Source organism: Polyodon spathula, chromosome 8 (assembly GCF_017654505.1).
Source record: "Polyodon spathula isolate WHYD16114869_AA chromosome 8, ASM1765450v1, whole genome shotgun sequence".
Taxonomy (NCBI): Eukaryota; Metazoa; Chordata; class Actinopteri; order Acipenseriformes; family Polyodontidae; genus Polyodon; species Polyodon spathula.
Window position 1 is genome coordinate 50,330,758 of NC_054541.1, and position 71,474 is coordinate 50,402,231.

At 49.5% G+C, this 71,474-nt stretch overlaps 2 protein-coding genes across 2 annotated transcripts; both read right to left on the reverse strand.

Moving 5' to 3' along the window:
• Positions 1-8,534: 8,534 nt before the first annotated feature.
• Positions 8,535-30,512, reverse strand: LOC121320124 (protein NEDD1-like). The gene is made up of 15 exons (XM_041258383.1): positions 30,297-30,512; positions 19,417-19,560; positions 18,651-18,745; positions 18,353-18,469; positions 17,118-17,258; positions 16,656-16,885; positions 16,104-16,305; positions 14,718-14,898; positions 14,351-14,494; positions 14,038-14,082; positions 13,674-13,852; positions 11,733-11,868; positions 11,374-11,533; positions 10,570-10,636; positions 8,535-10,080 (listed from the first exon to the last, which is right to left on the reverse strand). The coding sequence occupies exons 2-15, from the start codon at positions 19,550-19,552 to the stop codon at positions 9,976-9,978; spliced, it is 1,938 nt and encodes a 645-aa protein (XP_041114317.1). The 5' UTR covers positions 19,553-19,560; positions 30,297-30,512; the 3' UTR covers positions 8,535-9,975.
• A 9,026-nt stretch (positions 30,513-39,538) lies between these two features.
• On the reverse strand, positions 39,539-71,413 carry tubgcp6 (tubulin, gamma complex associated protein 6). Its single transcript, XM_041258384.1, has 26 exons — positions 71,132-71,413; positions 68,743-69,602; positions 68,348-68,511; positions 67,500-67,710; positions 66,201-66,374; positions 65,581-65,702; positions 64,607-64,688; positions 61,301-61,410; positions 61,004-61,095; positions 60,305-60,444; positions 59,609-59,758; positions 59,095-59,176; positions 58,565-58,653; positions 56,393-56,508; positions 50,253-50,391; positions 49,838-49,960; positions 47,454-49,335; positions 47,085-47,143; positions 46,494-46,692; positions 45,612-45,780; positions 44,864-45,005; positions 44,323-44,517; positions 42,268-42,400; positions 41,758-41,971; positions 41,211-41,404; positions 39,539-40,390 (listed from the first exon to the last, which is right to left on the reverse strand). The coding sequence occupies exons 2-26, from the start codon at positions 69,511-69,513 to the stop codon at positions 40,299-40,301; spliced, it is 5,844 nt and encodes a 1,947-aa protein (XP_041114318.1). The 5' UTR covers positions 69,514-69,602; positions 71,132-71,413; the 3' UTR covers positions 39,539-40,298.
• Between the last annotated feature and the right edge of the window lie 61 nt (positions 71,414-71,474).

The following is a 71,474-nucleotide window of genomic DNA, read 5'->3' on the forward strand; positions in this document are numbered from 1 at the left end:
AAAATGAAGACCAAGAGCATTCTACAGAAGTTAGAGATAAATTAATACAAATGCATAGATTAGGGAAAGGGTACAAAATAATATCCAAGTGTTTGGATATCCCAGTGAGCACAGTTGGATCAATAATCAGGAAGTGGAAGCTGCATCACACCACCCAGGCACTGCCAAGAAAAGGCCGTCCCTCAAAACTCAGCGCTCAAACAAGAAGGAGACTTGTGAGAGAAGCCACAGAGAGGCCAACAATCACTTTGAAGGAGCTACAGAGTTCAGTGGCTGGGAGTGGAGTAATGGTGCACCAGTCAACCATATCAAGAGCTCTGCATAACACTGGCCTGTATGGGAGGGTGGCAAGAAAGAAGCCGTTACTCAAAAAGTACCATCTGAAAGCACGTCTGGAGTTTGCCAGAAAGCATGAGAGTGACCCAGCTGCGATGTGGGAAAAGGTTTTGTGGTCAGATGAGACCAAGATAGAGCTTTTTGGCCAAAACTCAAAGCGCTATGTGTGGCGCAAACCTAACACTGCCCATGCCTCAAGACACACCACCCCTACAGTGAAGTATGGTGGTGGCAGCATCATGCTGTGGGGATGCTTCTCATCAGCAGGGACTGGGCATCTTGTTACAATTGAAGGAAGAATGGATGGAGCAAAATACAGGAAAATACTGCAAGAGAATCTGCTTCAGTCCACTAAAAAACTGAAGCTTGGGAGGAAATTCACCTTTCAGCAGGACAATGATCCCAAGCACAAGGCCAAAGCAACATTGGAATGGCTCAAGAACAAAAAGGTGAATGTCCTACAGTGACCCAGTCAAAGTCCTGATCTCAATCGCATCGAGAATCTGTGGCACTATTTGAAAATTGCGGTCCACAAACGTTGTCCAACCAACCTGAACAACCTGGAGCAAATCTGCCAAGAAGAATGGGCCAAAATCACTCCAACACTGTGTGCAAAGCTGGTACATACTTACCCCAAAAGACTTAAAGCTGTTATTGCAGCGAAAGGTGGCTCTACCAAATATTAATGTGTGGGGGTTGAATACTTATGCAAGCAAGATATTTCAGCTTTTTATTTTTCTTAAAAATATTTCCCAATATAAAACCAATGTCACCTTACAATAATTGATTTTGAGTTTAAGTGTTTTAAAATAAAATATCGAACAGAACGAAATTTCAATGTACCATTTGTAATTGAGTAATATGAGGGAATTGGACAGGGGTCTGAATACTTTTGTAAGCCACTGTATATCTGTTCACTGTGACATTCGTGAAACATTGTGATAAACATTCATATGCATTGACTGCATGCAGGCAGATTCACTCATATGTGTATTGTTTTTAGATTGTATATTAAAAAGCAACAAAATATGAATTATAAAAGGAAATGTGGTCAATCATATAACCCTCACGGTTGAGGGACGATACAAGACTGACCTCTGCTGGAAAAAAAAAGTCAGTGCACTTACTCCTCTTTAAAATGAATGAATTTGGACAAGTAATTGCAGAAACGTATCTTGAAATAATATGTGATTCACTTCATGAACTGTAGATATGAAATTGTGATAGTATGAATACTGTCTGTTACTCAGTCTGGCTGGATCTGAAACATCAAAGTCGATGCATTGTGTCAGAGTACAGGATATATAACTTGGAATTAAATATATCAGTTAAGAAAAAACTTTATTTATATTTCTTTAAACTGAATATTACAATACAGTATCTAGACAATCACTTTTAAAAAGCAGGGATAGACAAACATACCTTTCTTTTAGTTGCACTTTTAAGTATATCAAACATACTGTACATATCTTTCTGCAGTTGACACAATTGATTGACTGTAAACATACAATTCTAATATTTATTTACATCAAAAAAAATGCTAATAGGGTCTCCGAGTGGCGCATCCAGTTACAGCGCTGCCCAGTTACCTGCACCTCCACTGCATTTCCATCTAGCCTGAGAAACGAAGTTCACATACTGTGTCCATTTTAGGACATCCCCAGTCGTCACCCCTCCTCGACTCAATCCTCACCACTCCTCGAGTCAGTCGTCACCCCTCCTCGACTCAATCCTCACCCCTCCTCGAGTCAGTCCTCACCCCTCCTCGAGTCAATCCTCACCCCTCCTTGAATCAGTCGTCACCCCTGCTCGAGTCAGTCGTCACCCCTCCTCGACTCAATCCTCACCCCTCCTCGAGTCAGTCGTCACCCCTCCTCGACTCAATCCTCACCCCTCCTCGAGTCAGTCCTCACCCCTCCTCGAGTCAATCCTCACCCCTCCTTGAATCAGTCCTAACCCCTCCTTGAATCAATCCTCACCCCTCCTTGAATCAGTCGTCACCCCTCCTCGAGTCAATCCTCACGCTCCTTGAATCAGTCCTCACCCCTCCTCGAGTCAGTCGTCACCCCTCCTCGACTCAATCCTCACCCCTCCTCGAGTCAGTCGTCACCCCTCCTCGAGTCAATCCTCACCCCTCCTCGAGTCAGTCCTCACCCCTCCTCGAGTCAATCCTCACCCCTCCTTGAATCAGTCCTCACCCCTCCTCGAGTCAATCCTCACCCCTCCTCGAGTCAGTCCTCACCCCTCCTCGAGTCAATCCTCACCCCTCCTCGAGTCAATCCTCACCCCTCCTCGAGTCAATCCTCACCCCTCCTCGAGTCAGTCCTCACCCCTCCTCGAGTCAATCCTCACCCCTCCTCGAGTCAATCCTCACCCCTCCTCGAGTCAATCCTCACCCCTCCTCGACTCAATCCTCACCCCTCCTCGAGTCAATCCTCACCCCTCCTTGAGTCAGTCCTCACCCCTCCTCGAGTCAATCCTCACCCCTCCTCGAGTCAGTCCTCACCCCTCCTCGAGTCAATCCTCACCCCTCCTCGACTCAATCCTCACCCCTCCTCGAGTCAGTCCTCACCCCTCCTCGATTCAATCCTCACCCCTCCTCGACTCAATCCTCACCCCTCCTTGAATCAGTCCTCACCCCTCCTTGAGTCAGTCCTAACCCCTCCTCAAGTCAATCCTCACCCCTCCTCGAGTCAGTCTTCATCACTTATTTTTTTTTCGGGGAGAGTGAAGGGTTGGACGGAGTTGTCTGAATCACCCAATTAAATAAGAGCAAAAAAACTTTTGGTGCTTCCATTGGTTAGATCAATAAGAATTGCAGGAGACACACAACGCTTACCCACTGCCTGCACCAAGTCAAGTTTAAGACAGTCAGTTATTGAATGTGCATGGGCAACATTTTAGCAATATTATTTATTCAGTGTATTTCATATATTGTGTTTATATATTGTAACACGGCCGACTGTCCCGGTCACATGGTTCTATGCTTTTCAATGTGAATATCCAGTAGGATTCCCCTTTTAATAGTAGGGTTATCATGTTACCTCCTCTTTCAGGAACTGCAATTGTTTCTAATCCAATACATTTTAAACTAGAGGCTGAACGTGGTTCATAGTTTTATAATGTCTGGCTATTGCACAATCTGTATTTTGGTTTCTTATCGCAGCTTTGTGTTTGGAGAGACATATTTTAAGATGCCGTTTTGTTTTACCCACATAAATTAGACCATAGGTACATTTAAGCATGTAAATTGCATGTGTGTTGTTACAATTAATGAATCCCTTTATGGGGTATTTCTGTCCTGTATATGGGTGATTAAAACATTTTGTAGTATTAGTAGCGTTAGAGCAATGTGTGCATCTACCACACCGACAATTACCATATACTGGTTCAGTCAGCCTGTTATCGATTGGCAGTGGTGCTTTATACATTGACGAGACTAAGGAGTCTTTAATGTTCCTACCCATCTCACACAAAACATCGGTAAAGAAGGTGAGATAGAATGAAGTTGAGGATCACACGTCAGCACTTGCTAATGTTTTCAATGATATTTTTATGGTATTCGATGTATTACTGTGTTCTGTGGTAAACGTTATTCTATCTCCTGTTGGTTTTGTCTATCAAATCCTTACATTCAATTGTTGTAGTTTTATTATGCGCAGCGTGTGTCACATTTTTATTGGACCCTCTAGTTAGAAAGCAAGCTTGCATGTCTTTCACCTTCATTTCGTCGTCAGCTGTATTACTACAATTTCTCTTTTATTGCAGGGATTGACCATAAGGAACACTGTTAATCATATGTCAGGATGGTCACTTTCTGCAAGATTGTATTTCTATCAGTGGGTTTACGTTACATTGATGTGCTCAGTGACCCATCACTGTTTTTAGACGAGACAAATCCAAAAAATGTAATTCAGTTAGGCTATATTCCATTGTAATCTTTAAATAATATCAAATTTGTTTCAGACCCACTCCATACAGCAGTATATCATCTATATAGCTTTTCTAAAATAGAATAGCCTGTGAATGTTGATTGGAGGAAGTGTCAGTTATAAGTTGTTCTTCCCAGTGGCCCATATGTAAGTCTGCATAGTTTGGGGCAAATGCTGAACCCATAGTTGTACCTTGAGTTTGCAAAAAATACTTATTTTTAAACAAACAATAATTAGATTTCAACACAAATTCTGTAAATTAAAACAGAAAAACAGAAAATGCATTGGAAGTATTTTATCTTTGAAAAAAAAATGTCAGTGCCTCCAGCCTCCTTCATGTGGTATGTTTGTATACACACTTTCTACATCAAATGAAACCAGATAAGATTGTTGAGGGAGATTGTGTTGGGACAGCAGTTTGATCACATCACGACTATCTGATAAATAAGATGGTAAATCATTTGTTAAAATAATCAGTGAATTGGCTTAATGGTTCTGAAACAGAGTCATCCCCACTCACAACTGGTCTTCCAGGAGGGCGAGAAGGATTTTTATGAATTTTAGGTAGAATGTAAAATACAGGAGCTACTGTATGGTCTATTTAAAAAAAAAAAAAAAAAAAAAATTGACTATCAGCTTTACCAAGGATCTCATCTCTTTCTTCTCTAAATTGTGATATAGGGTTTCCATTGAGCTGCACATAGAAATGAATGTTACCTAATTGTATTAAAACTTCTGTGACATAATCATTTACGTTTTGAAACATAATTGAACCCTCTTTAAGGGCACATGTACAGTGGCTTGCGAAAGTATTGACCCCCCTTGGCATTTTTCCTATTTTGTTGCCTTACAACCTGGAATTAAAATTGATTTTTTGGGGGTTTGTATCATTTGATTTACACAACATGCCTACCACTTTGAAGATGCAAAATATTTTTTATTGTGAAACAAACAATAAATAAGACAAGAAAAACAGAAAACTTGAGCGTGCATAAGTATTCACCCCCCCAAAGTCAATACTTTGTAGAGCCACCTTTTGCAGCAATTACAGCTGCAAGTCTCTTGGGGTATGTATCTATAAGCTTGGCACATCTAGTCACTGGGATTTTTGCCCATTCTTCAAGGCAAAACTGCTCCAGCTCCTTCAAGTTGGATGGGTTCCGCTGGTGTACAGCAATCTTTAAGTCATACCACAGATTCTCAATTGGATTGAGGTCTGGGCTTTGACTAGGCCATTCCAAGACATTTAAATGTTTCCCCTTAAACCACTCGAGTGTTGCTTTAGCAGTATGCTTAGGGTCATTGTCCTGCTGGAAGGTGAACCTCCATCCCAGTCTCAAATCTCTGGAAGACTGAAACAGGTTTCCCTCAAGAATTTCCCTGTATTTAGCGCCATCCATCATTCCTTCAATTCTGACCAGTTTCCCAGTCCCTGCCGATGAAAAACATCCCCACAGCATGATGCTGCCACCACCATGCTTCACTGTGGGGATGGTGTTCTCGGGGTGATGAGAGGTGTTGGGTTTGCGCCAGACATAACGTTTTCCTTGATGGCCAAAAAGCTCAATTTTAGTCTCATCTGACCAGAGTACCTTCTTCCATATGTTTGGGGAGTCTCCCACATGCCTTTTGGCGAACACCAAATGTGTTTGCTTATTTTTTTCTTTAAGCAATGGCTTTTTTCTGGCCACTCTTCCGTAAAGCCCAGCTCTGAGATCATGCGACAGATCACGTGACACTTAGATTGCACACAGGTGGACTTTATTTAACTAATTATGTGACTTCTGAAGGCAATTGGTTGCACCAGATCTTATTTAGAGGCTTAATAGCAAAGGGGGTGAATACATATGCACGCACCACTTTTCCGTTATTTATTTTTTAGAATTTTTTTAAACAAGTTATTTTTTTCATTTCACTTCACCAGTTTGGACTATTTTGTGTATGTCCATTACATGAAATCCAAATAAAAATCAATTTTAATTCCAGGTTGTAAGGCAACAAAATAGGAAAAATGCCCAGGGGGGTCAATACTTTCGCAAGCCACTGTAATTACAATGTCCTAGTTGTCCTGTAGTTGTTTAATGGGTTTTCTCTCTTGTTGGCTCATGTTGGAATGCTTTGGCGTTGGATGTTTTCGTAGCATATTATTAATATCATTTTCTACTAGTTTACTAAAAGTAGTTAGTGTGGGATTTAGTACTCCAACTGGAAAGAACGTAGATTTCTTCTTGAATTTACCCATGGGATTGTGTACCATAGTTGCAAGTTTTTTGGGGTTTTTTGTTGAAAAATAATGTCTTAAATTTATTTTTCTAAAAAATGTATAGCAATACACTGTTAGTTTAAATGCATTTACGTTGTTGGTATGGATAAAGGATAAACCCTTGTTTAGTACTGTCAATCCTGTTTTAGAAGGTCGTAATTGAAATGTTAATTTGCGGAATGTCCCGTTCCTGGTGGTCATCTCGTGGGGGTGCCGGTTTCCTGTTTCTTGCCCCTCCTTGTTTTCTGGATCCTGGTCTGCCCCTTCATTGCTGGGATGGTTGACCCCGTCCTTGTTCCGAAGATGTTCCAGCAAGTATGGAACCACATGGTCTAAATAAAACCTTGGACCTCTGCCCATATTTGAAAGAAAGTTTAATATCTGGACAAAGTTTAATATCTTTAATATCTGGTTTTCTGAACTGTTGTAATATAATTATTAGGTTTTCCTGCTTATTTTAATGCCAGCAATGAGCCAAGTGATGTCTATAAACATTATGACAGCTTTGAAGTGTCTTCAGGTGCTTTACTTACTATTAGAGCAACAAGAGTCTGATTTAAAAAAAAAATAAATAAAAAAAAAAAAAGGTAATATTTATTCAATTTATTTATTTTAACTACCAACATAATATATGTATGTTCAATGCCATACTTAATAATTAATAAGTTGATAAAAAGTGGGAACAAATGGAATTGGACGTTTTTGAAAAACGGAATTTGCTATTCCCAAGAATAGAACAATTAGTAGCCCTAAAGATGGTTACAACTCAAGGCAGTGCAGATGCCAGTGTTTTCTGCAGTAGTATAAAGCAATTTTATGCAGGCCACCAGTTAAGCATGCAGGCTATCTGATAACAACCGACAGGGCTGCATAGGATTAGAGGAGGTTTCAAAATTCAGACGCAGAGCCACAATAAATATCTTCTTTAGATTTAAAGTAAATTGTAAAATGGTTGAGATACTTGTGTTGGAATATCGTCTCAAAATTGTATAATGCAACAAAAATATATTAAAAGGGTTAACGAGTGGCCGAAGGTTTCTCACTGATAATTTACCCTTTCTCAGTCAAAATGGCAAGTTTCTCAGTATCTAAAAAGCATTGAGGGAACACTGTGTGTGTAAAAATAAATAAATAATATCTATATCTATATCTATCTATATATATATATATAAAACAGGGATTGATTTGTTTAATACAGAGACGGTAAAACGTGACTGAAAGACCTTTTCTTGCTCTTGTTCCCAATGCCAGGGTAACTGTTTGCACAGCAGATAATGCAATTGGGCTCACACAGTGGACAAATTTGGAAGGAACTTGTACTTTTCCCAGGTAAGATTTTAATTCCTTGGTCCTGGACCACTAAAAAAAAATGTTAATAAAACCGGCAGATTTGACGCGTTGAAGTTGTAGGTTTTTGTGAACTTCCAGGGGAGACAGTTAGTGCATTAACCTCCTGCAAACTGGGAACTCTACCCAAACACAGGTAATAGCACCGAGAGTCTTCTGAAGCTTCAGGAACATGACAAAGCTCACTCTGTTAAAGGACAGATTCCTAAACTGAATGATACGTTACAATATATCAAGGCACCATTTGTTTACCTCAGAAAAACATAACTTTGCTTTATCACTCATATCAATTTTCTAAAGTCTTAGATTTTTATTATCTAAGGCTGTTGTAATATCTTTTAATCCACTGTTGGAACGAAAGCTAGATTGCACAACACTAAAGTTACTCTTTGAGTCATAGTACTGTTTCATCTGATTGTTAGCAGATTGTACAACACTAAAGATTAAGGCTTCAATCTGCGACTTGCTGGTGATATTTCAATTATAGTCCGTGAAGTTCCACATTAGCCAGATTGCATCTTCCAGCATGCAAAACATATAGTGACCACATAACCCATTTCCACGATGTATAGCCCACTACTCACACTATCCTTGAGAATGCTTTTCAAGCCCTAACAGTAACCACAACAACACACAACAGATCAACATTTCAAATACAGAGCTCACTTTTTATTCTTTACAAATCTATACAGAAGGTACAAATGTAGTAAACATTTACGAGTTGTGCTGATTCTACAAGCCAAGGCATTTCTGGTTTGAAATACAAAAGAAAGCTGCAGCAAAGCTGATGAAATGACAGAGACTCCACTCCATTGCGTGTTCTCTACACACCCAGGTTTAAAACTGTAGCATGCAAGTGCAATGAACTTTCAGAGCGCTTAATACTTTCAGTGCTCAACACAGCTTCTAATGTTAAGAAATATGTTGTTTTAATCTGTATCTCTCCGGTTAGCCTGGTAGTGAATCAGAAAGTTTCCACTGATGAATACATTTAAAAACTTCCCCAGACAGCTTTACTGGCCCATGAAGAAACATGCTCCAGGCCAGGGTATGGAGGGGTATCTACTGAATGCATGGGAACCTCAAGACAGCTTCTGAGCACAGCAGCAGCAGCAGCACTTAATAACCCTCCCCCTGAATATCAAGCAGTCAGGATCTGGTATTTATTGCTTTCATTTTAGTGTTAGTTGTATGGCAAGCTTTTCAGTTGAGTCAAAACAAATAAAGCAATTTTGATTTTCATAAGCAATGATCAGATGTATTTGTTTAAATAGACAAATTATACTTATTCTACCCCCTGACCAATGAAGTGGATATTGGTCTGCAAACAGCCCGTGTTTTTTACAGGCCTATCCACTGCCGACCCAAAGACTAATATTTACTGGGGAGGTTCATATTTATAAAAAATTGGGGGGGGGCAAATCGCTCCATTGAGTTCTTTGACCAAAAGGAAGCCACATGTGTCTTAATTACCAAATGGGTTACCAAATAATGAAGACTAGTAGCCATGTGACATCTGCAGATGAGTCAGGACACCAGTAAACACATCTGTAGAATCACAACTTTATAAAGGACACGCTGAACAGGTTAACAGGACTGTTGAGTCCGTGGAAATTGGTATAAACATCTGTTTACAAATCAGAAGGTATGTTTGACTAATGCATTAGAGTGAGGTATAGGAGGGAAGTGTTACTGCTGGAACTCTCGTTACAAAGAGGTAGAGAGGAGTACTGATTAATATCATCTGCATAGCTTCCTGCAGACTGGGGACTCTACCCAAACACAGGTAATAGCACCGAGAGTCTTCTGAAGCTTCAGGAACATGACAAAGCTCACTCTGTTAAAGGACAGATTCCTAAACTGAATGATACGTTACAATATATCAAGGCACCATTTGTTTTACCACAGAGGAGAGCTCTCTCGTGGGAGCAGTCAGCTCCCTTCACAGAGGAAGCGCTCCTTTATAAAGAAGCTCATCAATCTCTTCACTCACCCCACCCCAGCACTAGGCAGGGCCTCTGAAAACATGCATGTCTGTTCACATAGAAATATCCTCCATGGGACAAGCACAGTCCTGTCGGCACAGAGGGGCAGCTTTCAGAAACTGGTCCTGAGTTTTTTGTTTTCCTCTTTCAGCTTTTCAATTTCTGCCACAAGCACATCGGTAACGGAGTACCTTTCAATCAGAGAGTGGATTTCATTCTGCAAAAACAAAACACGAAAGGCTTCGTAATGCAGTTCAATGTCATGTGAAGATTTAGAAACCACACAATCTCTCAAGACAATCAAAACAACACCCTTAAGACATTCAAGTACATCTTATATTGCCATAAGCGCCAAATGCTAAAGACATGGAGAACTGCATTAACTAGGTATTGTGTTTTTTTAATTATAAAAAAAAAAAGAAAAAATGATTTTAAAAAAGCGAATGTGTTTAGTTGGCCCCGTCGAGTGTCTTCTCGTTTTGCACTTTAAAAACCTCTTGCCCACCCAAAGCGCCCCCAGAAACAACACATATGCAATACGTAAGTGACCACACCCCTAATACAAGCATGCCCACTTTTACAAATGTTTACATAAAAGCAAAAAATCCTCAAGATGGGTTTGTAATTTCGCACTTGGTATGAAAGTACTAAACTAATCCCTGTATGTAGACACAAACATTCATACACACAGGAGATTCACACGCACCAGCTGTATGTAGAACTGCCTGATCATCTCCACCTGCAGGTTCACAATATCCCTGTGACAGGATTCTCTAAAGAGAACAAAAAAAAACACCATTATGTTCCAAAGCATAAAACAAAAGGGCAGTTTAAGAAAAGTTAGGAAAAATGAACAAATGTCAGCCAACCTTTATCTTATGTTATGGAAAAGATTGATACATTTGAATACTGGCAAACTGGAAGCATACAGAACATTTCATAAAAATTGCTTCTTACAAAATAATAGTATATTGCAATGCATCACCTCGTAATCACACTTTCAATTACAAACAAAAAATGGAACGGAACTGTATATAGTATATGAGAATACTTCACTACAAAAATCACACTTTTAATTGTAGTCTGTGGCTCCTTAGCTTTATATCATCCGCTGGGCAACGGTGGGGTTCAGTTTGTTACTGTCTGCCTGTTTGGCACTTTGATTTTACAATTTAATTACATTTCCAAAGCCCCTATAATAAATAGAACACGTCAAGGCACTGAAAAAGACAAGAAACAGACTTAGTCAAAAAGCAAGGGTAAGAATACTGTTGTCGAGAAATAGACTTTGCAGATTATACAGAACTTAGTAGTGGCAAAACGTCCATGAATTAAAATAAATAAATACATTTAAAGTAATTGGACAAGTGTAAATAAAGCATAGCAAAAGCATGGTAAAGCACAGGCAAGCACTGTAAAGAATAGCACATTAAAAACATGGCAAGCATGTACTGCATACTTCTTTGAATATATTTAGCCCATGTGAAAAGGCATGTGCCAGGTCCTGTACCTGAAGTCTTCCAGCGTCTCCTGGATCATGTTCCTGATGAAGTGGATCTGAATGGAGGTCAGCGGCGCACTGCTGCTGTCACTGCCGATGGTATCGGCAATCCTCTCCGACAACGAGGAAGCCACTCCAGCAGCAGAAACTCCCGGGCTTGGGCTCAAATCTTGAGAGACAAACAAAGAAACCGGGTTAATTCGGAACACCGTCGTCACACATCCTCCAGCACGGTTTATTTCATGCTTTGTTTTAAAATCTAAAGTATTATTTCACTGCAGGTTAATGGAGTGGGTAATGCAGCATTGTGTGCAGGTTAAGGTGGTAATCCAGTGGCCCTCGTGGGTTAGTTACTGGTTCTTACTCACTTGGTACAGAAGGCAGCGCTCCGTTCACTGGAGATTCGTACTGGACATCCTTCTCCCTCATGTCTGGAGATTTAAAGCTGGCCAGCATCCCTGGAGTGTTCATGCTCACTGGCTCAGTGGTGGAGCTGCTTGAAATCTTAGATTGAACACACATCAGAAAGTCAGTTTGCAGCATTGCCATAATCCTACTTACTGTATTAATCAAATACATTATGCTGCAGCTATGAGCACCCTGTTTCACACCTGCAGGAATTTATTTTCTAATATTTAAAATTAGAGAACCCAGAGACTAAATGTCCTGATTTGTGAGAGGGGTGAATCAACCAGTAGCAGCCACACGCAGAACGAACTCAGATAGGGCTGCTGACTCAGGTTAAATTTGTTTTCACTTTGTGCAGAAACGTGATCAGAAATGCACTAGTTAAATATGCAACAAGCATCCCCCATCATGCTGTAAATATAAAATTAGAGCTATTGGTAATATGAAAAAGTATATTACCACCTACATTCACTGTTAAACTGTAACCTTCTACATACAAGCAGACAGACAGACAACTGCCTCCATGCACCCCCAGATTCTGATACTCTCAATAACTTGTGCTAAAGAAAGTAATTTGCACCCAGTCCTGGTTTCAGAACTACCTTCAAATTTTAACCCTTTAGACCTTATATGGGACCAGGTCCAACGTTACAATTTTCACTTTCCGGTCCGATGTCGGACCCTGTCTGACATCATAAAAAAGACGTAAAGCACCAGTCTCTAGTCGTTTTTTCTCTGGAAAAAGCAGAGAAAACCTTTCAATGGCTGATTGAGACCAATAGGAGCCCAGTGAAGCGGAAAAATAAATAAAGAAATAAAGAAATACATAAAAGGGGCATGTGATGTAGTGCCTGCCCGGCCCCTATAGTTTGTGATTTGCATTATTGTTTGTTTTGGATCGGTAGGGAGAGGGTTAAATTCCTCCCTGCCAAATACATGTGAGTGAGTCTGCAGGGTTGGATCTGTGAGTAAATGTGTTTGTGTGAGGAATGCGTGGAATGTGCCTGGACTAATGAAGTGTTAATTAATCATTTAGTCCAGGCACCTGTATAAAAGGAGATTGGTTGGAAGTGAGCGGACCTGTTTGGCAGTGGTGAGTGAGAGTGAGCGTGTGTTAGCAGTGTTTTTGCTAGCTGTTTATTAGTGATTGTTTACATTGTTTTGTGTGTCTATTTGGCCATCGTGCCCTTTTGTTTTGTGTGTTGACTATGATTTAATTAAAAGTATTTTATTTGCTGCACTTTCCGACTCTGTCTCCTCACTTTGGCTACCTTGCCACAGGGCGTATCTGACAGCCCCATGCACCACAGATAACACAGACATAAACAAAAGAGACAGCTGCTTCTGCATCCAGCGCTCAGAGAATATCACTGACATCTCCAGAGCTTTTGGAGATATTATAGTAATAAAATAATGACTTGGGCTGCATTATTGAGGAGGTATGTGAAAAATACAGCGAACAAGGGGTGGGGCTTGGCTGAAGATATAGTACTGAGTGTCCTTTTGCGATTCAGTGACTTTTAAACCTGTTTTACTCTGAAAAAAAAAATAATTAAACACCGCGTGTGAAAATAAATTGAACCTGACGCACCTGGCAAGCGCTGAATAAACGAACCGCTAAGGGTTAAATAAGTTGAAGCTACATGGTCAACAGTAAGTAAACCTACAGATGTGACTCAAGCATGATGTGAAATGTCAGGGCAGATTTAGTAGAGGCCTGATTGTTCAAACTCCTGACACTTAGTTATTTCAATAATACACCTAAACGAGAAGTTCTGAAAGCCAAAGTCTGGGTGCAGGGCTAGTGCGAGTTTCAAGCCCTGATCAGTGGTTCTCTAGATGGTTGTTTAACACAGTAAAGGTGGATGTGAACAGGTGGATGTTGTGGAGGCATGCAGTACCGTCTTGGTGTCCTGGAGTCCCAGCTGTGCCTGGCTTCGTTTGGGTTCCTCCTCCTCCTCTCGAACTGGCTGCGGGGAGTCCCCGAACATGTTGAAAGGGCTGGTTTGCACCGCGGAAGTCCCCAGAGGAGCTCTGCGGGCAGGCAGTCCGCTGGTGAACTGGGAGAGGAAATCCAGCCCTGAGAAACAGAGGAAGAGAAGACGAGTGGCACAAACACAGCCATTAACCAGGCATTGCGCTGGGGACGAGTTGCATGCAGGCAGTCACAAACAGGACAGGTGAAGAACAATGTAGCACGCACTCTCTCAATGCACTTTACATTTCAAAGATTTTTTAAAAGCCTTGTCGATTGTAAGGACGTACCATCTCCTTTCGAGCAGTCTCCGCTTCCTTTCTGTGTGGTGTAATCTAAAGAAAGAAAGAAGCAAACAATGATAACCTTCAGTTAGTGTTCTGGGATGCAGGCTTTGTACAAACTGGGAGAGTTCCAAACTCCTAAGGAGTACTATAGAGAACCTTAGAAAAAAAGTCATTGTGGTTTGTGATGGCTTTACATAGCAGGTACATCAGGTTTTATAGCAATCCCTAAGCCAAAGTATTTTAAATTAAACTAGCCCTAATGTCAAGAGCCAGTGTAATATTGATTCTCCAGAAACCAGCAGTTCTGGTGCCTTACCGTCTCGCACTGGAGAGAGCACGTCACTCAGGCTGTTTCTCCCCACGGTGTCGAATTTTTCCAAGCTGGGAAAGCGGTTAATGCTCTTCAGACTGTCTGTCTCTTTTGATGGGAAGACATCCAGGCTGGTGCTGCGAGGCATTTCTGTTATAAAATATTGGATACAAGCAAAGATGAAATAGGTCAGGTGAGCAAGGCATAAAACTGCACTGTACACAAAGATTCTAATTCAACTTCATGAGCTTCAATTACCAATGCAGACATCTGCAATTACATCATTCAAAACAACAACATAACAGTTTTGTAAAGGATTATATAAAAACACTCCTGCATTAGAGAGAAAGGCAGACAGCCAGTTTCTCCCAACCTGAGTTATGTTGCCTCCCGTCTCCTCTCTCCCCAGATGCCGGTGTACCGGATGTGTGCTGGGCTGCTGGTGCTGCTGGTTTCTGGAGAGCCTCTCTTGTGCTGCTCTGGACTGTAGCTCTCTTATAGGTGCTGGCAGACAGAGCAGTGGAGGACTTGCTTGCAGAAGTTTTGCTACATGACTGTAAAAACAAGGGGGACATATAACAGTTAAGACCAGGGATGGAAATAAGACTCCCACTGCAGGGCAGTGTTATTCCATTCCTGGTTTTTATTAAGACACACCTGAACCTGTTACATACACAATGTGGCTAATCAAGTTTGTATTAAAACCTGAAATGGGTGGAACTGCTATGTAATAGGAGTCTTGTTTCCATCCCTCGTTATCACCACAGGCATACCATTTCTATTGACTGTGCAGATGTAACATTTGAGTGTGTGGTCCTTTTGAAAAAGCTCAAGGTTGCAGACGTACACAAGAAAAGAGAAGTAAACTCAAAACGGCAGGCTGTTACTGTAGTATAGGAAAGATAACTCTACTTAAAATAGCATTTCACTCTCAGCATCGTTCTGCATGTGTCAGCACTGGAAATTACACTGTGTTTTGTAGTTTAGATGACAGTAAAATAAGCTGAACACTAGATGTAATGCATAGTAAGAATGTATTAACACCACCCTCCAGTGGCAAACGCCTTATGCGTAATATTTTTTGTGTGAACATACACAAACTGTACAATAGATTAGCAAAATATATAAAAGTCAGAGAGAGAGACCTAGGAGTTTATGTTGACTCAGAAATGTCTTCATCTAGACATGTGGAGACATTATAAAAAAAGGCCAACAGGACAATTGGATATATTGTGAAAAGTGTTGAATTTAAATCAAGGGAAGTAATGTTAAAACTGTGCAATGCACTAGTAAGACCTCATCTAGAATATTGTGTTGAGTTCTGGTCACCTCACTACAAAAAGGATATTGCTGCTCTAGAAAGAGTGCAAAGAAGAGCAACCAGAACTATGCATGTCACATGCAGACATGCAAAATTCTAAAAGGTATTGACAGTGTCGATCCAAGGGACTTTTTCGACCTGAAAAAAGAAACAAGGACCAGGGGTCACAAAAGGAGATTAGACAAAGGGGTATTCAGAACAGAAAATAGGAGGCACTTTTTTACACAGAGAATTGTGAGGGTCTGGAATCAACTCCCCAGTAATGTTGTTGAAGCTGACACCCTGGGATCCTTCAAGAAGCTGCTTGATGAGATTTTGGGATCAATAAGCTCCTAACAACCCAAAACGAGCAAGATGGGCCGAATGGCCTCCTCTCGTTTGTAAACTTTCCTATGTTCTTATTTTCTCAGCTGGTAACAGGGAGCTGCAGACACTCGCCTTGGTCTGGGAGGGGGAGTGCTGGAATTTTAGGCACTGCACAGACGTCTTGTGGGCGGACACAGTCTTCACTGGAGACGTTAGCATCCTGAGATCATACAGGTAGATCTTCCCTCGGGACGAGCCCACCGCCAGGACCGCTCCGTCTGGCATGAAGTCTATCGCAGTGAGGGGGGACTCTGCCACCATGCCTCGCAGGACCCTGAGGAGGACAGACACACGCATTCTTCACACCTTAACAACCATTTACAAGAACGGCTTTCCAGACCCTGCAGCTGACACCTCTGTACCTGTGTGCCACACAGAAATTCTAACCGGAGCGACAGCGATTGGAAGAGAGTTCCAAAGAAGGAAGGGAAGGAAGCTAGCATCTCTATACAAGCTAGCATCTCTACATAAGTTAGCATCACTCGGTTCCGTGCACCTCATTACAAAAATAAAAACTTTGGCATCATTTTTATTTTACCTTTCAAGGGAATGAAAATGCAAAAAATATCCTTATTGCAGCCAAAGCATGTGCCCCAGAGTGCTGCCTCATTGAAGAGCACTCACTTCTTGCTGGAAGTGTCATAGCAGATGATCCTCTTATCCAACCCCACGGTGACAAACAGCAGCTCGTTAGCGGGAGAGAAGCACAGCCCGCAGGCAGGAGCCTTGTGAGCGCTTTCAAAGGTGTGCTGGGGTTTCTGAGTGTTGGCGTCCCACAGAACCACTGTGCCACTGTCAGACACACTGCCCATCAGGGACTTCTTCACAGACGAGTATTTCAAATCCTGGATAGGCTACACAACAACATGATTTACTTCAATAGAATAATTGTTTTAAAAGTGGTAAAGAACACTGTGTTGTCGGTATCGCAGTGTTTAAAATGGAAACACATTACCTTCTCTTTTAAAAGTCTGGATCACAAATCATGCATATTAATATTCTCTTGTCATACATAGTGGTTGACTTGTCATGTAGAACCTCCCTTTTACTCCCCCTTCCCAAATCATCTAGGGGTAAAGGGCCTACCTGTGTGCTCCCATGACCAAAAGGAGTGCTGGACAGGTTGGTGGTAATGCTGTGCAATATAATTTCACCACTTGTTGACCCAGAAGCAATGTAGCTATCGTTTCCATTGAAGGACACACAGGTAACTACATCCTTGTGATCCTGATGAGAAGGGTCAAACAGCACAATTTAGCAACCAGACCAGATTGAGAGCATGAAGGCAACACAGCAGTGCAAGTGTCACAGCATTTACAGTTAAAATCCACAGAGCATTGTAAAGTAAAAAAAAAAAAAAAAAAGGAAAGCAGACACACATATCAGTGTAAATCACAACATTACTTGACATTTTGGCAACTTGTATCTTAGTTTACCTTTTATTATGTTTTTGCTGGTTGAGTGCAGTAAGTTATGGGTATAATTAAACAAGCAGCTATGTGTTTTTACATGTTTGAAGTACAGCTCGTTTTACAGGTTTATGTGAATCTTGTTCTAAGCAACTTGATTCCTACCAAATAACTGGTGACAAAAGATTTACCATAGAAAAGGTACAATGTGTTAAATTGAACCCCTCTCTGTGCACAAGCGGCTCCTGAACCCCTCTCTGTGCACAAGCAGCTCCTGAACCCCTCTCTGTACTCAAGCGGCTCCCGGACCCCTCTCTGTGCACAAGCGGCTCCTGAACCCCTCTCTGTACTCAAGCGGCTCCCGGACCCCTCTCTGTGCACAAGCAGCTCCTGAACCCCTCTCTGTACTCAAGCGGCTCCCGGACCCCTCTCTGTGCACAAGCGGCTCCTGAACCCCTCTCTGTACTCAAGCGGCTCCTGGACCCCTCTCTGTGCACAAGCGGCTCCCGAACCCCTCTCTGTGCTCAAGCGGCTCCCGGACCCCTCTCTGTGCACAAGCGGCTCCTGAACCCCTCTCTGTGCACAAGCGGCTCCTGAACCCCTCTCTGTGCTCAAGCAGCTCCTGGACCCCTCTCTGTGCTCAAGCTGCTCCTGGACCCCTCTCTGTGCTCAAGCAGCTCCTGGACCCCTCTCTGTGCTCAAGCTGCTCCTGAACCCCTCTCTGTGCACAAGCGGCTCCTGAACCCCTCTCTGTGCTCAAGCAGCTCCTGGACCCCTCTCTGTGCTCAAGCTGCTCCTGGACCCCTCTCTGTGCACAAGCAGCTCCTGAACCCCTCTCTGTACTCAGTGCACAAGCAGCTCAACAGAAGTGTGTTTACTGAAGGGTTTTGAATACTGCTGTATTGACTTTACCTTGAGGGAACGGTGCAGCTTCTTAGATTTCAGATCCCAGATGTTGACGGTGTTGTCAAGGCCACCGCTCACAATGAACTGGGACGTGGAATTTAAATTGACACAGGTCTGTCTTTTCTGAAATCCAGTAAAAAAAACAAAAACACTCCTTACATAAAATCCAATAACTTCACAGACATGACCCAGAATTCCATGCTAAATAAACAAACACAGTTCAACACATCTGTATTGTATTTATTGGTTGATCCCATTGTAATATTGGAAGGTGTTAATAAATTATACTGTATGCTGTACTCACCCCTTCAGCAAGGTCCAGAACAGGGACTGGGGAGGACTTGCAGCTTGATACCACAATTTTATCCCCACTAGAACAGGCACTGACCAGGAAATGATGTGAGCCAGGAGTCAAGGCCATTGCAACATAGGCAACTGATCCCTTATATCGCATTTCAACAGGCAAGTCACACAGGACAATTCCCACCATCTTCATTACCATTTTAAACATATGAACATGTATCTGTTTTCAACACAATCACAGACCCATGTCAGCTTCCATAAGAGACAGCAAATGTCCAAACTGTACACACAAACTCCAGCATCACTCATATTAAGGTGCTCTGCTATTGAAGACTGATGACCAAACTTTCCATTAGGAACACATTTAAGCCTTGCAGTTTACACAATACAACAGCTATTTATACAGTACTTAGGATCTGTACGGACAATATTTTCTCCTAGGGGTACTGTAAATTCAGTTGTACGAACTAATATGCTGGATTACTGTAGAGTTACTATAAAGGGCCATTGGATTTCGATCCATCACTGCCCAGTGTACATGCCGTTGGGATGCATATCACACAGCTATCCATTTTTCCTTGCTCAGATTACAGAAACGTGCTGCGTTTGGTTTGGTCAAATGTGCGTGTTCAGATTCCAGTGCTCTGTTGTTAGTCCCTACATGCATAACCACCTTGTGGTTTCAGACAATAAATCATTTAACTTTCTAAAGGTACTGTTACTACTGAACTATTTAATTAACCACTGCCTCAGTGTGTGAAGGATATTGTTGGTGCTCCAGCAGACTCTGGAGACAGGGTGAGTGGAGGCATGGGGGTTGAACTGATCCACTACTGTCATCGACGATGAGTTCCAGATCTTTATATCCTCCCCCGACGACACCAAGCGGATACTCTCCTCCATGGCAGCTCCTGGAAATTCAAGCAAGATCCCACGCATTGACTGACTGAGACACTAGCAACCCCATCTTCTTCCACACAAACCCATAAAGAGCAGTGATCCATAGGAACACACAGGGCTATTTCTTACAAGGTCAAGGCAAGAACTTGACATCACTTAATAACCTGCTTATTACAGAATGTCAAATAAAATACCATTACAATAGAGATTGATGAAGTGGTGTGAATGCAGAGACTGACAAGGCAGAAGAGTATGAGAGAGATTGCAATGACTCTTGTTCCCGTTTCTACTTTACATCACTGTTCCACATTATGTCAGATGGTGTTGCGGGAACACCTGAATGGCACTGTCTGTATGTAGAGAAGCAGGTAGGGATCCCGTCTGTCTACTATAACTGAATGACAGAGCTTGACATGGGTATCTATCACTTTAAGTCTGAGCAAACAGCAGCTGTGCTCCAGAAACCCGACCCTGGTATGATCCTCTTATTGCCCCATCTGTTCAATGATCAACTAATTCTGATGTTCCAGACTGGTGTTTACTGTATCAACAGCAGTTGCTACATGTTGTTTTGCTGAGAAAGTTTCCTAACAGCTGAGTAAATCTAGCAAGGAGATGGTGATGAGCGGTCTGAACTGGCACACTGGCATAAGCAAGTCCCCCTGGCCACTGGAATCACAGCATCCTTTGCCTCCACCAAAGTATAAACACAGTACTTTCAAGAGCAAGTCTAGGCTGGGCAATATCTAACTCTACATGTGTTTCGCATTCAAGATAATTGCTCGGCTGAACTTGGATATCTTCTAAATGTATACCCACACAATCACATAAATATCCTGAGACAATGAGAAACCTATTATAGAACAAAATGAATCAATTGTACAGTAGATGATGCAGTATCTTATAGCTGTAATGGTTATAGAAGGGGAGGTTAAAGCATACTTTTAGATTGACACTAACTTACAAGTGTAGTGTCAAAATGATTACACACACAAATACACACACACACACATACACACACACACACACACACACACACACACTGCTGTGCAAAAGTTTTAGACATGCTGCATGAATGAATGAATGATGATCATTATCATTTAAGACATGTATGTTTCTGCTGCCATGCTAAGGTGAGCCTGACGTTGTTATTGCTTGATGTAGTACACTTAGAGCTGGACAGGGGGCAGAAGACACAACTGTTTGTAAAAACACATCCCCAGTAGGTCAGCATGCATAGACATGACAGGGAGCAGTGAGGGAAAACAAGAAACTAAAAGACAACCAGAAACCCTCAATGTAAGAAACTGAGCCATCTCCTCCACACCTGTCAATGTAAGAAACTGAGCCATCTCCTCCACACCTGTCAATGTAAGAAACTGAGCCATCTCCTCCACACCTGTCAATGTAGGAAACTGAGCCATCTCCTCCACACTTGTCAATGTAAGAAACTGACCCATCTCCTCCACACCTGTCAATGTAAGAAACTGACCCATCTCCTCCACACCTGTCAATGTAAGAAACTGAGCCATCTCCTCCACACCTGTCAATGTAAGAAACTGAGCCATCTCCTCCACACCTGTCAATGTAAGAAACTGAGCCATCTCCTCCACACCTGTCAATGTAAGAAACTGACCCATCTCCTCCACACCTGTCAATGTATGTATGAAACTGACAGACATCTCCTCCACACCTGTCAATGTAAGAAACTGAGCCATCTCCTCCACACCTGTCAATGTAAGAAACTGAGCCATCTCCTCCACACCTGTCAATGTAAGAAACTGAGCCATCTCCTCCACACCTGTCAATGTAAGAAACTGAGCCATCTCCTCCACACCTGTCAATGTAAGAAACTGACCCATCTCCTCCACACCTGTCAATGTAAGAAACTGACCCATCTCCTCCACACCTGTCAATGTAAGAAACTGACAGCCATCTCCTCCACACCTGTCAATGTAAGAAACTGACAGCCATCTCCTCCACACCTGTCAATGTAAGAAACTGACAGACATCTCCTCCACACCTGTCAATGTAAGAAACTGACACCTGTCAATGTAAGAAACTGACATCTCCTCCACACCTGTCAATGTAAGAAACTGACAGACATCTCCTCCACACCTGTCAATGTAAGAAACTGACCCATCTCCTCCACACCTGTCTGAATGTAAGAAACTGACCCATCTCCTCCACACCTGTCTGAATGTAAGAAACTGACCCATCTCCTCCACACCTGTCAATGTAAGAAACTGACACATCTCCTCCACACCTGTCAATGTAAGAAACTGACAGACATCTCCTCCACACCTGTCAATGTAAGAAACTGAGACATCTCCTCCACACCTGTCAATGTAAGAAACTGACTGAATGTAGGAAACTGACATCTCCTCCACACCTGTCAATGTATGAAACTGTGACATCTCCTCCACACCTGTCTGAATGTAGGAAACTGACCCATCTCCTCCACACCTGTCTGAATGTAGGAAACTGAGCCATCTCCTCCACACCTGTCTGAATGTAGGAAACTGACCCATCTCCTCCACACCTGTCTGAATGTAATACTACCACATGTGTTTGTTGTATTAACGTCCATCTTTTGGTCGAGTGTCTATGTCACCGATGAGGTAAACTAGTGCAAATGAACTGAAGCTCTCCTGGTGGTGAGGCGTGCATTGGAAAACATCCATTCAATATGCCATTGTGTGTAGCGTCAGGTCTGCACTGAATACACAATGCATCACTGTGACGGAAAGATGAGTTCTGGTGATGAATCTTCCTCCCAACCTGTGAGGGCGCTAAAGAACGGGAGGAGAAGCATCTGGAAGGGCTGGCCTGACAGTTCGTTTCCGGGTCAGGGAAGTGGGTCAGCCTGGAGGGAAGCGCGACTCTGTTGTAAGACCGTATTGATTTGAGAGATAAACGAGAGGCATCTCGATATCATGCGGGATTACATATAGGGGCCAGGGTAACGCTGGTCTTCTCCTTCGTTTGGGTAAATGTTCGGAGAGAGAAGGAGCGAGAGAGGAGCTCTCGGTGTAAAGAGAATTACGTGTTGTGTATTGTTGTGTTTGTTTTGTAATTGTCTGCGTTTTGCACCACCAGACAGTTAACTCACCGGTCCGGAGCTGTCGACCAGGGTCAGCACAATCCGGATCACCACTGCACGGAACCGTCACGAAATACAGTGTCTTCACCCACCACAAGCACGTCTGCACTCACCCAGGACTGGTGACCGTGTGTTCGTTTTGTTCGGGACTGTGTCTGTGTTATTGCTATCCCCGTGCTTTACACATTGTTGTGTATAGCCGGGGATTTATTATTTAACGGTCACCAGACCTGGATTATAAATAAAAGCACCTTTTCACTGGAAACTGTTGTCTGCCTGTCACTCCTGCATCGCATCACCGTTATACCTGTTCCCCTCCACTAGCCACTTTGCCACAATCACTCACTGCCTACTGTGTCAGAACTAGCAAGACGCACAACAACAACAGCAGAGGCACGGCACAGCACAGCACAGCGATTTCAACTGCAGGCAACAACACAATCCCTGTTGATCCCAGTCTCTAACCCAGAAGCAGTCTGCCTGCTAGCACTGGTATCTATTTGCCTGTGTTTTTCACGTCACTGTCGTGAGGACAACTTCACAGGACTCAACTGTGTAACAGAATTACACCCAGCAACTACGGAACTGCAGCCTAGACCGGTATATTTTTTTGATTGTTGTTACACACTAGAATAAAATGTATATGATTAACTCGGAAACAACTGTCTTTGTTGTATTTATCAAATCACACATATTTTCCATATATTTGTTCAATCTTTGTATTAAAGCTAATTAATGCATACGTATTATAACACAAGTTGTTTTCCTGTGAAGTGTCGTTTTCTGCTGAAACAGGTGTCTTGCACTAAACGAGTCTTGTACAGTCCGGTTTGTTGGTTACTAGATTCGTGTTTATTATTTACACCAAGAAGCACAGACAGGGGCTCTGAGGTGATCTGAGGGGATCTGAGGGGCTGTGCGCGGCTCTGAGGGGATCCGGGGGGCTGTGCGCGGCTCTGAGGGGATCCGAGGGGCTGTGCGCGGCTCTGAGGGGATCTGGGGGGCTGTGCGCGGCTCTGAGGGGATCGGAGGGGCTGTGCGCGGCTCTGAGGTGATCTGAGGGGCTGTGCGCGGCTCTGAGGGGATCTGCGGGGCTGTGCGCGGCTCTGAGGGGATCTGGGGGGCTGTGCGCGGCTCTGAGGGTGATCTGGCTCTGGGGCTGTGCGCGGCTCTGAGGTGATCTGGGGGGCTGTGCGCGGCTCTGAGGGTGGGGCTGTGCGCGGCTCTGGGGGGCTGTGCGCGGCTCTGAGGTGACCTGGGGGGCTGTGCGCGGCTCTGAGGTGATCTGGGGGGCTGTGCGCGGCTGTGCCGAGAATACTCCACTATCCTTCCCCGCCACGCGCCGATACCCACTAGCCCTCGCCGAGTGCACTCGCCGAGACTCCACTCGTCCTCCCGCTACACGCGCCCGATCTCCCCTATACCCCCCGAGGACGGACAACACGCGCCATACTACCCCCCCTAGACCGCCCCTACGCGATACACGCGCCAGGCCCGAACAGAGTCAGAAGAAGAGAGCCCCCGAAGAGGACAAGGGGACTGCGGAGAGTGAGAACTCCAACACTAAGACCCCCCGAGCAAAGAGAGAGAGCACGCGGGTCCGTGACAACTCAACTAAGATCCTACCCCAGAGCCGAAAAAGCACGCGGCCAGGAGAGACTCCCACTGCCTCCCCGACACCGCCGAGACTCCACTAGCCTCCACCACACGCGCCGAACTCCACTAGCCTCCCCGACACTCTCCGAACTCCCCTAAGCCTCCCCCGAGCACGCGCCGAGCTCCCCTCGCCTCCCCGAATACTCTCCGGAGACTCCATAAAAAAAGAAAAAAACTAGCGCGCCCCCGAGCCACGCGCCGAATGACTCCACCTAACCCCCCGACACGCCCAAGCTCCCGCTAACCCCCCTGAGCACCGCCGAGACTGCCCCTAACCCCCGACACGCGGCCGAGATCCCTAGCCCCCCGACGGACGCGCCGAGGGGAACTCCGGAGCTATACCCCCCGACAAGCCCTAGACTCCCCTGGCTCTCCCCGAGTGCAACCCCGAGACTCCCCGAGGACCCCTAACGCACTCTCCGGATGACGCCACTGAGCCTCCCCGGACAGGCCGGTGCCAAGAGACGTCGCGACTAGCCTCGCGACACGGGGCCCAGGACGCCCTAGCCGGGGTGAGCCCCTAGCACGCTGCCGAGTGACTCCGGCGCTAGGCCTCTAGCGCCCTCCTTCCCCCCCCCCCACCCCCCCCCCTCTCGAGGCGTGCGGGGCCGGGACTCCACATAGTAGAGCGCCCCCGGACACGACGTGCCCTAGGACTACCACGACTAGCGTCCCCAGCGGCGGGGCGCCGTGACTCGCACTAGGGCGCTCCCCGAGGCACGACGCGACAGAAGCTCCACAGCGCTCCGTAACACGCGCCGAGAACTCCACTAGACCCCCCGGACAGAGGGGGCGGCCGAGACTCCACATAAGACGCCCCGACCACACGGGCGTGCCGAGACTCCGACTGGACGCGTCCCGACGAAGCGTGCTGCGCGGAGGACTCCACTAGTACCCCCGCGGAGTGGGGGGTGGGCGAGGCGTGCGTCCGGACGAGCGTCCGACGTAGCCTCCGCAAGAACAGACAGCTCGCGAGACGGGATCACCAAACCAAAGGCCACCACACACTACCAAATCTGCACAAAAGCAGAAAACAGCGCTCGCGAGACTCCAGGCTGCCGTCGGGCGTCGAGCGGGCCGCGGCGCGAGGGACTCAACAACTTCCGTCGGCGTCGACACGCGAACCGGCATACTGCCACTAGATCAACGTAGACCCGCGAACACTCGTGGCCGAGTGACTGCCACTAGCCCCCCAGACGACGGGCTGCCGAGACTCCACTGATACCCCCGATGGGCAGCGGCGGCGCCGTGGAGAGACTGCCGACTATGCGCTGGGCCCCGGTGACACGCGGGGTGCCGCAGGGTACAGTCGGCGCCTTACTCCGCCTAACACTGCGCCGAGACTGACGGACTGGGCTGTCCCGAGGGGCTCTGGCGAGGTGACGGGGGCTACTGCGCGGCTGAGGTAGCATCTGGGGGGCTGTGCGCGCTGTCGGAGGGGCTGTGCGCGGCTCTGAGGTGATCTGGGGGGCTGTGCGCGGCTCTGAGGTGATCTGGGGGGCTGTGCGCGGCTCTGAGGTGATCTGGGGGGCTGTGCGCGGCTCTGAGGTGATCTGGGGGGCTGTGCGCGGCTCTGAGGTGATCTGGGGGGCTGTGCGCGGCTCTGAGGTGATCTGGGGGGCTGTGCGCGGCTCTGAGGTGATCTGGGGGGCTGTGCGCGGCTCTGAGGTGATCGGAGGGGCTGTGCGCGGCTCTGAGGTGATCGGAGGGGCTGTGCGCGGCTCTGAGGTGATCTGGGGGGCTGTGCGCGGCTCTGAGGTGATCTGGGGGGCTGTGCGCGGCTCTGAGGTGATCTGGGGGGCTGTGCGCGGCTCTGAGGTGATCTGGGGGGCTGTGCGCGGCTCTGAGGTGATCTGGGGGGCTGTGCGCGGCTCTGAGGTGATCTGAGGGGCTGTGCGCGGCTCTGAGGTGATCGGAGGGGCTGTGCGCGGCTCTGAGGAGGTGATCTGAGGGGCTGTGCGCGGCTCTGGGGCTGATCTGAGGGGCTGTGCGCTGGCTCTGAGGTGATCGGGGGGGCTGTGCGCGGCTCTGAGGTGATCTGGGGGGCTGTGCGCGGCTCTGAGGTGATCTGGGGGGCTGTGCGCGGCTCTGAGGTGATCTGGGGGGCTGTGCGCGGCTCTGAGGGGATCTGGGGGGCTGTGCGCGGCTCTGAGGTGATCTGGGGGGCTGTGCGCGGCTCTGAGGTGATCTGGGGGGCTGTGCGCGGCTCTGAGGTGATCTGGGGGGCTGTGCGCGGCTCTGAGGTGGGAGGCTGTGCGTGGCTCTGGGGGGCTGTGCGCGGCTCTGAGGTGATCTGAGGGGCTGTGCGCGGCTCTGAGGTGATCGGAGGGGCTGTGCGCGGCTCTGAGGTGATCGGAGGGGCTGTGCGCGGCTCTGAGGTGATCGGAGGGGCTGTGCGCGGCTCTGAGGTGATCGGAGGGGCTGTGCGCGGCTCTGAGGTGATCGGAGGGGCTGTGCGCGGCTCTGAGGTGATCTGAGGGGCTGTGCGCGGCTCTGAGGTGATCGGAGGGGCTGTGCGCGGCTCTGAGGTGATCGGAGGGGCTGTGCGCGGCTCTGAGGTGATCGGAGGGGCTGTGCGCGGCTCTGAGGTGATCGGAGGGGCTGTGCGCGGCTCTGAGGTGATCGGAGGGGCTGTGCGCGGCTCTGAGGTGATCGGAGGGGCTGTGCGCGGCTCTGAGGTGATCGGAGGGGCTGTGCGCGGCTCTGAGGTGATCGGAGGGGCTGTGCGCGGCTCTGAGGTGATCGGAGGGGCTGTGCGCGGCTCTGAGGTGATCGGGGGGGCTGTGCGCGGCTCTGAGGTGATCGGAGGGGCTGTGCGCGGCTCTGAGGTGATCTGGGGGGCTGTGCGCGGCTCTGAGGTGATCTGGGGGGCTGTGCGCGGCTCTGAGGTGATCTGGGGGGCTGTGCGCGGCTCTGAGGTGATCTGGGGGGCTGTGCGCGGCTCTGAGGTGATCTGAGGGGCTGTGCGCGGCTCTGAGGTGATCGGAGGGGCTGTGCGCGGCTCTGAGGTGATCTGGGGGGCTGTGCGCGGCTCTGAGGTGATCTGGGGGGCTGTGCGCGGCTCTGAGGTGATCTGGGGGGCTGTGCGCGGCTCTGAGGTGATCTGGGGGGCTGTGCGCGGCTCTGAGGTGATCTGGGGGGCTGTGCGCGGCTCTGAGGTGATCTGGGGGGCTGTGCGCGGCTCTGAGGTGATCTGGGGGGCTGTGCGCGGCTCTGAGGTGATCGGAGGGGCTGTGCGCGGCTCTGAGGTGATCTGAGGGGCTGTGCGCGGCTCTGAGGTGATCGGAGGGGCTGTGCGCGGCTCTGAGGTGATCGGAGGGGCTGTGCGCGGCTCTGAGGTGATCGGTGGGGCTGTGCGCGGCTCTGAGGTGATCGGAGGGGCTGTGCGCGGCTCTGAGGTGATCGGAGGGGCTGTGCGCGGCTCTGAGGTGATCGGAGGGGCTGTGCGCGGCTCTGAGGTGATCGGAGGGGCTGTGCGCGGCTCTGAGGTGATCGGAGGGGCTGTGCGCGGCTCTGAGGTGATCTGGAGGGGCTGTGCGCGGCTCTGAGGTGATCGGAGGGGCTGTGCGCGGCTCTGAGGTGATCGGAGGGGCTGTGCGCGGCTCTGAGGTGATCTGAGGGGCTGTGCGCGGCTCTGAGGTGATCGGAGGGGCTGTGCGCGGCTCTGAGGTGATCGGAGGGGCTGTGCGCGGCTCTGAGGTGATCGGAGGGGCTGTGCGCGGCTCTGAGGTGATCTGAGGGGCTGTGCGCGGCTCTGAGGTGATCTGGGGGGCTGTGCGCGGCTCTGAGGGTGATCTGGGGGGCTGTGCGCGGCTCTGAGGTGATCGGAGGGGCTGTGCGCGGCTCTGAGGTGATCTGGGGGGCTGTGCGCGGCTCTGAGGTGATCGGGGGGGCTGTGCGCGGCTCTGAGGTGATCTGGGGGGCTGTGCGCGGCTCTGAGGTGATCTGGGGGGCTGTGCGCGGCTCTGAGGTGATCTGGGGGGCTGTGCGCGGCTCTGAGGTGATCTGAGGGGCTGTGCGCGGCTCTGAGGTGATCTGGGGGGCTGTGCGCGGCTCTGAGGTGATCGGAGGGGCTGTGCGCGGCTCTGAGGTGATCGGAGGGGCTGTGCGCGGCTCTGAGGTGATCGGAGGGGCTGTGCGCGGCTCTGAGGTGATCTGAGGGGCTGTGCGCGGCTCTGAGGTGATCTGGGGGGCTGTGCGCGGCTCTGAGGTGATCTGGGGGGCTGTGCGCGGCTCTGAGGTGATCTGGGGGGCTGTGCGCGGCTCTGAGGTGATCTGGGGGGCTGTGCGCGGCTCTGAGGTGATCTGGGGGGCTGTGCGCGGCTCTGAGGTGATCTGGGGGGCTGTGCGCGGCTCTGAGGTGATCTGGGGGGCTGTGCGCGGCTCTGAGGTGATCGGAGGGGCTGTGCGCGGCTCTGAGGTGATCTGGGGGGCTGTGCGCGGCTCTGAGGTGATCTGGGGGGCTGTGCGCGGCTCTGAGGTGATCGGGGGGGCTGTGCGCGGCTCTGAGGTGATCGGAGGGGCTGTGCGCGGCTCTGAGGTGATCGGAGGGGCTGTGCGCGGCTCTGAGGTGATCTGGGGGGCTGTGCGCGGCTCTGAGGTGATCGGAGGGGCTGTGCGCGGCTCTGAGGTGATCGGGGGGGCTGTGCGCGGCTCTGAGGTGATCGGGGGGGCTGTGCGCGGCTCTGAGGTGATCGGAGGGGCTGTGCGCGGCTCTGAGGTGATCGGGGGGGCTGTGCGCGGCTCTGAGGTGATCGGGGGGGCTGTGCGCGGCTCTGAGGTGATCGGGGGGGCTGTGCGCGGCTCTGAGGTGATCTGGGGGGCTGTGCGCGGCTCTGAGGTGATCGGAGGGGCTGTGCGCGGCTCTGAGGTGATCGGGGGGGCTGTGCGCGGCTCTGAGGTGATCTGGGGGGCTGTGCGCGGCTCTGAGGTGATCTGGGGGGCTGTGCGCGGCTCTGAGGTGATCTGGGGGGCTGTGCGCGGCTCTGAGGTGATCTGAGGGGCTGTGCGCGGCTCTGAGGTGATCGGCTCTGGGGCTGTGCGCGGCTCTGAGGTGATCGGGGGGGCTGTGCGCGGCTCTGAGGTGATCGGAGGGGCTGTGCGCGGCTCTGAGGTGATCGGAGGGGCTGTGCGCGGCTCTGAGGTGATCGGAGGGGCTGTGCGCGGCTCTGAGGTGATCGGAGGGGCTGTGCGCGGCTCTGAGGTGATCGGAGGGGCTGTGCGCGGCTCTGAGGGTGATCGTGAGGGGCTGTGCGCGGCTCTGAGGTGATCGGGGGGGCTGTGCGCGGCTCTGAGGTGTGGGGGGCTGTGCGCGGCTCGGGGGGGCTGTGCGCGGCTCTGAGGTGATCGGAGGGGCTGTGCGCGGCTCTGAGGTGATCTGTGGCGGCTCTGGGGCTGTGCGCGGCTCTGAGGTGATCGGGGGGGCTGTGCGCGGCTCTGAGGTGATCGGAGGGGCTGTGCGCGGCTCTGAGGTGAGGGGCTGTGCGCGGCTCTGAGGTGATCGGAGGGGCTGTGCGCGGCTCGATCTGAGGGGATCTGGGGGGCTGTGCGCGGCTCTGAGGTGATCGGAGGGGCTGTGCGCGGCTCTGAGGTGATCTGAGGGGCTGTGGGGCTGTGCTGTGCGCGGCTCTGAGGTGATCTGGGGGGCTGTGCGCGGCTCTGAGGTGATCGGAGGGGCTGTGCGCGGCTCTGAGGTGATCGGGGGGGCTGTGCGCGGCTCTGAGGTGATCTGGGGGGCTGTGCGCGGCTCTGAGGTGATCGGGGGGGCTGTGCGCGGCTCTGAGGTGATCGGAGGGGCTGTGCGCGGCTCTGAGGTGATCGGAGGGGCTGTGCGCGGCTCTGAGGTGATCGAGGGGCTGTGCGCGGCTCTGAGGTGATCTGGGGGGCTGTGCGCGGCTCTGAGGTGATCTGGGGGGCTGTGCGCGGCTCTGAGGTGATCTGGGGGGCTGTGCGCGGCTCTGAGGTGATCGGAGGGGCTCACACACGCACCTAGTTCACTCGAGCTCGTCTGTCGCCTTCTTCTGCTACTCTCTCCAGGGTGGCGTGGCTGTCCGGTGTCGCTGTTCAGTTCCCGGTGTGTTTGAGGTCCTTCGCCCCGGTATTTGTTGTGTTTCAGCGCTCTTCCCCTCTCCCTCTGCTCCGAGTTGCAATAAAGTTTCCGGAAGCCCGCAGGAATTTCCGCGCCCGTCTGCTCCACAGCAACCGCCGCTACGGCAGCCCGGCAGGGCCAATACACGCCAGAGAAACGGAGAACGCGGTTCGAATTGTGAGCTGCTCTTGAAAACTGAATACGGTACTCCACAATCACCTCAATATATAACACACTTTGCGGATTACTTCAGTGTTTTGTAAGGATAACGCATTCTTACACGTACTTGTAGAGCACTGTAGATGAAATGCATTTTTATATGTCATAAAACGTGTATATGCCAATAGGGACTCCCATTGTATGTCTTTGTGTTGTTTTGTAAGTGTTTGTACTGGTTTGTGTTTGTTTGTAGTATTTGTATTGGTTTGTATGTCTTTGTGTTGGTTTGCAAGTCTTTGTTTGTGTTGTTTTGTGTGTCTTTGTGTTGTTTTGTAAGTGTTTGTACTGGTTTGTGTGTGTTTGTAGTATTTGTATTGATTTGTATGTCTTTGTGTTGTTTTGTAAGTCTTTATCTGGTTTGTTTGTGTTGTTTTGTAAGTCTTTGTACTGGTTTGTTTGTGTTTGCAAGTCTGCAAGGGGTTTCGTTTTTGGAGGGTTATGTAACTCTTCCTCAATGACAATCCCTATTTAACCCCTTCAGGGAAGTGTGCACTCTTGAACACAAACATCTGTCACACTTCCTTGAGTTTTGTTTCAAAATTCAACTCCTTGTCCTGTGTAATCTGATCTTCAATGTAAAGAACCCATGCAAACGCCAGATTTATATACCGGTGTTTCTTACAACTAAGTGAAAAAAGAAGAAGAACTAAACTAGCTACCACCTGCAGCACAGCAAGCGTTATTTCATTTACTTACTGCTGGCTTCATAGAACTTCTAAAAGTAAAATTAGGTAGTAAAACAAATGCATATATTGGGGTCTGTCAACCCAGTCAATAGGGTGACAAGAATAAGACAATGACAGTGGGATTGTTATAGTTTAAGGCTCAGCTATTGTCTAATCATACCATTTCAAACCATTTCAGATTGGCAGATTCATTAAGTATTATACAACAAATTCACACATAAATACATACATGCTGTTTTTTATATATATATATATATATATATATATATATATATATATATATATATATATATATATATATTTCTGTGAAATGAACAGTTTGCAGGACTCAAACCAGGACGAGTTCTAACACTGTCTGGTTACTTCACCATCTTCACAAGTTCCAGGCCAGGGTAGACCTCTCAATATTCCCAGTGCCTCAGCAGTATCAGTGACAGCAGTGCCTGGATGAAAGCGGAAACCTGCACAGAGCAGCTGGTGTATAGGGTCCCTCAGTACAGCATAAACCTAACCCAGCGGCTCCCTCAGTACAGCATAACCCTAACCCAGCGGCTCCCTCAGTACAGCATAACCCTAACCATAACCCTAACCCAGTGGCTCCCTCAGTACAGCATAACCCTAACCATAATCCTAACCCATTGGCTCCCTCAGTACAACATAACCTTAACCGAGCAGCTCCCTCAATACAGCATAACCCTAACCCAGCAGCTCCCTCAGTACGGCATAATCCTAACCCAGCGGCTCCCTCAGTACAGCATAATCCTAACCCAGCAGCTCCCTCAGTACAGCATAACCCTAACCCAGCGTCTCCCACAGTACAGCATAACCCTAACCATAATCCTAACCCAGCGGCTCCCTCAGTACAGCATAATCCTAACCCAGCAGCTCCCTCAGTACAGCATACTATTTGTCTCCATTTAAGCCACACTAAGATACTAACATCTTGAAATCTATTCAAGTGATCTAAAAAGCAGCAGATGTGAACAGTGTACTTGGGTCTATATTCATTGATTTCTGACTCTAAAGTCAAGTAGAATGGTAGAGGATGTATTATCTAAATGATTTAAAGAACAGCAGCATTTAGATCCACTACTCTTGATGGATTGAATACAGTTCAGTAAGTGACTGGGAGCGGAGATGTGAGTTGAACCCTGGATCTGCAGTGGTGCTGGGGTGGCTCAGTGGGAGCACCCTCCCTGGACCTCGCACACCCTGTAATGGTTCTTATCTGGGATGCTGATCTCTGATCTGTGCAACACAATGAATGAACACACAGGTGCTTCTACAGGCAGACTGACAGGCTGCTCGGGTACCTGGAGCTGGGAGTTGTGGGGGATCTCCTCTTCGAGGATCCGGGGGCGGTTCTTCTTCTCGACTTGGGCGGTGTGGCACATAGAGAGCTCTGCCTCCGCCTGCACTGAGCACAGCTTCTCATGAAGGGACTGCAGCCTGGGGGAGCACAGAGAGAGATGGCAGGGAGAGTCGGGGAAGGGGCACAAAGAGAGGGAAGGGTGAGTCAGGGAAGGGGCACAGAGAGAGAGGACAGGGGGAGTCATGAAGGGGGCACAGAGAGCCAGCTCTGGAGACCAGTCTCCATGGGATCAGCAGACAGGCGCTCGACTGGAGAGACTAGGAGTAGGGGTCGGGTAGGTTTAGGGGTAGGGCAGGTTTAGGCAGGGGTGCAATCTGCTCAGCAGTGAGCTGGTTAACAATCCCTCTGTAGTGCATGGGATGATGTCACTATACAGAGGAGGTGCTGATCAAATCTGTAACTGTGATTGATGGACCAGTGCAGCCTTTCAGTCCACATTCTCCCGGGTGAGTCATTACCTGCAATGGGACAGAGGGGTACGGATTGCCAATCAATTAATGTCACTAAATAATATTAATTAAAGACAAACTAATCACAGGGCTAATAACCCTTACCTTGCAAATGGAATCTTTGGATTTTTTTTTCTTATTTTAACAACAATCACAATATTAACATCTATACAAAAATCAATTAATATAAAAAATAAAGCAAAATAATATTTCAAAAGAACATTATCCTTCAATGTTGTAGTTTGACACTGATTTAATGAAGGTGTCCTTCCTATCAGAGTCAGTTGTAGAGTCTGAAGCCTATTCTTTATTAAGAAGTCATGTGCAATGTATAGGGAGCTAGAATAAGAGACTACATAATGCAGTGACTGGACATGGCCGTTCACATGCCACAAAACAATTGTGTCATGAGTGAAACTGAGAAAACAGACCGACAGTGGAGTAAAACAGTAACTCCAGTCAATCCTGTGGTAATGTACCACCTGAGCCATGTATTTCTGGTTGAGCAGTATGATTAGGAACACTTCCCTGGGCTTCTCTGTGTGTCTTCGGCTCCATTGTGTTTAACTGGAATGAAGGAGGTCCAGCATTTTCTCAGCACCAAAGCTCACCAGTCCAGCATTTTGATACATCGAAGAAACAGACCTTTCTCACATTCCTGGTGCTGCAAGAAACACCCCCAGGTTTCCTCCACTGTGCTCGCTTTTAAAGAGGGTTGGCTGTATTTAATAGGCACTGTTCCATTCTCTGTAAAGCTTTGCACATAAATAAATAATATTTTCTGATGTCATTAAACTCAATACCTTTGATAAAACTACATTGGACTTTGCAATGTTTTATTTTCACTAGCATGGACCCATACCCTGTATCAGTGGATTGCATTGTGCAAGCTGTATTTTCTGTACTATCAAAGATGGTTAAACGTAAAGCTGTTATAATAACATAAGAACATTTAGGAGCGCGAGGAGGCCATTGGACCCATCCATGCTCGTCCGGTTCCTAGTAGCTCAATGTGCTTGGAGGAACACTATGTTGTTGGGATCTGGTCGGAATTGCATGGTTATAATTCTGTGGCTTCCCAAAAAAGGTTGGTTAGAAAAAAAATTAAACGGTTGTACAGAACACAATTATCTTTAGCAACAAACATGTAATGACGTTAAACATACAGTTTCAAACCTTGAGCCAAAGGAGGGTGACTGGAGTAAGAAAAATATAAAATAAAAATAAACCCTCCTCATCAAACTTGACAGCGTAACACAGCTTAAACTTCTAATCTTTTCTAACAGTCTGTCCAGTGTGAGACACATTCTTAACCCAGGGTGTGTCCAGTGTGAGACACATTCTTAACACAGGGTGTGTCCAGTGTGAGACACATTCTTAACACAGGGTCTGTCCAGCGTGAGACACATTCTTAACACAGGGTGAGTCCAGTGTGAGATACATTCTTAACACAGGGTCTGTCCAGTGTGAGACACATTCTTAACACAGGGTCTGTCCAGTGTGAGACACATTCTTAACACAGGGTGTGTCCAGTGTGAGACACATTCTTAACACAGGGTCTGTCCATTGTGAGACGCATTCTTAACACAGGGTCTGTCCATTGTGAGACACATTCTTAACACAGGGTCTGTCCATTGTGAGACACATTCTTAACACAGGGTGTGTCCAGTGTGAGACACATTCTTAAAACAAGGTCTGTCCAGTGTGAGACACATTCTTAACACAGGGTCTGTCCAGTGTGAGACACATTCTTAAAACAAGGTCTGTCCAGTGTGAGACACATTCTTAACACAGGGTCTGTCCAGTGTGAGACACATTCTTAACACAGGGTCTGTCCATTGTGAGATGCATTCTTAACACAGGGTCTATCCAGTGTGAGACACATTCTTAACACAGGGTCTTTCCATTTTGAGAGACATTGCTACTCTGAGACACATTCTTTAAATGGGTCTGTCTGTTGTGAGACACATTTAAACATGAGATGATCCATCTGGAACTTGTGCATTAAACTGAAACCGCTCCATCAGACTGGCCTCCTGTTCAATTCTGTCTTGGAGAAGATTCCCTCTGTAACTTTGAGAGTTTCATTTTAACTTCATTTTAACTGTGAATTACATGTTATAGTTGAAAAGGATGGATCTGTCTGAACTAGATTCACCCAATTGTCAAAAAACAAACAAGAAAAAGAAATAAAAAACCCTTTCTATGAAGAGATGAAAGGGCACCTTCTCAAGTTTGACAGTCCAACATAAAATGACTGGTCCAGAATACAGCTAGTGCGAGAATGGCCAGTAGGGCTTTGTGATGTCAGAGCTGAACCTTGTTACCTTAACTACATGATGCAAGTCATTCATGACATCAGTTTGTTATGCAACCAGAGCTTCCTGGTGTCACTAGGGATTCCACAGAATCTTGGGGAAACTCTTATTTGCTGTGTTTTCTATGTATAAATAAAAATGATCTGTTTTAAAAGGTAAAACACAATCATAGGCACACAGAGATGGTTTAGGTGTTTGTATTTAATAAAGTTTAAAATGCACAGACACTGATTAAAGTTCAGCACGTTAAGGACAGCACATCCTTCTTCACAGTGTAGGGTCTGTTATTGTGCTCTGTGTTTGCTAGTTTTAGAACACCTGTTTGTTTTTATTCTTTTCCAAGAATAAATGAATGCTGCTTAGCACTGGCTTCCAAAGCAGTTTTGACTCTGCCCTTTCCAGAGCTGAACTGTTCATGCAAAATAAGCCTTGTGTAGTTTCAAAATAAACAAAAACTAGTTCCTCAAAACTTGTACTGTCAGAGATATCATCTTCCATGAACATGTTCCTGTTCAATACTATTTGAAGCTACATTTAGTTCTGAAACGGCTCTGACATGAGCTCAGCCCCCACACGATGAACCCCTTCATAAAACATGCCGCTCTGTGGGCTCATTTCCAGCCGCTCATTTCTGCCGAGGTGCTGAGGGCTCAGCTGCAGGGCTGTCTTCCTGTATTTCTTGAGGAATGCCATTGTTCTTTTGTCAGATTCTGGTATGCTGTGTATACTATAGACTTGCACCCTCTGATAAATCCAGGCAGGCTGCAGCCCCATTGCTCTCCTGTGCTGTGATTCGGAGTCACACTGGAGTCCCACAGAGCAGATTACTGTCAAACCCTTTTTGACAGTATACATTGTATTGTAAAGATATTTCCTTACTATTTGTTTGAATCTTCCCATGACCAAGTTTATGTTGGCATGTAAGAAGTCTTAAAGTGTAGCTAACAAAATAATTTCATGAGTCTCACTGGCACTGAGCAGGAGGTGTGGATTCTTTAAGCAAACTCATGTTCCCCTTTACCTGGGCAGCAAGTCCCATTCATTACCTGAGACTGACACACCTTTCAGGAATGAACCTCAGTGCTTCCACTCTTTGGATGAGTGAGGGTTATATTTTACACTGTAAACAAAAAATAAGCAAACTGCTCACTGCTCAGTGACACGGGCAATCTGATCAGGGTGGAAAATCAGACCCAGAGTTTTTAAGAAGGCAAAAGCAAAAGGGGCTTTCTTGAGGAGTTTTGCAAGGACATTTGCTGAAAAGGTTTTCCCACTGCAATAAAAAAAATAGCCATCTAGCTAACAATTTCACCCCGAGGGCTACAGTAAAATGTACTGTCTTTAAACTGGGACTTAGTGAAAGCGCGTGTGTACATGAGTACAGTAACTACTGTAGACAGTAATTCATAGCCAGCCAGTATTTTCATAACTAGCAACACATGTACTGTACAATAAAATAAACATTTTACTTGTGTCATCGCTGTCAACTTCAGGCAGAGCTTCATGGTTGGCAAGGTGACACAGCTAAGACAATGTTTTCCTCTGTCATCCTGGTCTGGTGCTGTCAGTGTCTCAGCACACAGTACAGCAGTCGCTCAGTAACAAGGTGCAAACAGGTGATTGGTCGATTTGTATGAGCGTTCACGAAGGTGCTTTCTTAAAAAAAACAAAAAAACAAAATGTAAATCTAAATTTATTGGTGTGTCTATTTTTTAGCAAAATAAAAGCTAAGCCTGTTTTTAGGGCCCTCAACCCTAACTGTACAGTTGTTGATTCCAACTTAGGCACTTCATATAAGGACTAGCAAGTTTACATCAGGATTAGCAAGTTTCAAAATGTACTAGTCCTTTGGACGGGTAGTACAATATTGTTAGCTTCTAACGCTGGTGTGTATTTTGTATAATTTAATTATTATTCAAAATATATATTTTTTTTTAATCAAAAAGCACTTAAAATAAAAAATCATATCATGCATAGATTTTAAAAAAAGTAACTTCTTCATTAAATAATATACATTAATCACAAAGCAAATAAATACACAATACAGTGGAGGCATCCCTTACATTTGAGATATTTTAGTTGTTCTCTTTCAAGCTTTAAAGAAGCCTGTCTTCATATTTTTGGAGAGTCCTTCGGTACCTTTCTGTAACTTTTAAGCCACTACCTTAAACTCTTAGACGAGTCCCCCTTCAACCGTCATAGGAGTCCTTCTGGAAATCTTAGATGAGTTTGCAGAAACTTGAGACATATTGACATGTTCCTCCAAATATTAAAGCACAGTTTGACGTCAGCTAGACAATTTCTCTTCCCACATCAAGGCAGTTTCTTCTGAACAGGGAAAATGGCTACCTCTCTCCTCTAAATTGAAATATCACTCTTTCCTACTTTCCCCTAAAGAAGAGACCTTTGAGGTCTTGAAAGCTTGTGATTCATTTTTGTTTAGTTGTCCAATAAAAGCTATCACCTCTGGACTAACCCGGCTACCATTTCATCTGTCACAGCTAACAAGTTACTTTGTGGCAAACCACCTTTACCAATTCAAAGACTTTACCTGTATCCACACCTCTGTAACTTTAGGAAGTCGTGCTCAGTCTCTCAGCTCTAACCACTAGACCACCCTGCCTCCCTCCCAGTCTCTCAGCTCTAACCACTAGACCACACTGCCTCCCTCCCAGTCTCTCAGCTCTAACCACTAGACCACCCTGCCTCCCTCCCAGTCTCTCAGCTCTCACCACTAGACCACCCTGCCTCCCTCCCAGTCTCTCAGCTCTAACCACTAGACCACACTGCCTCCCTCCCAGTCTCTCAGCTCTAACCCACTGCCTGTCCAGTCCCTCAGCTCTAACCACTAGACCCCCTCCCTCCCAGTCAGCTCAGCTCCCCCCCCCCCCCCCCCCCCCCCTCTCACCACTAGACCACACTGCCTCCCTCCCAGTCTCTCAGCTCTAACCACTAGACCACACTGCCTCCCCTCCCAGTCTCTCAGCTCTAACCACTAGACCACACTGCCTCCCTCCCAGTCTCTCAGCTCTAACCACTAGACCACCCTGCCTCCCTCCCAGTCTCTCAGCTCTAACCACTAGACCACCCTGCCTCCCTCCCAGTCTCTCAGCTCTAACCACTAGACCACACTGCCTCCCTCCCAGTCCCTCAGCTCTAACCACTAACCACACTGCCTCCCTCCCAATCTCTCAGCTCTAACCACTAGAACACACTGCCTCCCTCCCAGTCCCTCAGCTCTAACCACTAGACCACACTGCCCTCCCTCCCAGTCTCTCAGCAAGTCGAGACGGAGGGGGTCAGAGAGTCCAGATCGGATTGGGTGGTCCCTGTCCTGTAAGTCAGGGGTTATGGGTCTCGAAATTGGTGATCTTGTGTGATGTAAAGAGGAGGGAGGGTTTGTGTGAGGGAGGAGGTCCTGGAAACTGGTGGCATGAAGGGCACTGCCTGGAGTCCCATCTCTCAGCTCTAACCACTAACCAGAGTCACTACTACTGCCTCCTATCCCAATCCCTCAGCTTAGCGGGAGTCGAGATTGACCACTAGACCACACTGCCTCCCTCCCAATCCCTCAGCTCTAACCACTAGACCACACTGCCTCCCTCCCAGTCTCTCAGCTCTAACCACTAGACCACAATGCCTCCCTCCCTGTCCCTCAGCTCTAACCACTAAACCACACTAAACTTGAATCTGTCTATAATTGTGCTGCCATGTTAGTGGATCCTACAATAAGGCTGGTAAACACCTGCTTAAAAATCAATCTCCATAAAGTTGTTATATCTGATACCGTGTCCTTGTATATATTGCTTTTAGATAATTACTATTGGGTTGTGTCAATCTGTACCTGTATTCCAACCTCCTGATCAGCTGGGCGTTGTCTGGGGCAAGAGCCAGCTCAGAGGCTCCCCTGTAGAGCCAACACCGCCACACTTCACAGCCCCATTGCCATGCAACCCATCAATGTATAAACAGGCCAGTCCTTGCTAAACCCGGAATTCGAGAAGAGCAGGCTTCAGGGTGGACTGGCTGCACGGACAGAATGAAGAAAAAAACCCTGCTGATTAGCGTAGCTTTTACAAATGAGAGGTTTATAAATTGTTCCAGTTCTTAGGGCCAAGTTTATTGTACAATCCATCCTATACACACACAGGGAAAGATAAGAGCACACAGCACACTGTATCTCGGGGATAGGACGTGTCAGGGTATATATATATAATATGAGAGCAAGTGAGAGAGAGGCTGTGCTCAAGCAGTTCAAGCCTACTCAATCATCCCAGCACGATTGCGCGAGGTCACTGCGCTGTTCAAATGATACACATTCATCTAGAGAGTGCTTACCAAACCCTGTATAGCAGTGATCATTAATCCAAACATAAGTAAATAGTCTTTCTGAAAGTTGCAGAACCATGAAATGTATTCAGCTTATTCTATGCTGAACGCTCCCCCCCTCAGGAGTCCTGGTAGTAGCTGTTGAAGTTGATTCACCTCTCCCCTCCCCTCAGGAGTCCTGGTAGTAGCTGTTGAAGTTGATTCACCTCTCCCCTCCCCTCAGGAGTCCTGGTAGTAGCTGTTGAAGTTGATTCACCTCTCCCCTCCCCTCAGGAGTCCTGGTAGTAGCTGTTGAAGTTGATTCACCTCTCCCCTCCCCTCAGGAGTCCTGGTAGTAGCTGTTGAAGTTGATTCACCTCTCCCCTCCCCTCAGGAGTCCTGGTAGTAGCTGTTGAAGTTGATTCACCTCTCCCCTCCCCTCGGGAGTCCTGGTAGTAGCTGCTGAAGTTGATTCATCCCTCCCCTCCCCTCCCCTCCCCTCAGGAGTCCTGGTAGTAGCTGTTGAAGTTGATTCACCCCTCCCCTCCCCTTAGGAGTCCTGGTAGTAGCTGTTGAAGTTGATTCGTAGAAGGAAGTCCTCCAAGTGTGGCTGGTAGCCTCTGTTCACCAGCTTGGTCACCACTGAGGAGAAACAAACAACACAGACACTTCAGAAACTGTTTCCTGGAAATGTAAAAAACAGGATTTGGTACAGATTAGTGATTCCTACTGGACAGGAATCAAGGCTACTTGCTGTGTAAAGCAAGGGCAATCACATGCAACACTTCCCCATGCACTGTCCTGCTAGAGTGGCTCAGCCCTGCACTCAGCCCTCCATACAGGCACAAGGACAGCGGCTCAGCCCTGCACTTGGCCCTCCACACAGGCACAAGGACAGCGGCTCAGCCCTGCACTCGGCCCTCCACACAGGCACAAGGACAGCGGCTCAGCCCTGCACTCAGCCCTCCCCACAGGCACAAGGACAGCGGCTCAGCCCTGCACTCAGCCCTCCATACAGGCACAAGGACAGCGGCTCAGCCCTGCACTCGGCCCTCCACACAGGCACAAGGACAGCGGCTCAGCCCTGCACTCAGCCCTCCCCACAGGCACAAGAACAGCGGCTCAGCCATCCCCAAGGACTGCACAGCAGCAGCAGGTCCAACAGATACATTTCAAGTAGACCTCCTTTTTTAATTCAGTTCATCTGATGAAAATAACTTGTTAATTAGTCACTCACTGAATTTATCATAACTAAAAACACAGGGGTTGGATGCTAATCCTTAAGTGTGCTAGTGGCTTATTAACCAAACGTCAGATAACACTACTGCAGTGTCTGGATGAGTCCTGTTAAATAAACATCTGATGCTCTGCTGATAGGAACCCATTCTGGCAACCTATATTCATGACTTGAATACGAGAGAGAGAGAGGGAGAGAGAGAGTGAGAGAGAGAGGGCAGGGTACCTTTGAAGAGGAAGTGTGAGTAGTATTTGAAGGTGCGGTAGGACTGCTGCATAACTCCGAAGCTGGGGTGCTCCACTGCCCCCTGCTGGCTACTCCAGGGCTGGGAGATGAGCTGAGCGCGGAACTTGAGGATCAGACTGAAAATGCTGTGGATGATGTTCATCACTGGGGCTGCCTTCTCCGTCAGGAGACCTCTGAGAGACGAGGGAGAGAGGAGAGAGGAGAGTGAGTGAGGGGGAGAGTGCTGTTTGTGAAATCTCATCCAAAACAACATCTGATTTGAAACAAAACAACATAACAATTATAACAAATGTCAAAATGCTTTTAACTACTGTACAAAGTACTGTTTTAGACCACACTGCCTCCCTCCCAGCCCCTCAGCTCTAACCCCTAGATTGCTTCTCTCCTAATTTCTCAGCTTTAAACACCAGACCACAATGCCTCCCTTCCAGTCTCTCAGCTCTAACCCTTAGATTGCTTCTCTCCTTATCTCTCAGCTCTAACCCCTAGACCACAGTAGCTGTGTGGGAGTTGATTCTCCTCCTACCTGAAGATGGCCCTGTTGAGGTAGTCCGCGTGAGTGTGGTGGATGTCGTCCAGGTTGGCTGCGCTGCCCAGCTTGGTTCTGAACTCGCTCCAGGTGACATGCAGGATCTGGTTGGCGATGTAGCCCTGGATCACCTTCACAAAGTGCTGCATCTCATGGCGATAGAGCTGTAGCTGTCTGAACTGCACAGAGCTGCCCGCTCCCTTCACCATGGCTGGGGGAGAGGGGAGGGGGGGAGCAGGTGGTAATACAGAGAGAGGAAGGGGAGTAATACACAAGATTAGCGAGAGAAGGAATGCGAGTGAAATTAAAAAAAAAAAAAAAAGTAGTATTCCAACAAAGTAACTAGAAGGTTGTTTTTTGTTTGTTTTTTTACAAATTTAAAATACAAGTAAAGAACACAAAGGGTGGTAGATACATATTGTTAGTGCTACAAGTGATATAGTGAAGAAAATAAAAAATAATTTAAAACCTCTGCTTGGGAGGTACATAGACAGTGTGGCCCCCTACCTGCCCTCTTGAGGTGGAACCAGACGTCGCGGAGGGTCCAGACCATGTGCTTGAGCTGCAGCAGGAAGGAGAAGATGCGGTTGTACTTGTTCATGCAGCTGTCAGTGATCACGATATTCAGGGGCCAGTCCACCTGCAGGGGAGGAGCAGGTTCAAGAACTGCAGATACTCTCCTAGCAGTGATGGGAATAACACTCCCATCCATTCCTGCTTTACTACAAGACTCACCTGAGCTTGTTACCTACACACTGGGGTTAACAAAGCTCCTAGTAAAAACTAGAATGGTTGAAACTGCTATGCAATACGACTCTTATTTACATCCCTGTTCCCAGGAAACATTGCCCCCCCCCCCGACACTGCGCTGATACAGACAGGCACTGTTCTCTATTGCAGTACTAGAAAAAAAATAACTTGATAATAAAACCCTACACCTGACAGTATAGTAATTGAGACTTTCTTGTTTTTCACCATGCCAGTGGAAGGTGTGCGTGTGTGTGTAATCGCCGTACACTTCTGCACCTTGTATCTCAGCTCCAGGCAGGCGAGTGCATCGGGGGTGTGTGGGTGGAAGGTGTGTGTGTGTGTGTATAATCACTGTGTACTCCTGCACCTTGTATCTCAGCTCCAGGCAGGCGAGTGCGTCGGGGGTGTGTGGGTGGAAGGGGTGTGTGTGGTGTGTGTGTGTGTGTGGTCCACACACATCCACTACACACACGCACCCACACACATATTGTGACACATCCGGACGTTCCAGTCAGGTGGTGTGTGTGTGGTGTGTGTGTGTGTGTGTGTGTGTGTGTGTGTATGACACAGGTTGTATTCACGGAACAGAGGACGTGTCTCAACATAGAGTCCACTCAGGGGAGTGTGTTGTCCCAGCGCATTAGTCACCCCTGTGTACCTCCCTGCACTTGTATCCTCAGCTCCAGTCAGGAAGAGTGCGTCGGGGTGTGTGGGTACCCGTGGGTTTTTGTGTGTGTGTGTGTGGTGTGTGTGTGTGTGTGTGTGTGTGTATAATCACTGTGTACTCCTGCACCTTGTATCTCAGCTCCAGGCAGGCGAGTGCGTCGGGGGTGTGTGGGTGGAAGGGGTGTGTGTGTGTGTGTGTGTGTGTGTGTGTGTGTATAATCACTGTGTACTCCTGCACCTTGTATCTCAGCTCCAGGCAGGCGAGTGCATCAGGGGTGTGTGGGTGGAAGGGGTGTGTGTGTGTGTGTGTGTGTGTGTGTGTGATGATGTGAGTCGTTGGAACATAGAGTCGAGGTCCGTCCGCTCACGCAGCCCCAGCCCTTGTAATCTCAGCTCCAGTGCAGGCACACATCGGGGGGGTGTGGGTGGAACCTTGGGTGTGTGTGTGTGTGTGTGTGTGTGTAATGTGATACATGAGACGTGACTGTGTACTCCTGCACCTTGTATCTCAGCTCCAGGCAGGCAAGTGCGTCGGGGGCGTGTGTGTGGAAGGGGTGTGTGTGTGGAAGGTGTGTGTGTGTGTGTGTGTGTGTATAACTTCACTGTGTACTCCTGCACCTTGTATCTCAGCTCCAGGCAGGCGAGTGCGTCGGGGGTGTGTGGGTGGAAGGGGTGTGTGTGTGTGTGTATAATCACTGTGTACTCCTGCACCTTGTATCTCAGCTCCAGGCAGGCGAGTGCATTGGGGTGTGTGGGGGTGTGTGTGTGGAAGGGGTGTGTGTGTGTGTGTATAATCACTGTGTACTCCTGCACCTTGTATCTCAGCTCCAGGCAGGCAAGTGCATCGGGGGTGTGTGGGTGGAAGGGTGTGTGTGTGTGTGTATAATCACTGTGTACTCCTGCACCTTGTATCTCAGCTCCAGGCAGGCGAGTGCGTCGGGGGTGTGTGTGTGGAAGGGGTGTGTGTGTGTGTGTGTGTGTGTGTGTGTGTGTGTGTGTGTGTGTGTGTGTGTGTATAATCACTGTGTACTCCTGCACCTTGTATCTCAGCTCCAGGCAGGCGAGTGCGTCGGGGGTGTGTGGGTGGAAGGGGTGTGTGTGTGTGTGTGTGTGTGTGTGTGTATAATCACTGTGTACCCCCAGCACCTTGTATCTCAGCTCCAGGCAGGCGAGTGCGTCAGGGGCATGTGGGTGGAAGCTCTCTGGCAGGAAGCGCAGTGCGAAGGTCAGATTGGCTGCGAGCTGCGAGTCCCCGTGCAGGCTGTACTGCAGGGACTTGTTCAGGATGGAGTTCAGCACCAGCGGGTTCAGCAGCTCTCCGGGGGTCTGTCCCGAGCCCAGCTGAGGATGTGAGAAACACACACACTGAGTGAGGAGACACTACTCAGGGCAGCCTCTGCACCCAAACTGCTGCTCTGGTATTTAGTGCAGTTGGATGTTGTCCTGACTGTTCACATGATAATAAGTTCCCTCATTTTGAAGAAACATCAGCCTGATTCCCAACTCTAGTTCAAAGGGATCACAGTCCAGGTCTCTCTTGTTTCAACCAGTGGCCATATATTTATTTTCAATCTGCACTACTTATCACATGACAGCATACACACTTCACCTGACTGCAATGCAGTTTGTGACTAAAACATAAATCTGTCCTATCCTGGGCTCAGCAGGCCTGTGCTCACGCTGGTACCTTCTCAAAGAGCAGGTCGCTGAGAGACTGGGCGAACTCTCCATCCTCCATCAGCAGGAAGTGGCGCAGCGCCTCACAGTGCCTCTCCATGTTGAGCTCCATGAAGTAATAATCCACGATGGCCTTGTTCACCAGGGACACGCTGCGGGACAGAGAGGCAGAGGCACGGTCACAGACTCACCCGATACCGCAGGGCAAAATGCACCTGGAGAGCTGATGCTAAATGAAACAATATATCCATTTATATCCAGTGTTTAGGCAAAATGCAATTACTTTGTTATCTGAAAAAAACAACAAAAAAAACCAAGAAATAACCAAAAGATCACCGCCACTGTTGCTAGTGCCAATAGGATGAATGAGAATGTATTTAAATACCTTTGTTATCATAACTTTACAAACATCTATGTTTTGGTGCTGCTTTTATTTTTTAAGGGAAGCATCTGGCACGAGAACAAATGGACAGTGCTGTGATCTGACATGTATGATTAATTATGCTTGATTCACAAAGCTCACAGACCAGCAGCAGGAGCAAGCCACAGCAACATAGCTTTTACAGGGCTGTGGCTCAGACAGACAGCCCAGGGAAGGAAATAAGATTGATAGCAGTTTCACCAATCCAGGTTTTAAAACCACAGTCACACTGTAGAGGTCATGAGCTTGGGTGTGTCTGATTAAACTAATAGTAAAACCAGGAATGGATCAAATTGCTGTGCAACAGGAGTCTTATTTCCGTTTCTGCGGTACTCACTGTGTGAGGAGTGGCGCAGTGACAGAGTGCTTCATCAGCACGGGCAGGGACACCATCTCACTCAGCTGCACGGCCGTGGTGTCTGTGGCTCTGCGCAGAGACGGGTCCACGGGGAACGCGTAGGGGCCGGCCGTCACCTGGTGTAGGAGGTGGGAGTCGGGCGCTGCAGCTGTGAGGAGCAGGGAGGGGAGCAGAGTCAGCAAACCCGCCCGCACACGAGGGAAGAGGGGAGAGCAGCAGTGCAGCTCAGTGCACAAAACACCACTGTACCACATTCACACCGAACACATGGGCTGCATTCTAAACATTGTAAAGTATTGTAAATGAGGTAACACTGTACCTAAGTTAACACTGTTAAATCACACATAGGATCTACTGGACAGCTGTCAATTACAAACGAGCTTGCCAGCGCTGTGGAATGCACAGTACTGTATGTTTTATATTTAAAGATAACGGTGTTGTATGACAACATTTCAGGATGAGGTTGGTTTCTTAATTGGGGAAAATGGTTTAATCAATTATCCAAACAATTCAATTTTATTTTTGTTTCCAGTAAGTTTGGATAATAGATGTTTTACAGTAATACGCACACGGGTATGTTACGACAAAAAGGTGTGGCTCGGCAGCACGACACTGCAGCCCTTATTGTGTCGCTCACTGTCCTGTCACACTGGAGTGCGGACGAGAGATCTGTGTTGTCACACTGGAGTGCGGACGAAAGATCTGTGCTGTCACACTGGAGTACGGACGATAGATCTGTGCTGTCACACTGGAGTGCCGACGAGAGATCTGTGCTGTCACACTGGAGTGCGGACGAGAGATCTGTGTTGTCACACTGGAGTGCGGACAGAGAGATCTGTGCAGTTGAAGTTGATTACTCACTCATTAGGTTGTAGCTGTCCTGGTACTGCTCCACCTGGTACTGTGCTGCCAGGGAGTGCAGGTATGCCCGCTCCCTTGGCCACTCGGGCCCCAAACCTTCCCCCACTCCCCAGGGAGGGCCCTGGCAAAGCAGGCTCTCCACACTGGCCTCCAGCTGCTCTGCTGTCAGGCCTCTCTGGAGCACAGCAGCCTCTTCACTCTGACAACAAAACAGCAACATCTCAGGACCTGATTCAGAGAACAGAGCTAAAACATAAATGATGGGCAAGCGAGACCCCTGGAGTGTCAGCTCCTCTCATACCCAGCTTCTGGATTATTATTATTTTTGTATTTTTTATATAATTAGGAACAGTCTGTTCAAAACATCTACCTGCTTCTAAGGACTGTAGAATAAAGCTCATTGTAAAGCTTGTAATGTTTCAAACTGCTAGGTATCGCAAGTCTTTGCTAAAGAAAGATTTATTTCTATGAAATACAAAACAGAATCACCTTAGACTTTCAAAATATGCAAGCTGAAACAAAGCTTGCATGATTTGGTATACTTTACCTTCCCCTCACTCCAAACAGAAGGGATCCTATGCAGGGTCTTACCTGTGTCAGGGCACCCTGCTCTCCTCTCCGCGCCCATTCTGAGGTCTCATTCTCAGCACCTTGAACACAAGCACATTCCCATCAACTCTGCCAGCAAACACACCAGGAGCAGCAAGAAACACTCAATGTTTAGCATTAGCTAACAAAGAAACAGCATCAGCAGGGGTGATGACATCGCGAAAGTGACATGTGGCGCAACACTGTATATTAAAACTATTTAAAAGACATGTGAAATGTTGGCTAATTTGGTTAGATATTAAAAGAGAACAATCCACTGCTTTTAAATCAGTTTCATGCACAACTGGAAAACTAAAAACGTAATCAAACCACTGCCAGTCCCACGCCACCCCAACACATTCCCACTCTTACCTGGTCTTGTTCCAAGCTCTGTGTTCTCTTCTGGAATACTGGACAGGGCATCACTGCTGCAAGGTTTAAAAGGCTCCACATTTGACAGCAGCTTTCCCAGTCTGAAGTGGGACTGGGATGCGTGCCCATGTGAGCTCCACCTGGGTCTGGAGGGCTCCTCGTCAGCTGTGTACTCCCCTACTTTGATGCTGGAATCTGATGCGTGCCCGTGCACACTCCAGTGAGGGCTTGCCTGCTCGCTGTCCGACACGTAACCTCCCACTTTGATGCTGGAATCTGATGCGTGCCCGTGCACACTCCAGTGAGGGCTTGCCTGCTCGCTGTCCGACACGTAACCTCCCACTTTGATGCTGGAATCTGATGCGTGCCCGTGCACACTCCAGTGAGGGCTTGCCTGCTCACTGTCCGACACGTAACCTCCCACTTTGATGCTGGAATCTGATGCGTGCCCGTGCACACTCCAGTGAGGGCTTGCCTGCTCGCTGTCCGACACGTAACCTCCCACTTTGATGCTGGAATCTGATGCGTGCCCGTGCACACTCCAGTGAGGGCTTGCCTGCTCGCTGTCCGACACGTAACCTCCCACTTTGATGCTGGAATCTGATGCGTGCCCGTGCACACTCCAGTGAGGGCTTGCCTGCTCGCTGTCCGACACGTAACCTCCCACTTTGATGCTGGAATCTGATGCGTGCCCGTGCACACTCCAGTGAGGGCTTGCCTGCTCGCTGTCCGACACGTAACCTCCCACTTTGATGCTGGAGTCTGACGCGTGCCTGTGGATACTCAAATGAGGTTGAACTTGATCAGCGTCCGAAACATACTCTCCTACCTTGATGCTGCCTTCAGACGCATGTCCATGAATGTTAACCCTGGGTTTGGACAGCTCTGTGTCTGACATGTACCCTCCAAGCTTAATATGTGCCTCTGATGCATGGCCTTGGATGTGCACATGTGGCAGGCTGAGTTCCCTCTCAGAAGCCTTCTGCATTATCTTTAGATTTTCTTCAGATGCCTGTCCAGGAACACTGGCCATCAGTCCAGGCAGCTCTGTAACAGGCATATGCTCCCCTAGCTGGACAGCAGGTGCTTGATCATGCAGCTCTAGGACTGGCTCTGAGATCCCTGGATCAGGGTCACCCTCACTAAACTCTGTGATTGCTTGAAGAGTTTGTCTTTCATTGAGGACTGTGGGTTTCGACTCATCCCCTAGCTGGATGGTGGCATCTGATACATGCCCGTGAACGCTTGCCCTCGGTTTAGACGTCTCCATGTTAGACGCGTACTGCCCCAGCTGGATGTTGGACTCAGACGAATGTCCATGAACATTTACCACTGGTTTAGCCACCTGCACCTCGGATATATTTTGCCCGACCTTGATGTTGGCCTCTGATACATGCCCGTGAATGCTTGCCCTCGGTTTAGACGGCTCCATGTCAGACGCGTACTGCCCCAGCTGGATGTTGGCTTGAGATGTGTGTTGGTGAGTGTTCCAGCGCAGCCTGAGTCTGACTCCCTGAAGGGGGCTGTAGGGGGCACTGAAGTCGTACTCCTGCTGCAGACCGGAAGCCCCTTCAGGCAGCTCAGAGCCGATGTCCAGCAGAGCTGCGTCCACTGCGGACACCAGCGGACAGGTGCCGGCAGGGAGATCAGGAGTTTGTTTGGGCAGAAAGTCGTGAATGTCCAGTGGACACGGGGACTCGAGTCTGGCTTGGGGCGCCTGTTCCCCCAGTTCGAGGGGCCCAGTGGGGTAAGGATGGGGGTCCCCTGGAGCCTCCTGTACACTGTCTGGGGTTCGATTCTCCGATTCCTGGGGCTCAGCCTCCAGCGCAGGAGGATGCTCTCTGAGAATACTGGGATCAGAGGATTGGTGCTTCAGGATCTCCTGCAATAACAGCAAACACACAGCGGCCACCTCTTAGCACAGAGGAGTAAAGGTTAGGAAAAGCCTAACATGACTAACACTAAGGTTCTTTGAAAAAGTTCCCTTTAGTGGGAAAAGCCTCGGTATATAATGGTTGTTAAATATAGGACACAATGGAGGCTCAGTGATTTTCAGAGGGAAGGCATGGGACTGGCGAGGGACAGACCTCTCCACTCTCATTCCCTGTTTTTTCACATTTAGGAAGGTACGTGACACACCAAACCATAATGCACTAGGATGCAGAGATAAGGCTTTGAAAAATACACGTGCCTTGTTTCCAATCATATTCCCAATTCGTCTACCCAATTACAGATTCTCTACATCTGAAACCCCTCTGTCTTCACCATGCTATTCCAAAGGTCAGTGTTAGAGGCAGGTTATCATAATACCTCCCACCGTGGAGGCTTACAATGCAGCCTCACTCTAGTATGAGATGCATTGTTTCTGGTAAGGACTAACTAACCTGGGCTCCCTGCTCCCCAGAGTCTCCCTTTCCACCTGCCGGGAGTCTCCTAGGTGAATCTCCCTTGGGAATGATATCCAGCTGCTCTCTGTGCTCTCCCAGAGGGAACTTCTCCAGCATGGCCTGTCAGAGGAAATACAAAGCTGGGGTTGAGCACCTGACTCAGACAGCGCTGCATAGCCACCCATACAACATGCTGGTTACAGCCCAGCAGAGCCTGGAGGATCATCCACGTCGTCAAAGTTTTACATGAAACGTAACAATCAAGTGAGTTAAAACTCACACAAACAACTGAACTGTAAAAAGCAAAAGTAGATAAGCCAAGTCAAGCAGACTCCAGTGTATGTTGTGGAAGGCACCAGACGTTCAAAACGTTTGTCAGCTTGACTTGGTTTCCTTCACTGCGCTGGCTCACCTGGATGTGTCTCTGTTGCAGCTGCAGGAAGCTGTTGCGCTCAGTCCCCAGCCGGAGTCTCTGAACCTTCCACAGTGCTCGCCGCTCCCGCGCAGCGGCCTCCTCCGACAGCCGGCTGTAGTGTTCAATCAGCTCTCTCCTGGGGAAGGGCACAGCGCCACGATTACACTTGAAAACTACACCACACTGCCTCCCAGTCACTCGGCTCTAACCACTAGACCACACTGCCTCCCAGTCACTTGGCTCTAACCACTAAGACCACACTGCCTCCCTCCCAGTCTCTCAGCTCTAACCACTAGACCACCCTGCCTCCCAATCCCTCACCTCTAACCACTAGACCACACTGCCTAACCACTAGACCACCCTGCCTCCCCCTCCCAGTCCTCAGCTCTAACCACTAAGACCACACTGCCTCCCTCCCAGTCTCGCAGCTCTAACCACTAGACCACCCTGCCTCCCAATCTCTCAGCTCTAACCACTAGACCACACTGCCTCCCCTCCAGTCTCTCAGCTCTAACCACTAGACCACACTCTCCCTCCCAGTCCCTCAGCTCTAACCACTAGACCACACTGCCTCCCTCCCAGTCCCTCAGCTCTAACCACTAGACCACACTGCCTCCCTCCCAGTCCCTCAGCTCTAACCACTAGACCACACTGCCTCCCTCCCAGTCCCTCAGCTCTAACCACTAGACCACACTGCCTCCCTCCCAGTCCCTCAGCTCTACCCACTAGACCACACTGCCTCCCTCCCAGTCCCTCAGCTCTACCCACTAGACCACACTGCCTCCCTCCCAGTCCCTCAGCTCTAACCACTAGACCACACTGCCTCCCTCCCAGTCCCTCAGCTCTAACCACTAGACCACACTGCCTCCCTCCCAGTCCCTCAGCTCTAACCACTAGACCACACTGCCTCCCTCCCAGTCCCTCAGCTCTACCCACTAGACCACACTGCCTCCCTCCCAGTCCCTCAGCTCTAACCACTAGACCACACTGCCTCCCTCCCAGTCCCTCAGCTCTAACCACTAGACCACACTGCCTCCCTCCCAGTCTCTCAGCTCTAACCACTAGACCACACTGCCTCCCTCCCAGTCCCTCAGCTCTAACCACTAGACCACACTGCCTCCCTCCCAGTCCCTCAGCTCTAACCACTAGACCACACTGCCTCCCTCCCAGTCCCTCAGCTCTAACCACTAGACCACACTGCCTCCCTCCCAGTCCCTCAGCTCTAACCACTAGACCACACTGTCCCTCAGCCTAACCACTAGACCACACTGCCTCCCAGTCTCTCAGCTCTAACCACTAGACCACACTGCCTCCCTCCCAGTCCCTCAGCTCTAACCACTAGACCACACTGCCTCCCTCCCAGTCCCTCAGCTCTAACCACTAGACCACACTGCCTCCCTCCCAGTCCCTCAGCTCTAACCACCAGACCACACTGCCTCCCTCCCAGTCCCTCAGCTCTAACCACTAGACCACACTGCCTCCCTCCCAGTCCCTCAGCTCTAACCACTAGACCACACTGCCTCCCTCCCAGTCCCTCAGCTCTAACCACTAGACCACACTGCCTCCCTCCCAGTCCCAGTAACCACTAGACCACACTGCCTCCCTCCCAGTCCCTCAGCTCTAACCACTAGACCACACTGCCTCCCTCCCAGTCCCTCAGCTCTAACCACTAGACCACACTGCCTCCCTCCCTCCTAGTCCCTCAGCTCTAACCACTAGACCACACTGCCTCCCTCCCAGTCCCTCAGCTCTAACCACTAGACCACACTGCCTCCCTCCCAGTCCCTCAGCTCTACCCACTAGACCACACTGCCTCCCTCCCAGTCCCTCAGCTCTAACCACTAGACCACACTGCCTCCCTCCCAGTCCCTCAGCTCTACCCACTAGACCACACTGCCTCCCTCCCAGTCCCTCAGCTCTAACCACTAGACCACACTGCCTCCCTCCCAGTCCCTCAGCTCTAACCACTAGACCACACTGCCTCCCTCCCAGTCCCTCAGCTCTAACCACTAGACCACACTGCCTCCCTCCCTCCCAGTCCCTCAGCTCTAACTACTAGGCCACACTGCCTCCCTCCCAGTCCCTCAGCTCTAACCACTAGGCCACACTGCCTCCCTCCCAGTCCCTCAGCTCTAACCACTAGACCACACTGCCTCTCTCCCAGTCCCTCAGCTCTAACCACTAGACCACACTGCCTCCCTCCCAGTCCCTCAGCTCTAACCACTAGACCACACTGCCTCCCAGTCACTCAGCTCTAACCACTAGACCACACTGCCTCCCTCCCAGTCCCTCAGCTCTAACCACTAGACCACACTGCCTCCCTCCCAGTCTCTCAGCTCTAACCACTAGACCACACTGCCTCCCTCCCAGTCCCTCAGCTCTAACCACTAGACCACACTGCCTCCCTCCCAGTCCCTCAGCTCTAACCACTAGACCACACTGCCTCCCTCCCAGTCCCTCAGCTCTAACCACTAGACCACACTGCCTCCCTCCCAGTCCCTCAGCTCTAACCACTAGACCACACTGCCTCCCTCCCAGTCCCTCAGCTCTAACCACTAGACCACACTGCCTCCCTCCCAGTCCCTCAGCTCTAACCACTAGACCACACTGCCTCCCTCCCAGTCCCTCAGCTCTACTCTTTGCACTAGACCACACTGCCTCCCTCCCAGTCCCTCAGCTCTAACCACTAGACCACACTGCCTCCCTCCCAGTCCCTCAGCTCTAACCACTAGACCACACTGCCTCCCTCCCAGTCCCTCAGCTCTAACCACTAGACCACACTGCCTCCCTCCCAGTCCCTCAGCTCTAACCACTAGAACACACTGCCTCCCTCCCAGTCCCTCAGCTCTAACCACTAGACCACACTGCCTCCCTCCCAGTCCCTCAGCTCTAACCACTAGACCACACTGCCTCCCTCCCAGTCCCTCAGCTCTACCCACTAGACCACACTGCCTCCCTCCCAGTCTCTCAGCTCTAACCACTAGAACACACTGCCTCCCTCCCAGTCCCTCAGCTCTAACCACTAGACCACACTGCCTCCCTCCCAGTCCCTCAGCTCTACCCACTAGACCACACTGCCTCCCTCCCAGTCCCTCAGCTCTAACCACTAGACCACACTGCCTCCCTCCCAGTCCCTCAGCTCTAACCACTAAGACCACACTGCCTCCCTCCCAGTCCCTCAGCTCTAACCACTAGACCACACTGCCTCCCTCCCAGTCCCTCAGCTCTAACCACTAGACCACACTGCCTCCCTCCCAGTCCCTCAGCTCTAACCACTAGACCACACTGCCTCCCCCAGTCCCTCAGCTCTACCCACTAGACCACACTGCCTCCCTCCCTCAGCTCTAACCACTAGACCACACTGCCTCCCTCCCAGTCCCTCAGCTCTAACCACTAGACCACACTGCCTCCCTCCCAGTCCCTCAGCTCTAACCACTAGACCACACTGCCTCCCTCCCAGTCCCTCAGCTCTACCCACTAGACCACACTGCCTCCCTCCCAGTCCCTCAGCTCTAACCACTAGACCACACTGCCTCCCTCCCAGTCCCTCAGCTCTAACCACTAGACCACACTGCCTCCCTCCCAGTCCCTCAGCTCTAACCACTAGACCACACTGCCTCCCTCCCAGTCCCTCAGCTCTAACCACTAGACCACACTGCCTCCCTCCCAGTCCCTCAGCTCTAACCACTAGACCACACTGCCTCCCTCCCAGTCCCTCAGCTCTAACCACTAGACCACACTGCCTCCCTCCCAGTCCCTCAGCTCTAACCACTAGACCACACTGCCTCCCTCCCAGTCCCTCAGCTCTAACCACTAGACCACACTGCCTCCCTCCCAGTCCCTCAGCTCTACCCACTAGACCACACTGCCTCCCTCCCAGTCCCTCAGCTCTAACCACTAGACCACACTGCCTCCCTCCCAGTCCCTCAGCTCTAACCACTAGACCACACTGCCTCCCTCCCAGTCCCTCAGCTCTACCCACTAGACCACACTGCCTCCCTCCCAGTCCCTCAGCTCTACCCACTAGACCACACTGCCTCCCTCCCAGTCCCTCAGCTCTAACCACTAGACCACACTGCCTCCCTCCCAGTCCCTCAGCTCTAACCACTAGACCACACTGCCTCCCTCCCAGTCCCTCAGCTCTAACCACTAGACCACACTGCCTCCCTCCCAGTCCCTCAGCTCTAACCACTAGACCACACTGCCTCCCTCCCAGTCCCTCAGCTCTAACCACTAGACCACACTGCCTCCCTCCCAGTCCCTCAGCTCTACCCACTCCCTCCCACACTGCCTCCCTCCCACTCTCCCTCAGCTCTAACCACTAGACCACACTGCCTCCCTCCCAGTCCCTCAGCTCTAACCACTAGACCACACTGCCTCCCTCCCAGTCCCTCAGCTCTAACCCACTAGACCACACTGCCCCCCTCTCCTCCCAGTCCCTCAGCTCTAACCACTAGACCACACTGCCTCCCTCCCAGTCCCTCAGCTCTACCCACTAGACCACACTGCCTCCCTCCCAGTCCCTCAGCTCTAACCACTAGACCACACTGCCTCCCCTCCCAGTCCCTCAGCTCTACCCACTAGACCACACTGCCTCCCTCCCAGTCCCTCAGCTCTACCCACTAGACCACACTGCCTCCCTCCCAGTCCCTCAGCTCTACCCACTAGACCACACTGCCTCCCTCCCAGTCCCTCAGCTCTAACCACTAGACCACACTGCCTCCCTCCCAGTCCCTCAGCTCTACCCACTAGACCACACTGCCTCCCTCCCAGTCCCTCAGCTCTAACCACTAGACCACACTGCCTCCCTCCCAGTCCCTCAGCTCTAACCACTAGACCACACTGCCTCCCTCCCAGTCCCTCAGCTCTAACCACTAGACCACACTGCCTCCCTCCCAGTCCCTCAGCTCTAACCACTAGACCACACTGCCTCCCTCCCAGTCCCTCAGCTCTAACCACTAGACCACACTGCCTCCCTCCCAGTCCCTCAGCTCTAACCACTAGACCACACTGCCTCCCTCCCAGTCCCTCAGCTCTAACCACTAGACCACACTGCCTCCCTCCCAGTCCCTCAGCTCTAACCACTAGACCACACTGCCTCCCTCCCAGTCTCTCAGCTCTAACCACTAGACCAGACTGCCTCCCTCCCACACTGCCTCCCCTAGACCGGCCCCCCCCCTCCCACCCCCCCACACTGCCTCCCCCCAGTCCCTCAGCTCTAACCACTAGACACACTGCCACCCTCCCAGTCCCTCAGCCCTAGACCCACTGCCTCCCTCAGCTCTAACCACTAGACCACACTGCCTCCCTCCCAGTCCCTCAGCTCTAACCACTAGACCACACTGCCTCCCTCCCAGTCCCTCAGCTCTAACCCACTAGACCACACTGCCTCCCTCCCAGTCCCTCAGCTCTAACCACTAGACCACACTGCCTCCCTCCCAGTCCCTCAGCTCTAACCACTAGACCACACTGCCTCCCTCCCAGTCCCTCAGCTCTAACCACTAGACCACACTGCCTCCCTCCCAGTCCCTCAGCTCTAACCACTAGACCACACTGCCTCCCTCCCAGTCCCTCAGCTCTAACCACTAGACCACACTGCCTCCCTCCCAGTCCCTCAGCTCTAACCACTAGACCACACTGCCTCCCTCCCAGTCCCTCAGCTCTACCCACTAGACCACACTGCCTCCCTCCCAGTCCCTCAGCTCTACCCACTAGACCACACTGCCTCCCTCCCAGTCCCTCAGCTCTAACCCACTAGACCACACTGCCTCCCTCCCAGTCCCTCAGCTCTAACCACTAGACCACACTGCCTCCCTCCCAGTCCCTCAGCTCTAACCACTAGACCACACTGCCTCCCTCCCAGTCCCTCAGCTCTAACCACTAGACCACACTGCCTCCCTCCCAGTCCCTCAGCTCTAACCACTAGACCACACTGCCTCCCTCCCAGTCCCTCAGCTCTAACCACTAGACCACACTGCCTCCCTCCCAGTCCCTCAGCTCTACCCACTAGACCACACTGCCCCCCTCCCAGTCTTGACTCTAACCACTACTCCACACAGCTTATTCTTTAGTTGTAACCCCATGCCCCAGACTGCTCTAATGTGTCCATAAGGTACCCAGCAATAACAGACACCCACCTGGCCTGGCTCTCCAGCTGCTCTTCCAATGCCTGTAGCCTCCTCTCTCGGTCCCGGATCTCACGGGCGAACCCGAAATCGCTGTCCGCCTCCTGCTGCTGAGCTGCAGAGCGTCGCTGAGAGACGAGAGATGGAGAGACGAGAGAGTTCAGGGAGAGACGAGAGAGGGAGAGACGAGAGAGTACAGGGAGAGACGAGAGAGGGAGAGACGAGAGAGTACAGGGAGAGACGAGAGAGGGAGAGACGAGAGAGGGAGAGACGAGAGAGTACAGGGAGAGACGAGAGAGGGAGAGATGAGAGAGTACAGGGAGAGATGAGAGAGTTGAGGGAGAGATGAGAGAGTACAGGGAGAGACGAGAGAGGGAGAGACGAGAGAGTACAGGGAGAGACGAGAGAGGGAGAGATGAGAGAGTACAGGGAGAGACGAGAGAGTTGAGGGAGAGATGAGAGAGTACAGGGAGAGACGAGAGAGTTGAGGGAGAGATGAGAGAGTACAGGGAGAGACGAGAGAGGGAGAGATGAGAGAGTACAGGGAGAGACGAGAGAGGGAGAGTTGAGAGAGTACAGGAGAGAGTACAGGGAGAGACGAGAGAGTTCAGGGAGAGATGAGAGAGTACAGGGAGAGACGAGAGAGGGAGAGACGAGAGAGTACAGGGAGAGACGAGAGAGGGAGAGATGAGAGAGTACAGGGAGAGACGAGAGAGGGAGAGATGAGAGAGTACAGGGAGAGACGAGAGAGGGAGAGATGAGAGAGTACAGGGAGAGACGAGAGAGGGAGAGATGAGAGAGTACAGGGAGAGACGAGAGAGTTGAGGGAGAGATGAGAGAGTACAGGGAGAGACGAGAGAGTTGAGGGAGAGATGAGAGAGTACAGGGAGAGACGAGAGAGGGAGGGAGGAAGAGGGACAGATGAGAGAGGAGAGGGAGATTAAAAAGGTACTCAAAAGTGCCATCTATAAGTCTAGAACCCTAATAATCTTGGTCCAAATACATCAGGCATTATAAACTTGCTCCATGAAGTGGGTGTAAGTTTCACCCACCTGTCCCTTTAATTAGGGTCAGTAGCCTGGCCAGGTTAAAACTCATTTTCCCATAGTTCCTTGCTATCACCCTCTGTTCATCCTCTCCCCCCATTGGCTCATTTAGATATCCACGCTCCTTGGAAGCCAGTACCGGTATTAAAGCTGGCTGGCTAGGCCAGGGAGGAATCCATTTACAAACAAATAGCATATTACTTAATTAACAGAGTAACTTTAACTATTTTAGATAAATCCTGGTGCATCCATTTTCTCTTTTCATAATCTTGTGCTTTGTCTAAACCTTTCTTTTTTGTTTACACTGTTACTTGTTTAAGTTTAGTTGCTGTTCAAGGTCTGTTTAGGGTTTGTTTTTGTTAGTGTGTTCAGTCTCCATTTTTTTCCTGATTCTCCTGATATTTTCCCAATAGGCTGTTCACCACTCAACCTGGTACTACTCGACAGACTCATCGTTTTCTAAGATCGCTATTTTTTCATCAACCTTCATCCATCATCATCAGTACAGGACTCTATTCGGGACTTCATTATTTGTTGGTGGGATTATTCCTTTTCTGTTTGCTGGTTTATCTTCTACTTTACTTTGATCCTTTGGTTCCTGTAATTTTGGTTTTGTTTTTTTGTTACTTTGGAGTACATGTGCATTGCTTCACTGGACTTGTTAGGCCTAAATTTCATTTATCATCCATTGCCATCAAGACTGTCTTTGTAACTGTTTTCCCTGTGTAATTACTCATTCACCTTTGTCTCTTTTGCCTGTCAGTGTGTTGGTTTTGTATTGGTGTGGTGTTTGTGTGTGGGGGGGTTTATTGGAGGCCCACCGGACACCGCATTCATTTCACTTTAGTGTTAGTTTGTTTGGATGTTGGTTTAATTCGCTTTACTTTCTTACTCACCTGTACCTTCCACTTAACAAACTGTTATCTGCAATAAGTTGTTGGCATTATATTTATTACATTATAGTTTACAACAATAAACTGTTTTTTTGTGAAATTGACACCTCTGATGTCCCTGCTTTTGCTGTCTGTCACTCTTGCTGACTTAGTTAGTTACAGATATTGGGCCAGTAGTATCTCCTTAGGGAGGACAGTACAACTGCTTCTCAGTTGTGCAGAGTGATCGTTACAAGGCTCCTCACCTCCTGCTCCACCACCAGCTGCTGCTTCAGCTCCTGGAATCGCTCCCGTTTCTTGGTTTCCTGGGCAAGCCGCTGAGACACCTGGCGCCCTGAGGAGGAGACAGACAGGGCTGGTCACAGCAACCCCCCGACAAGAAGATGCAAACCTCACTATTCTATTAAAACAAAAGGATCTGACTCATCACCAGTCACTCTGTATAGCCAGAAGGAGGTAACTAGTGTAGAATCTGTCTAACGCTGTGAATACATGGATACAGTACATCCCTGCCTCACCATTACCAGGCACAACACAAAATCCCCACTAGATTAGGTAGGTACTTTAGTCACCCTCCTTAAGTCCTCAGAAACAAAGCGGAGATGCGCACTCCCTCCCTATAAAAGTGTCCGACGGCAAAAGCATAGCAAAGTCTAATAAAGCACAGTGAGAGCATGCTAACGCACAGGTAAAGCACAGAGAAGTATGGCAAACCGTGGTACATTTTTCTAAGGGCTCCTAGACTGTTTGAGCAAGGGAGCTGGCCGCTACGCACCTCGAATGGTCTCCAGCGCCTTGGCAGTCGTCTCCCGAACCTGAACGATGAGCTCCTGCCTGGCTAGCTCTGTGCGCAGAGCCTGTGGGGGGAAGCAGACAGGCAGTGCTGAGCACAAGAACAGGGACACTGCAGGGAAGGCATTCCACAGAGCTACACAAAATTCCTTTCTAAAATGACATAGGCTGCGAGCACCGGAAAGCAGTGCAGATTTAAACACAGTAACATATCTATCCCCTGCCACACTGTACCACCGTCACACATACAACATGATACACTGGTGGCAGGAACATGAAAATCGATACGTATTGTCACAAACGCATCTGCACAGGCAAATCAAATCTGGACAGGAACAGGGCTGTTTCTGGCTTGTAACTCACACCTTTCCCTATTGACACAGCATGTAGTGTAAGTGGAGCTGTGTAGAGGCGGCATCACTGTAATGTAGATTTTTAACAACGTATACAGATTTAGGTGCATGTCAGAGCGAGGCGGAGGCCCCTCCCTGCAGTACCTTCTCCTCCCTGTTGATGGCACTGTAGCGGGCGATCCTCTCCATTCGGCCCCTGTACACGCCGCAGTCCCTCTGGATCTCCTCCAGCTCCTGCAGAGAGAAGGTGACAGCGATGCGCGGCACCGGCAGCTCCGACCAGCAGATATAGTGCTGAGAGAGAGAGGGAGAGACTCGCATTAACACAGGAGAAAGGGGCTTCCTGCAATACAGTGGGTATTAAAGAGCTCCGGGGCTGGGAGAGGAGGCTGCAGGCATTGCTCAAGAGCTGACCCACACAGGTACAAAAGGGCATCCTGTTACTGCAATGGTTATACGAGGGATTGGAAGGCAGAGGGATCAAGTGCTTGGAGCCCAGAGACACAAGTTCCCTTTGTTTCAGTAAAAAGATGGAAATAAGACTCCTGTGTAACAAGCTCAAGCATGTCTTATGAAAAAGCCATAGTAAAACCAGGAATGGATCAAACTGCTAAGCATCGGGAGTTTTATTGCCATCCCTGCTGTATCAGCGTAACCTAACAGACAGCATAACAACGATGCATTTAGTCTATACAGTGGTAATGAGTCATTAAATACATTAGGGGTGCAAGTGTGAGAAAAAGGACAAGGGCAGATGGAAAGGCAGTGCAGTATAGTGGGAAGTGCCGGCTTGGGAAGTAGGACCAGGTGTTTGTGGAGCAGGGGGCTGGCTGGCCTCACCCTGGGGCAGCAGACTCGAAGGAGGTTGATGGTCTTTCCACTGACGTAGATCTCGTTCGCAATGTGTCGCAGGAACACAGGAACACAGTCCTCCACGTCCTTCGAGATCAGCAGGTAGCCCTGCGTCCAGAAGTGTTTATCTGGAAGACACAGTAAAGACACGAACTGTAGACACCAGACAGGGACAATGAGCCGGACACAGCAGCATGCCTGCAGTGGGTCTTTGTTACCATAGTCACATTCTTACAGCTGCAGAAAACTGATCCTCTCGCACAAGAGCACTAACACTTTCAGTGAAGTGGTAATCATCGGGGTGGATATCCTTCGGTTACTGCTGCAGCTTGTTTTTGCTCATGCTGTGCTGTTGCTCATGTTTTGCTATACCGAGTACCTGCTTTTCTTGCTGGCAATGCGATCACCTTGTTCTACTGTAACTTCTCATGAGACAGCCAAGGTGGACACAGCTGTGTATGTCATTTTGACACAACACGTTAAAGGCTTTTCTAAATGTCTCTGAATCCTCTTAACATGATGAAACTTCCAAAAAAACAAACAAACTGAAGATGTGTTGATTTTCTTTTTTTTTGGAACCTGGCAGCCCTGCAGACCCTGTGTGTGCGTGTGTGTCTCTGTGTCGGTCTGTCTGTGTTTGTGTGTCTGTGTCTGTGTCGTGGTCCCCTGGCTCTGCTGCACACTCACCTCTGAAACTCAGGTAGTCCTCGTTCACCTGGATCATGAACTCTCCGTAGACATCCCTGAACACGCCGCTGTACACCCAGTCGTATATAAACCTGCAGGGAGCAGAGTAAGCAGGTGATTCAGAGGGCTGGAACGATACTCTGTCATGATACAATGCGTATCCTGATTTGCAGGTGTTGATGCCACACACATCACGCTACATGTGATGGGGCTGATGGGCTACTTGTCTGACAGGATTAAATCATCAATTAATGATGGGCTGCTAATACACTGAGCTGCGTGCGCAGGTGGACCCACCTTGTGTAGGGCTCACAGCTGCTCTTGAGCAGGGACAGCAGGACCGGGTAGTTCTCATTGCTGCAGTTATTCTGGGCCTCATTGTACAAGTAAGACAACAGCTTCACTCCCTGCAACACACACAGTGCAGAGAGGGGTTAGCGTGTGGAAGGGAGCAGAGCGCAGAGCACACACACACACACACACACACACACAGTGCAGAGGGGTTAGCGTGTGGAAGGGAGCAGAGCGCAGAGCACACACACACACACACACACACACACAGTGCAGAGGGGTTAAGAACATAAGAACATAAGAAAGTTTACAAACGAGAGGAGGCCATTCGGCCCATCTTGCTCGTTTGGTTGTTAGTAGCTTATTGATCCCAAAATCTCATCAAGCAGCTTCTTGAAGGATCCCAGGGTGTCAGCTTCAACAACATTACTGGGGAGTTGATTCCAGACCCTCACAATTCTCTGTGTAAAAAAGTGTCTCCTATTTTCTGTTCTGAATGCCCCTTTTTCTAAACTCCATTTGTGACCCCTGGTCCTTGTTTCTTTTTTCAGGCTGAAAAAGTCCCTTGGGTCCACACTGTCAATACCTTTTAGAATTTTGAATGCTTGAATCAGATCGGTAGCTTCTTTGTTCAAGACTGAACAGATTCAATTCTTTTAGCCTGTCTGCATATGACATGCCTTTTAAGCCCGGAATAATTCTGGTCGCTCTTCTTTGCACTCTTTCTTTCTAGTCTCCCTCGTTTAGCGTGTCCCTCGTCTCCGCAGAGCGCAGAGCACACACACACACACACACACACAGTGCAGAGAGGGGTTAGCGTGTGGAAGGGAGCAGAGCGCAGAGCACACACACACACACACACACACACACACACACACACACACAGTGCAGAGGGGTTAGCGTGTGGAAGGGAGCAGAGCGCAGAGCACACACACACACACACACACACACACACACACACACACACACACAGTGCAGAGAGGGGTTAGCGTGTGGAAGGGAGCAGAGCGCAGAGCACGCACACACACACACACAGTGCAGAGAGGGGTTAGTGTGTGGAAGGGAGCAGAGCGCAGAGCACGCACACACACACACACACACACACGCACACCACACACACACACACACACACAGTGCAGAGAGGGGTTAGCGTGTGGAAGGGAGCAGAGCGCAGAGCACGCACACACACACACACACACAGTGCAGAGAGGGGTTAGTGTGTTGAAGGGAGCAGAGCGCAGAGCACCACACACACACACACATACACACAGTGCAGAGAGGGGTTAGCGTGTGGAAGGGAGCAGAGCGCAGAGCACACACACACACACACACACACACACACACACACAGTGCAGAGAGGGGTTAGTGTGTGGAAGGGAGCAGAGCGCAGAGCACACACACACACACACACAGTGCAGAGAGGTGTTAGCGTGTGGAAGGGAGCAGAGCGCAGAGCACACACACACACACAGTGCAGAGAGGGGTTAGTGTGTGGAAGGGAGCAGAGCGCAGAGCACACACACACACACACACAGTGGCAGAGAGGGGTTAGTGTGTGGAAGGGAGCAGAGCGCACACACACACACACACACACAGTGCAGAGAGGGGTTAGTGTGTTGAAGGGAGCAGAGCGCAGAGCACACACACACACACACACACACACACACAGTGCAGAGAGGGGTTAGTGTGTGAAAGGGAGCAGAGCGCAGAGCCACACACACACACACACACACACACACACACACACACACAGTGCAGAGAGGGGTTAGTGTGTGGAAGGGAGCAGAGCGCAGAGCACACACACACACACACACACACACACACAGTGCAGAGAGGGGTTAGCGTGTGGAAGGGAGCAGAGCGCAGAGAGCACACACACACACACACACACACACACACACACACACACACACACACACACACAGTGCAGAGAGGGGTTAGCGTGTGGAAGGGAGCAGAGCGCAGAGCACACACACACACACACACAGTGCAGAGAGGGGTTAGCGTGGGGAAGGGAGCAGAGCGCAGAGCACACACACACACACACACACACACACACACAGTGCAGAGAGGGGTTAGCGTGTGGAAGGGAGCAGAGCGCAGAGCACACACACACACACACACACACACACAGTGCAGAGAGGGGTTAGTGTGTGGAAGGGAGCAGAGCGCAGAGCACGCACACACACACACACACACACACACACAGTGCAGAGAGGGGTTAGCGTGTGGAAGGGAGCAGAGCGCAGAGCACACACACACACACACACAGTGCCAGAGTCCAGAGACAATTAGTGTGTTAAGGGAGCGTCTCGCGCAACGCACACACACACACACACACACACACACACACACACAGTGCAGAGAGGGGTTAGTGTGTGGAAGGGAGCAGAGCGCAGAGCACACACACACACACACACACACACACACACACACACACAGTGCAGAGAGGGGTTAGTGTGTGGAAGGCAGCAGAGCGCAGAGCACGCACGCACACACACACACACACACACACACACACACAGTGCAGAGAGGGGTTAGTGTGTGGAAGGGAGCAGAGCGCAGAGCACGCACACACACACACACACACACACACACACACCACAGTGCAGAGAGGGGTTAGTGTGTGGAAGGGAGCAGAGCGCAGAGCACACACACACACACACACACACACACACACACACACACACACAGTGCAGAGAGGGGTTAGTGTGTCTCAGAGCAGCAGAGCGCGAGCACACACACACACACACACACACACACACACACAGTGCAGAGAGGGGTTAGTGTGTGGAAGGGAGCAGAGCGCAGAGCACGCACACACACACACACACACAGTGCAGAGAGGGGTTAGTGTGTGGAAGGGAGCAGAGCGCAGAGCACACACACACACACACACACACACACACACACACACACACAGGGCAGAGAGGGGTTAGTGTGTGGAAGGGAGCAGAGCGCACGCACACACACACACACACACACACACACACACAGTGCAGAGAGGGGTTAGTGTGTGGAAGGGAGCAGAGCGCAGAGCACACACACACACACACACACACACACACAGTGCAGAGAGGGGTTAGTGTGTGGAAGACAGGATGTGGTTGCTTTCCAGCTCATTTTAATAGTTCTACAACTATTCAAGAACATTTTAATTCCTATTTCCACAACACCAGTCTGAACAGTCAGGGGATCTGAACACTCCTGTACCAGTTAAACTTGAGGAGGACAGTCACTCCTCTCATGCCATACCCTAACCCTGCAGCTCTGCAGTAAAGAACAAGCCTAGAGCAGAGCGTTGCGACTCACCGTGGGGAAGGAGGCTGCAGTCCCTCTGTTCAGGCTCTGGGCTCCAGTTCCACCCCCACACCAGCACAGCTCTGAGAGGTACCTGCAGAGAAATAGACAGGCTCATTCAGCAGCGTACAGCACCCAATTCACTTCATTCTAAAACCTGCCTTTCTGGTGCCCTGGCACTGGGAATCAACCAGCTATAACAGACCCGAACAAGACACTAACATCTAGTAGAGACTGGCAATGGTAATCAACCAGCTCTAACAAGGCACTACCTGCTAGTAGAGACTAGCACTGGGAATCAACCAGCTCTAACAAGGCACTACCTGCTAGTAGAGACTGGCACTGGGAATCAACCAGCTCTAACAGACTCAAGCAAGACACTAGCTGCTAGCAGAGACTGGTTAAAAAAAAGGGGGGGATATCACACCTCTTAACAGGGAAGACTGTATAAAGCAGAACATCATTGCATTTACCACTTTGAAATAACCTTCCACACGTGAAACAGCGGAAGACATCCTGCTTAATCAGGACTATGCCTCATTGCTTGCTTTAAGTTGAAGCAGCAGGGTGTACAACAATACATTGTAAAATGATGTCAGTATGCCATACAGAAATGAGCAGATCTTTTTAAAAATATATATATTTTAAGACTGCTTCATTTCAGTGGGACATTAAACCTTGCTTTCACCTGTATCATGATGAAATTACAAACACTCCCCATAGTAAAAGCACAGCAAAATGTAATAAAGCACAGTGAAAGAATGGTAAAGCACAAGTACGCATTGTAAAGAATAGCGAGGTATGGTAAAGCATATTAAAAACCATGGCAAAACAGGGTAAACTATGCTAAATGCATAGCATAACCGTGGCAAAAGCACAGAAATACTGTGGTAAATGCTTCCAAGGGATGTGCTCCTGAGCAGTACTGCAGATCCCTGAAGATCTCTGCTACAAGCCTGGGAGGAGACCCGTGCTGGGAGACTTACCGGAGCTGGCGTCCCAGCTTCCTGAAGAGAAACACGATGGTCAGGAGGCTGAGCGTGGGGGGCGTGGAGAGGACACAGGCGCGGTAGTAATGCAGGTATCGCCGCACTCCACCGGTAAACGCCTGCAACACAGACACAGCCCCCTGATCAGCAGAGTCACAGTCAAGGGGCTTCAATCCCAGGACAAGCCGTCACAGAGGATCGGAGATTCTTAACATTATTATTATTACTGTTATCTTTATTATTGTGGGTGTTGTGGACAGGCGCTTGAGTGCAGGATCACACAGCCACAGAGACAGGCACATTCCAGGCAAAACCAATTCAAAGTAAAATAACTTGAAGGGGCAGGAATATAATAATTAGTAAAAGCCTTCATTTCTGTAAATCAGCTCTTTGTTGAAATTAGAAACTAGTGCTATAAGAGTGTGAGAGAGGTATGAGGGGACCAGGAGGAGGAGTCCCTTCATTACAGTAGGAGTCTAATTTCAATCCCTGGTGTAGGGTGAAGTCCTGTTAGTGAATACTGTATTCAGAGTGCAGAACCTGGAAGACAAATTCATTGTGATGCGTTAGGTTAAACTGGCTGCAGGGAGAAGAATGAAGGAGTGTTTGTACGCTACCTGGAAGACCAGTCCCTTTTTGTAGCTGGAGTCCAGGACAGGCTGCAGGGAGAAGCGGCTCAGTCTCCAGTAGTGGGTCCCGTACTCTGCCAGCTCCTCCAGCAGGCTGGCAACACTATCTGGGGAGGTACCGGACACATACACCCCTGGCATCACATGGAACCCCAAAGCAGACTGCAGTGCAGGAGACACAGAGATACAGTGTTACTCATCACAGAGACACACACCGTGCAAGGCAGCACAGTTAATTAGATTTAATACACTCCATGTACATTGTAAGGGAGAGCCTTCAGTTCACCAAAGAAAATATCCGCCATGTGCCACCTGGTTCCACAGGGAGCACAGTGTGACGCAATTGGAAACCACACTCACACACTCACTCAGGGCAAGGTAGCAAGATGAGCAAGGTAACAGTCATCATGAACACTCACAAAGGTTTAAAAGGCATACATTCTCCCTCTCAGTGAACACTCACACACAGATCCTCACAGCCTCCCTTCCTGGTACCTGGTCCAGTGAGAACGTGTCAGTCTCAATGAACACTCACACACAGATCCTCACAGCCTCCCTCTCTGGTACCTGGTCCAGTGAGAACGTGTCAGTCTCAATGAACACTCACACACAGATCCTCACAGCCTCCCTCCCTGGTACCTGGTCCAGTGAGAACGTGTCAGTCTCAATGAACACTCACACACAGATCCTCACAGCCTCCCTCCCTGGTACCTGGTCCAGTGAGAACGTGTCAGTCTCAATGAACACTCACACACAGATCCTCACAGCCTCCCTCCCTGGTACCTGGTCCAGTGAGAACGTGTCAGTCTCAATGAACACTCACACACAGATTCTCACAGCCTCCCTCCCTGGTACCTGGTCCAGTGAGAACGTGTCAGTCTCAATGAACACTCACACACAGATCCTCACAGCCTCCCTCCCTGGTACCTGGTCCAGTGAGAACGTGTCAGTCTCAGTGAACACTCACACACAGATCCTCACAGCCTCCCTCCCTGGTACCTGGTCCAGTGAGAACGTGTCAGTCTCAGTGAACACTCACACACAGATCCTCACAGCCTCCCTCCCTGGTACCTGGTCCAGTGAGAACGTGTCAGTCTCAATGAACACTCACACACAGATCCTCACAGCCTCCCTCCCTGGTACCTGGTCCAGTGAGAACGTGTCAGTCTCAGTGAACACTCACACACAGATCCTCACAGCCTCCCTCCCTGGTACCTGGTCCAGTGAGAACGTGTCAGTCTCAATGAACACTCACACACAGATCCTCACAGCCTCCCTCCCTGGTACCTGGTCCAGTGAGAAGGTGGCCGAGGCCACTCCGATGAGCATGTGCAGGGTTTTCTTGACGAGCTCAGCCTCGCTCTGAGGCTGCAGGGGGGGTGTCTGGGGGAGGGTGGTGCTCAGGAGCCGGATCTCTCCCTCTCGAACCTGGTACAGCCGGTCGAAAGCCTCCCGCCCTGCCTCCGTCAGGTAAGGTTCCTCCTTCTTCCCGGGGGGACTGTGGGGGGACAGGGGTGAAATGTGACAAACCGCACAGCGACAAACACAGCAAAGCTAGTATCAATCAATCTGTATTAGAACTGAAAAATATATTGGAATTGTTTAATTAGGCAAAATCTACTGGGATTCGAATTAAACCTTGGAATATTGATCTCTAAGGATCCCAATGATTCGTCATAAACAACACTGCTACGTAACCCATTCCATCCTCCCACCACTGTGTAAAGAAGGGTCTACTACCCTCTGTCCTGTCTCCACTTAATTTCCAGCTGTGTCCCCTGGTCCTGGTTTCATGCTGCACTAGACTTGTGATCTGAATTGCTCTTCTATCACTCTGTATCCTTGCATCCTTCTTCCCAAAGCCCAGTCTAGCTTCCCTGAGAGCCAACAGTGAACACCTGACACTGATCTCAGCATGCAACTCATCCCACCTCCCACGCCTCAGTGATCCCGTCCCTGCAGGGATGGAAATAAGACTCCTATTGCACAGCAGTTTCCATTCCATGAATAGATGCTTGATTAACACCACTGTACAGGTAACACATTCTGATGGGTTTTATTAAACACAGTAAAACTATGATCAAACTGCTATGTAATGGGAGTTTTAATTGCATCCCTGCCTTGTGATGACCTACCAACCCACTCTCTCCCAGCACCGGCTCTGGCTGGGCTCGTAGCTGAGCACAGCATTCCACACGTCAATATCGGGGGTCAGACTGGGCTCTGACTGGGAGTCGGGGCTCAGGTTCGATGCTGACTGGAACCCCTCGTCTTCAGACTGGTCTAGACTGGGAGGAACCTGTGTTAGGGACAGACAGAGGCTTGGACTCACGGACAAACAGAAAAAACACATTGCCAGGTAGCCATACAGACAAAGAGACTAACTCAGACGTATTGGAAATAATTAGGGACTGGTTTATTCCTGAAGAGGTATCTGATAGACGTTAATCATAAATAAAAACAAGTAAAAAGATCACTGTGACTGTACTGTGGATTCCCACGTGTGTCTCAGTGCATTTCTCTCACTCACCCGGATGGCTAGCCCGGTGAGCTCCGCGTTGCTAGGTACGGGGGGCAGGTCCAGCCGGATGTCCATGTCTGCAGTGCGGGTGTGCACCAGGGCCCCGAACAGCGAGAGGCGTGTCTCTCGCTCGTACCGCTCCTCGCCCTCAGTCTCGCCCATGCCAAGCGGCCCCAGAGCGATCAGCCCAGTCCCAGGGGAGGCCTCCATGGCAGCCAGGGTCCTGTGCAGGCTCTCGGCAGCCCTGCACTCCTCCCCGCACACCAGGGACCAGGCCTGGGCCTCCAACAGTCTCAGCTCGGACCCCTCGTAGCCCCCCAGCTCCAGGCGCCGGCCCACCTTGCGGCTGCGGCAGAAGAAGTCTCTGCTGTGGCTGGGGGGCTGGGGGGGCACGGAGCCGGCCAGGTGCACCAGCAGGTCGAGCACAGCGTCCGTCTCCGAGCCCCCCCGCAGCTCCCCCAGCAGTTCCTCCAGTCGCTCCGCCTTCCCTCCATGGCCCGACACGCGCAGGTTGAAGGACAGCATCAGCACCTTGTTCCTGGCAGGAATCAGGGGAGGAGCACCCCCACGGGAGGCGAGGGGGGCGTTGGGTTTGGCCACCGGAGGGTCATGGAAGAGCCGGGGCAGGAGGGCTTCATAGGCTCTCCGCTTCAACTTTCTCCTGAGCACCTCCCTGGAGACTCGGCCAGCACCTCCCTGCACCCCCTTCCAGGACAAACCAGCCAGGTGAGACTCACACAGCTCGCTGACCAGCTGAGTGATGCTGCTGCTGCTAGTCATGGCTGTCTCTTCACATCAGAGTCACAGCACACAGCACTGGCATCCCCACAGTCTCTCCTTTGGGGGCTGGTGGGGGGGTCGATAAACACCTGGGATAAAAGCACGAGCAATGCAAACATGTTAACATACAATCATTATCTGTACTTTCACTGCCAAGCTATTCATTTGGTTCCCTTCACTTAGAAACTTTAAGCTCTACAGTTACCATTGACTTTAAGAATCTGAACTGTGAGTGTCATTCAGGGATGGAAATAAGACTCCTACTGCATAGCAGCTTTCCCCATGCCAGGTTCCATTAATCAGCCACAAACTATACAGCCAGGAGTGCACTGCAATTAGCCAGCTGCTTAAAAAGAATACTGAGCCAGAGCACAGCTATTTAAATAACTATGAAAGAGCCCATATTGAAATGGCTTAATTAGTCTTATTGATTATTTAACATTGTGTCTCCGTTTTAAGCTTTCAAAATCTGGTCACCCTATATGCGAACTAGTTACATAGAATAAAAGGGTTAAATGATTAAAAACTGCACGACTAGTTCAAATCTCATTTTAGTTACATTATTGCTGAGCCCAAATTTACCAAGTCTGATACTGAAACAATCAACAGTAAATAAATAAATAAATAATAATTTTTAAAAAATCGTTAATATTACCCTGGTGCTGGGCCTTTTTAAATGATCAATGGCCAAAGACCAGGAAACATGTTGGTTCCATTAAGATTGATAACGCCACCCCTCTCCAGGCCCAGGATTGGCTACCCTGGGCCCGAATCTTGCAATGACAAATGAATTGTGAAGTACACGAAAGTCTTGTGCTCATTTATCTAACTTTACCTTTGCAGTGTTGATGGCACATTTGCTGTATTGTTACCGTACCAGGCTAGCGTAGAACAACAACTATTACAAACCCATCATTTTGAAATGTACTACGTGTGCAGTAAAGTCAGACAGGACCAACAGCAGTAGCTGCACTAGCAGATAGGCATGTAGTGCAGGGACACACAGACACGGACAGACGTGCAGTTCAGGGACACACAGACACGGACAAACATGCAGTTCAGGGGCAGACAGACACGGACAGACAGGGACAGACAGGGACAGACAGACGTGCAGTGCAGGGACAGACAGGGACAGACAGACGTGCAGTGCAGGGACAGACAGACACGGACAGACATGCAGTTCGGGGACAGACAGACACGGACAAACATGCAGTTCAGGGGCAGACAGACACGGACAGACATGCAGTGCAGGGGCAGACAGACACGGACAGACATGCAGTTCAGGGGCAGACAGACACGGACAGACAGGGTCAGACTGACACGGTCAGGCGTGCAGTGCAGGGACAGACAGACACGGACAGACTTGTCTTACTGTATGTCAGGCGTGCAGTGCAGGGACAGACAGACACGGACAGACACGGACAGACTTGTCTTACTGTATGTCAGGCGTGCAGTGCAGGGACAGACAGACACGGAGAGACACGGACAGACTTGTCTTACTGTATGTCAGGCGTGCAGTGCAGGGACAGACAGACACGGACAGACACGGACAGACTTGTCTTACTGTATGTCAGGCGTGCAGTGCAGGGACAGACAGACACGGACAGACTTGTCTTACTGTATGTCAGGCGTGCAGTCCAGCAACACTGACGAAGCTCTTCTTCAGGAAACTTAAACCCGAACTGGATTTCGAGACGGATCTTGTTTTATTATGAATGATCAATGGAATAATAATACTTAACTGTGTGCTCAATGCCTCGCCGCATTCGTCCCACACACTCGTTTAACATTTACAAAAGAATAGTTCATTTGTTTTTGCAGCAATTTTAATTAGTTTCCAAAATACGCTTTTTCTTTTCTGTGACACCAAACCCGATTCAATTGCCTTAGCTACCGCTCCCTCTCAACCGCCCGCGCTGCCGATCCCGCCCACACCGTCACTTCATTGGTCAAGAGGAGTA

What these genes read in the sequence shown, in the direction of transcription:
- LOC121320124 (XM_041258383.1), bottom strand. Translation starts at nt 19,552, where the DNA reads ATGGAGGAGAGTATCCGCTTGGTGTCGTCGGGGGAGGATATAAAGATC. An exon ending in TATGACACTTCCAGCAAGAA is followed by an intron (nt 16,306 to 16,655) that starts GTGAGTGCTCTT and finishes TGTCCTCCTCAG; the next exon opens with GGTCCTGCGAGGCATGGTGG. An exon ending in GGCAGTTCTACATACAGCTG is followed by an intron (nt 10,081 to 10,569) that starts GTGCGTGTGAAT and finishes TTGTTTTTGCAG; the next exon opens with AATGAAATCCACTCTCTGAT.
- tubgcp6 (XM_041258384.1), bottom strand. Translation starts at nt 69,513, where the DNA reads ATGACTAGCAGCAGCAGCATCACTCAGCTGGTCAGCGAGCTGTGTGAG. An exon ending in CCATCAACAGGGAGGAGAAG is followed by an intron (nt 59,177 to 59,608) that starts GTACTGCAGGGA and finishes TTCCCCCCACAG; the next exon opens with GCTCTGCGCACAGAGCTAGC. An exon ending in CAGCTGGAGAGCCAGGCCAG is followed by an intron (nt 50,392 to 56,392) that starts GTGGGTGTCTGT and finishes GCCCTTCCCCAG; the next exon opens with GAGAGAGCTGATTGAACACT.